The sequence below is a fragment of the Malania oleifera genome, chromosome 3 (genome assembly GCF_029873635.1).
Source record: "Malania oleifera isolate guangnan ecotype guangnan chromosome 3, ASM2987363v1, whole genome shotgun sequence".
Taxonomy (NCBI): domain Eukaryota; kingdom Viridiplantae; phylum Streptophyta; class Magnoliopsida; order Santalales; family Ximeniaceae; genus Malania; species Malania oleifera.
In genome coordinates, this window is record NC_080419.1 from 11,062,154 (window position 1) to 11,134,242 (window position 72,089).

General features: G+C 36.6%; 2 protein-coding genes across 2 annotated transcripts in view; one reads left to right on the plus strand and one right to left on the minus strand.

Annotated features, from left to right (window-relative positions):
- LOC131151011 (pentatricopeptide repeat-containing protein At4g14820) overlaps positions 1–973 on the minus strand; it is a 2,663-nt gene extending 1,690 nt beyond the window's left edge. The window contains exon 1 of the mRNA XM_058102165.1: positions 170–973. Coding sequence (XP_057958148.1) covers positions 170–771 — 602 coding nt within the window. The 5' untranslated portion in view covers positions 772–973. The remainder of the gene's footprint in view (positions 1–169) is intronic.
- Positions 974–11,434: 10,461 nt separating this feature from the next.
- On the plus strand, positions 11,435–39,913 carry LOC131151012 (uncharacterized). The gene is made up of 6 exons (XM_058102166.1): positions 11,435–11,744; positions 12,380–12,485; positions 31,890–31,934; positions 32,257–32,365; positions 37,543–37,768; positions 39,473–39,913. Exons 1-6 carry the CDS (start codon positions 11,697–11,699, stop codon positions 39,662–39,664), a joined length of 726 nt encoding a protein of 241 aa, XP_057958149.1. The 5' UTR covers positions 11,435–11,696; the 3' UTR covers positions 39,665–39,913.
- The last annotated feature ends 32,176 nt before the right edge of the window (positions 39,914–72,089 follow it).

The window sequence follows — 72,089 nt, forward strand, 5'->3', positions numbered from 1 at the left end:
TTCTTCAACTCTAGTGCACCGCTAACATCTGAACATCTTTTTTTCGAAAACAAAGTTGCAAACTTAAAGGAACAAGTAGATATAATGAAAACAAGAACCCTACATTCCAACTACTTGGGGCCAATTAATAATTGCATCTTGATCAGTAAAATGTGTTTTTCACTCGTACCCATCAATCATAATGCTCCACGTAACGACATCTCGAAGCGGCATTTTATCAAACATCAACCGCGCATCCAAAATTCGCCCACAAGCAGCATACATCCTAACCAAACCTGTCTGAACGAATGGGTCTGAATCGAAACCCAACTTCGATGCAAGCCCGTGAATCTCCATTCCTTCAACCAGAGACGAAACTCTAGACGACGCCTTCAAGAGCGGCGGGAAGCTGAATCTGTCAACGCCCACGTCTTCTTTCCTCATTTTCTCATACGCCAAAAGGGTCTTACGGGGTTCAACGCTCCGCGACAATTCTCGCAACAATCGATTGCAGAGATGAGTGTCGGGGTCGGGGATTTGGTTGAAGACGGCGAGAGCGTAGTCGAGGCTGGATGAGAGGGCGCAGGAGGAGAATACGAGCTTGAGCAGGAGAGAAGTGGAGCGGTCGAGGCCGGAACGGAGAATTTGGGCGTGGACTTGTTTGAGGTGGGTGAGGGAGGTGGCGGTGGTGAGAGCTGAGAAGAGGTTGTGATGGTGGAGGTTGGTGGGTTTTGGCCTTGAGGGAGTTGGGTGAGAGGGGAAGGCTAAGACGTTCTGGTTCAGGGTTGCCATGGCTCATGGGATGAGCGAATCAGGGCATCGGGCTCTGCCTGAGTAAGTGAGTACTGCTGTAAATGAAGACGGTAGAGCAAGAAACGGAGGGAAAAACTGTAGTGAAGACGGGGAAACCGAAACCACAAACACACACATTCTCCATCTCTCTCTCTCTTTGGTTCTCTCTCATATAGCCCAAAACAAAAAAGATAAAGAGTATAAAAAATTAAAGAATTAATAACGGAGACATATTAATTTTTCAAATTATAAGAGTAGGAAAAAATACTTATTTTATGTTTGGGAGAGAAACATCCCATTTTGTCGGGCTTATATAACAAAATTTAGGCAAAAATTTTATTCCAAAAAATGAGAAAAATATAAGAATTTTTTTAATACAGCATTTTCATGTTGAAAATTTAAAAAATAGAAAAAAAATAAAATAAAAGGAAGTGAACTAGCATCTTTAGCTTCAAATTCAAACTTGCAAAAAAAATCCAACAATTAAATATGTGGGAAATGTAAAAAAATTAAAATAAATTTGATTAATTAAACTTGGTGCTAATTGACCTAATCAATATTAAACTAAATCAATCTCCGAGCCTATAAATAGAGAATTTTTTAGGGTAAGAAAGAGTACACATACACTAAGATTGAGACACACAGAGAGAATCAGAAAAGAATTGCTAAGAGAGAATTACTGAGAGCTTTGGTAAATGAAATTAAGGAAGTGAAAGAAAATTAAGGACTCAAAAGCTCAAATTGCATAAGCAATGAGAAGTTGGTAGTAGGCTTAAAGATTGGATGAGTCAGAAAACAAAGGTTGGTTTCCTTTAATTCTGTTTAGTTCCATTTAATTTCTTGGATTATTAAAATTACAAAATTTAAGATTGTTGTGGTTTGAATATAAGTAAGAATTCTAATTCAGTTTGACTATCCGTGGGGATTTCAGATTTAGATATGAATACCCATATTTGACTACTTGAGATCTGACCCGAAAACTCGAGCAAATTGGACTTTGGTCAACTAAGCAGAATAGCTAGGTTCAATGAGTCGGGTCTCACCCAAATAGTTGGACCCAAGTTAATGTTGACCTGGGTTAGTTTAGTCCAACTAACCTGTTACTTCTTCCTCGACTTAAATGACCTGATCCAATTAGAGCCCAGACCTAGGTTAAAGCCCAAAATATAGGAGGCCTAATTGGGCCTGATTCAAATTAAGCTAGTCAACTCACAACCAGTTTTAGCCCAACATTATAAGACTCAGTTGGGCCTAAGATAAACCTAAACATGAACCTATTCAAATTCACGACCCAACTCACTTTAGCCCAAATAACCAAACCCAGATGATTCAACCTAACCTAACCTTAACCTTAACCCTAGGTCAATTAGTACCCTAAACCTTGTTTGGATCTTGAGAAAATGTAGGAAAATTTAAGGAAATTCATACATAATAACGGGAAAAGAACAAGGAAAGGGAACTTATCTTAGAGTTTTGGGTTGATCATATTATTCTTTGGTTTTCTTCTATGGATTAAACTTGTGAAAAAAAAAAAGTTCAAATTCAGAAGAAAGAAAAATAGAGAGAGAGAGAGAGAGAGAGAGAGAGAGAGAGATATATGTGACAAAGAAAATAAAGAGAGAGAGAGAGAGAGAGAGGATTTGTGTGAAGAAGAAATTGAGAGAAAAAGAAGGGAGAAAGAAAAGAAGAAGAAATTGAAGTGAGAAGAAAAAAAATCGGAGAAAGAGAGAGAAGAAATTGGAGAGAGGGAGAGAAATTTGCAAGAGAAGAAGCAGAGAGAGAGAGAGAGAGAAGCAAAGGGAGGATGAGAGACAGAGAGAAAGGGAGAAGAATTGGAGAAAATGAGAAAAGAATAGAGAGAGTAAAAGAAGCTTTTATATATATTAGTGAAACACATGTTACCGTACGAACGGTGACAAGTGGCATAATCAAAACTGCGTACTTGGAGAGCGACGTGGCACAATCCTGATCGCCCAATATGTGTTTTATCTAGACAGTTAGATTGCTACCACATCAATAAATTGCGTCACTCTACTGCAGAAAATTCAAAAAAAAATATGTAAATGAAAATTAAAAAAATAGTGCCACATGTCACCACCAATGGGTGACATGTGGACCACTATTCTTAACCGATTAGATCTGGTTTAGACTAGTTGAACCGGTCTCACTTTTCGAAATCACTGATTCAATTTATTTAAATTTAAATTTATATTTTATTTTTAAATCTTAAAAATTGAAAAAAAAATAGTAAATAAAATTTAAAAAATCAGAAAAATGTTTAAAAAATCTAAAGAATTAAATAAACATTACTTAAGTTATTTTGACTTAGATAACAAAAAATGAGAAAACAAAAATACAAAAAATAAAGAAAAAGTCTTTAAAAATCTTAGTAAATTTTAGAAAAATGTTTCAGAAAAATTCTAAAAAATTCTGAAAAATTTTGGGAATGTTTTAAAGACTATTTTTTGTTTATCACATTTGATGATTTTATTATCTATATATATATATATATATATATATATATATATATTATTTTTGTGTGTGTGCGTTCCAATGATTAAACAAAGGGTAAAAAAGTATTTCATACCTCACCTATATTACTTATGAGCGGGTTTATCTATTAAGATCCATTCCTTTGGAGGTCTTATTGGGCATTTCTAAAATTGCATCTTAATTCTTTCTTTTTTTTCTAATATTTTTATTCTTATTTTAAAGGAGCTAATTAGAGACCATTAGACTCAATTTAGGGATAATTGATAATTAATTAGGGACCGTTCATAGAACGGGTGTGTAAGGGGGGTGCTTGTATCTTTCCCTCGCATAACTGAACTCTCGATCACAATTCTGATAAATGTAAACCGGGACTACTGGTTTATTGGCTTAGGACTAGTCTAGTGACCTATCAATAAGTAGTAATTAGATGAATTAACCACACCTAAGTAAATAGCAGGTTAGTAGCGACTCCTTTGAACTTATAATATTATTATTTCTTACCATTCCAGACCCTTTCCCGGGGTATTGCGACATAAGATATAATATTAAACTGTATTAAATTTTGTCTACATCTACTCAAATTTAAATTCAAGATCCAAAATTTATGCTCCTAAACACACAATCAATATATCTAGAATAATGTTTCTAGAAGGCGAAGGCATAACTGAGGTGTAAGCCTCAAGGCGTTGAGGCATAAGCTTTTAGAGATTTTTTTTTTCAAATAATTAATAAATGAAATAAATTTATATATAGTATACAAAATGAGAAAAAAATTTAGAATAATGAAGAAAAAAAATAAAAGCATAATTCTTAAGTATCATATAAGTCAATTTTAGCTAACAAACTCAAATATTAATGCATCTTAAAAGATAAGCGTGAGCCATAACATCTTAAATAAACATAACAAAAAGAAGAGAAAAAGGCCAAATTAAAGTCAAGTGCAACTCACCTTGACTTTTAGAGTTTAGTTGGGACTTAAAAATGAAATAGATTTGAGACACTCGCAAAGAGTCTCTTGAGGCGAACAAGATGAGAGAGAGAGAGAGAGAGAGAGAGAGAGAGAGAGAGAGAGAGAGAGAGAGAGAGAGAGAGAGAGAGAGAGAGAGAGAGAGAGAGTTGAATCAATTGGAGAAAAGACCTTAATCAGAGAAGACTTCAAAGTAAAGAGCAACACTTTTGTGAGGTATGCACACTAGAGAAGGTTGCCAAAGAGAAAGGAGGTAATGAGAGGCTATAGGGGGTCATAGAGAGAGACTAGAGATTGTAGGGGGTCACTGAAGAGAGACAAGAGGTCAGAAGGGGTCGTTCGAGAGAGATGAAAGGTCGAAAGGGATTGTCGCAGAGAGACGAGAGGCTGGAGGGAGTTGTTGAAGAGAGATGAAAACTTTGAAGAAAGAAAAGCTCTGCGCAAGCCCTTTAGTCATCGAGAGGGGGGTTGTTGCTTGTCAAACTCGAATTGATCCTCTTATTCGTTTTTCTTTTGAATATTTTTTATATTATTATGTTTGCTCCCAAAGGGCGTATGCATTTCCAATTGAGGTGTAAAAATTGCGCATTTTGGCCTGAGGCATATGCATCAACCCCTAAGGCCAACACATTTGAGGAGTATTGCCTTTTAAGTTATGCCTTAAGGGCTTTTTATGCCCAAAACGCATCAAGGCGAGTCTCAATAACTCTTTTTAAAACATTGATCTAGAACATAAAAATGTACCTCCAAATAATTGCAAAATTTATATTAATAAGTGGGGTAAAAAGTAGTTGGGATGCTCCTTCGACTCTCGTTGACCTGAAAAAGGAAGAGAAGAAAGGCTTAGAGGACCCGAGGTGTACTCCGGGGGATCTCTCCGATGCCTAAGTAAGAGGAAGGCTTTTAGGGAGGCTAAATGCAACAGTAGAGTAGTGTTGTCTCACTTACCTTTGCCTGTACTCCAAATCCCTTCTTATAGGGGCTTGAGTTGACCGCCGGTTGGATTGGATTTATTGCACGGGGGCGTGAATCGCTCTCTTGCCATAAGTACGTGCACCTATTACTAGTTATTATGGGTGTTGGCGTGGATCTCTCCTCCTCTTTATTAGATCGGAGCTAATCACTCGTCAGAAAGTCAGACCTGGAGAAAGTGATAGACAGGCGTTGACTTGCCCTTATTAGTGTGATTTATTATGGGCATATCAATTGTCCCCCCCTTAGTTTCAAATTTCTAGATAGAATTTTGAATTGTTTGTGTTTGCATCCTTCCCTTTAAAGGTTTCAACACTTCATCGTGTTCCCTCCTTTTTTTTTTTTTTTGGGAGAATAATTGAGCAGCTCGTGCCGAGTCGTTTATGTCGAGCTATTTTGTCCGAGCTGTTTGTGCCAAGCTGTTTGTGCCGGGCTCTCTGGGGAAAGACTCTTGTCGAGCTGTTTATGCCGAGCTGTTTGAAGAAAGACTCGAGCCGAGCTATTTGTGCTGAGCTCTACGAAGAAAGACTCGTGCTGAGCTGTTTGTGCCGAGCTCATTGTGCCGAGCTCTTTGTGCCGAGCTGTTTTTTCCAAGCTCTTCGAAGAAAGACTCGTGCCGAGCTGTTTGAAGAAAGACTCGGGCCGAGCTGTTTGTGCCGAGCTCTAAGAAGAAAGACTCGTGCCGAGCTGTTTGTGCCGAGCTCATCGTGCCGAGCTCTTTGTGCCGAGCTGTTTTGTCCGAGCTCTTCGAAGAAAGACTCGTGCCGAGTTGTTTGTGCTGAGCTGTTTCGTCCGAACTCTACGAAGAAAGACTCGTGCCGAGCTGTTCGTGCCGATCTCTTTGTGCCAAGTTGTTTGAAGAAAGACTCGTGCCGAACTGTTTGCGCTGAGCTGTTTCTTCCGAGTTTTTTGAAGACTCAGGCCGAACTGTTTGTGTCGAGCTGTTTTGTCCGAGCTCTACGAAGAAAGACTCGTGCCGAGCTGTTTCGTCCGAGCTCTACGAAGAAAGACTCGTGCCAAGCTGTTTGTGCCGATCTCTTTGTGCCGGGCTGTTCGAAGAAAGACTCGTGCTGAACTGTTTACGCCGAGCTGTTTCTTCCGAATTTTCTGAAGACTCAGGCTGAACTGTTTGACTCCTTAGGGGCATTAGTCCGACCTGTCCCATGGAGGGAAATTGGCTGAGCTATCCGACCTATTCGGTTGTGTGGCACTACAAATAATGCTCGTTATTTGGGCCTTCCGCCTGATGAGTCGTGCTCATCTGTTGGGTCGTTCTGGCCTTACGAGTCATGCTCGTCAGTTTGGGCCATCCGCCTGATGAGTCGTGCTCATCTGTTGGGTTGTTCTGGCCTCGCGAGTCGTGCTCGTCAGTTTGGGCCATCCGCCTGATGAGTCGTGCTCATCTGTTGGGTTGTTCTGGCCTCACGAGTCGTGCTCGTCAGTTTGTGCCATCCTCCTGATGAGTCGTGCTCATCTGTTGGGTTGATCTGGCCTCACGAGTAGTGCTCGTCAGTTTGGCCTTCGCGTCTGTTTCACCTTCCCGAGGCATCGTGGCACGCTTCTGTCCTGCGAGAGACACATAAAAGCAGGTTTTAAATGCGTTCTACCTTGGAAAGTGGGTTGGAGGAAAGCATTTGTCTAACGTTGTGTCCGAGGCGACTTGTTTTTTCCGAAGTGACGTTTGTCCTTGGGAAGCTGCGTCTGTGCATTTGTCAGAGACTTTCTGCGTACTTTTCCTCCCTCGAGATGCAATCCTTCTCGTAAATGAAAATTCTTGAGATTCCCGCCACAGGGATTCGCGCCCTCCTCTCTTTATAAAGGCCAGTGGGCTATTTCATTCCACACTCGTCTTCATTCCAAGAGAACTGCTTCCTTCTCTACTTTTCTTCATTCCACAAGTCCCCCATTTGGTGCTAGGTATGCTTTCCCTATCTATAGCATTTTTGTTCTGTTGTTCTTCATGTTCTTCATTGTTCTTGCGTTAGTTTTGTATGTTTGATCTTTTCTTTTAAGATTGCCTAGCTGTTTATATGTGAAATTTTACTGTCTTGATTTGTCTTGGCACCTTTTCTTCTTTGTCTTTGCTGTTGCTTGCTCGTTTGATCCTTAGGTGTAGGTACTGCTTCCTTCAGGCTTTATATATATATATATATATATATATATATATATATATATATGGAGACCTCCTCACAGCCTTTAAGGGTTCCTACTACAGTTCGGAGCGCTCGTTGTGAGCTCTCCTCCTCCGACCTGCAGAATGCTCGTTATTTTTTTGCCATACCATCGAATATCACTGTTAGGTTGCCCTCTGCTACCGAGTTAGCTCTTGACCAAAAATCCGAGGAGCTCTGCCTTTATACCAATTATCTAGATTTGGGTCTTAGGCTCCCTTTTCCCGCTTTTGTTTCTAACGTATTACGTTTTTACTGCATAGCACCATCTCAACTTGTTCCGAACTCTTATCTTTCGCTCACCTGTTTTGCTGTGCTTCTGCTCCGCTTGGGCCATCAGCCTACCGTCCCACTTTTCAGAAGTTGCTTCCAAATGCGATCTCATTCTGTAGAGAAGGAACTATATTATTTCAACTCTCTATCAGGTTATAAACTCTTCTCACCAAGCAGTTCTTCCATCCATAACTGGAAGACCCGTTACTTCTTTGCCTCAGGAGAGTTGAATTACACGGGCTCCTTTGTTTGGTCTTCTCCTCTTGATGGTAACGTTGTTATCTTTGTCCACCCTCTTTTTCAGGGCTTACAAGTAGGTTATCCGTCTAACCCATCTTTTCTCCTTTCAACCCCTTTTTCCTTTGTAGTACGGGTGCACCATCTCCTCCCCAGACTTTCCCCCGAAGAGCAGGCCATCCTGAAGGAACTTCGTGTCCTCGGTGAACAGGGTATTATCCCTTATGAGGAGCTTCTCCAGGAGCATGTCCTCGTGCAATGGGGGATCAGCCCCGTTTCCTCAAGTCATTCTCTCCCCTGACTATGAATATGAGTATGTTCGAGTGTTATCTTTACTGTGGGTGTTCGTACTCCCTTTTTCTTTTATCCTTGTAGATATGGACTTCACCAAGTATGAATCTCTCATGGGAGTAGCTAGAAAGCAAAGGGTGAGTAGGAGTAGGAAGAAGAGAAGGGAGATCGAAGGAGAATCCTCTCACAGGGATGCACCGGCAGTAGGTGATTCCGGCGCCCTCACCGATGAGGCCCATGCTGCTACTCCTACGAACCCGCAGGCTCAAGTTGAAGCCATCTTTCACGAGCCGACCCGTTCTGCTTCTGCTCTCCATCGAGCTGTACATGCTGAGGATTTTGTGCAGGCCCAGTGCACCCTTCCTGACGCTCTCTCGGCAAAAATCCGCTATACTTCGTACCAGGTGTCTACTTAATTGGTTTTATACTTCTGGACTTATGCCTGGTCTTGCTAATTGTTCCATACTTTGTATTCTTCTGCAGCTGGCGACGATGGCTCTAGCCCAGGAGGAGAAGGTTGCCAAGATGTATCGCCAGACACTCGATGCCGGGAAAAATATGTTCTTGCTCAGAACGAACTGCATGAAGCCGAGCTCCGCGAGCGGGCTCTGCAAGTAGAGGTCGATCGCCTTCGTAGGGAGGAACTTCCTGCGAGAGAAGCTGCTGCTGCTACTTCTGCCTCCCGAACTGCAGTGAAGAATTATAAAGATTCCAACCAATTTGTTATCGACACTTCCAAAGCTTATCGAGTTGGATTCAGAAGGTGCCGGGATCAAGTAAGGACTAAACATCCTGAGATTCCTCTTGATGGTGTAAGCTCTCATGGTTATGGCGATGAGAGCCCCGAGTCTACAAAGGACCTGGAGGAGGATGAAGAAGGGGAGGGGGAGGAAGTTGGAGAGGGGAGCAAAGCGAACTAGTTTGTAGGAACTGAACATGTATTTTGAATTTTTCAACCTTATTGATGTCGTGCACTTTTGTAAATAGAACACTTTTATACAGCGCTGCAAGAGCGGTTCTGAAGATAGCCTTTCTTAACTTTCAGAATTCCCCATGGTGTTCTTAGTTAACGGCTTTTCTCTTTCCTCCTACATCTTCCAACTTGTATGTCCCATCCCAGGTTTACTCTCTACTGTGACCTGTCTGGGCCCTCCCAGTTAGGAGTTAACTGTGCGCCCCGCTTCAGAGAGTTTGTTTCGTTTTTCCGCTCTTCCTCAAACTAGTCTCTTGGCTGGAAATTCGTACTTTGACGCGTTGTTGTAGTACTTTGGGCTACCCTCTAACGGTAGCCTGCAACTTTTAAACTCGCCTGATCCTGTCCTCTCTTCCAGTAAGGTCTATTTCTACCTGAGCTTCTCACTGTTGGTCTGTCTCGTTAAAGTACTACTGACTGGCCTTCGCCAAGGGTATCCCCACCTCTGCGGGATGACGGCTTCTGCTTTTCTTGCACTGAAGACAGCATGAATGGGGTTTTCCCCTGTTGCTGCTCTCTTGGTGGCTTGGAGGACCCGGGAGTAGTACTCCGGGGGGATTACTTCTCCAGACAATTGCCATAAGTAAGAGGATAAGGCTTTTATAGGGATGGCGCTTAATGCAACAGAGATAGTATGTTTGTCGTCACTTACCTTTGCCTGTACTCCTATCCTTCTATATAGGTGCTTTGCGTTGACCGCAGAGTTGGAATTGGATTTAATATGCAATGCACTGGGCTGGCGTGCAATATACGTGCACCCTATGATCTAGTTATGTATGGTGGATGTTTGGCGGGCACTCTCCCCTCGCTCTTTGATGAAATAGATCTGGAAGTAATCACGTCTGTTAGCGAAAAAGTATCAGAACCCTACAATTATGGAGAAAGTTATAGACATGCGTTTACACCCTGCCCTATATTAGTGTGATTTAAGTCTATGTTACTGCGTATCAAATACTAGTAAAATTTTAGGAATTGATGGTTTAATTAAATGTATACTGTTAGGTCATATTATTCAATGTGAAGAGTGAGTTATGTTTAATTTTTAATTTTAAAGATAATTGTTGAAATATCATATTATTTTTAATTATTATTATTTTTGCATATATAAGTCTTAAAAAGTTTAAAAATATTGTGATAATTTATAAACTATTTAAAATATAAAAATAAAAAATAAGAGTATTTTCCACAAAAAATGCCCTCTAGTGTTTGTTAAAATGTCATTTTTTATTTAGTCTATTGAATTATTAAAGTGTTATTAAGACACATGCGTAATGCGTATATCATTTCTTTAAATATCTTATTGACTTCCACTAAGCTATTTGTGAGGTGAGTTTTTATTTTGTGACACAAATAAAACATCAAACATTTTGGGATGAAAACAAAGCTTTAAATATGTTTGTGTTATAAATGGGATAACATTCAAGGTGACTACTGTTTCGCAGAGACATGCAAAAGACCGTCATCATGTTATAAAGAGAATAAACGTTGGTGGAGTCTGTAGAACTTATGTGTGCTTGAACATTCAAAAGCATAAGCTAAAACTCAAATGATTACCTAGTAATACATAGACTAAACATAAGACATCTAATTGTGATCTTCTCTTCAATTCCAAATTATTATAATATTTTTTATGATAAAATAATGAGTTTCTTGTTCTGCTTCCGAGTATTAGATAGATGAGAATTTTCTTATTTTACGGTGGACAAATTGAGAATAAGAAAGACCATAAGAGTCAATAACATAAAGTATTATAACTTAAGAAAAAAATTATATAAGGATTGTTAAAAGAAAGAATTTCATGTACCGTACAAATGATATATTTTACTCATTTTAATAAACAAACTTCTTGCGATATAGGTTGAGTTTGGGACGACGTCAAATTATCATTTAATTATATGATTGTTGATTGCTTTTACTTATCATTTTTTATAGTTACTTTTGACGATTCTTTTTTAATACTTACAATATTCACAATAAGTATAGATAGTCAATCTTATAAGGAATAACAACGATCTATCCAAATCTTATCTTCAGTACTCTTCTACATATTAGATAGATTCAAACTCTTATCGTTCCATACGGAACTTCTTCTTCCACATGTCTATGTACTTATTTTTTAAAAATCGAACATGTGACAAAGTGATTTATATTTATTAATATCAGACATATAAAGAGGGTAATCCATTTTTAATATTTTTAATGTTTAGAAAAGAGGTACATGGACTGGGAAGATTCCCTATATATTTTTCCCTATATATAGATTCACAAGAATATAATAGCAAAATTAATTTTAATTTAATTTGTAATTTCAATAAAACCAATTTTAATTGAATATGTTTTTAAGATTACATATATCATTGAGTCATCTAGGACTTTGAAAAAAAAGTAGTTTTGGATTTAAAAGTATGATCAAATATTAAATTAATAAAATTGCAGGAATTTAAATAAAAATAAAAAAGCTTGGGATAATTGTTCACCTTTGGCGCAATGTTTATATGCGCTGCCGATGTTAGATCAGTAGGATCAACCGCCGGCCACCCAAAAAGCTATGACGGAAGCTCTCTTCGAACACGATCAATCCCTTCGCTCCGTTCAGGTACCTCTCTCTCTCTCTCTTGGGTCAATTGAACCTTCGGTAATCCAATCGAATGAAGTCAATAATCCGAATCACTCGGGGGCTGGAGCTCCTTCACTTCTGAACCCTAAAATTTTAGAAGCCCGATCATCATTTTTCCTATTATTTCATTATTTAGTTTAAAAAAACCTGATAATTTTTCACGAGATAATCAACTAATAACTTTGAATGCTCCTTGAACTAAGAGCTATATCCCCACCAAAAATTGGTTCTGTGTTTATTTGTGTGCCTTCTTTTTGTTTACCGTTAATCGATGTTAATTGTCACTGTTGGGAATTCGATATGCAGATTTGAAGGTTTTCACAATTTATTTTCGTGGTGGATTCCCTTGGTTAAATTCTGAAAAATGTATTCATTGCTACAGATTTGAAGGTTTTCACAATTTATTTTCGTGGTGGATTCCCTTGGTTAAATTCTGAAAAATGTATTCATTGCTATACCATTTTAAATCTTTTCTTTATTTATTTCTGTTAAAAAAAAAAACCCATTTACCCCCTTTCCTTTCGTTTGTTCCCTTTTTAGAGCTAAATGGAGCCAAGTCTCCCAAAATAGTGAATTGTTGACGGTCCCTAAAATGTGTGTTTTTTATATCACAGGCGAATTCAAGGCGTCTGGAACTAGACCTTGTACAGAAATGCAGGGCGAAGGCTTTTAAAGATTTCAAAGTTGGTGCTGTCCTTGGTGCTTGTGGCACGTGGCTGGGTATATTTTTACTATTGCCCACATTGAGTGAGGCTTCCCTACTTATGTTTATGTTTTGATATAACCATTCTCATCTCTTCCTTCCTCTCCCAAGCCAAAAGATACAAAGAATAATAAAGCATGCATATTGCATGATGTAATTGGAAAAGGAATGAGAATGTCAAGCAGGATACGCATAAGCCTGTTCTCACCCCCATTTCATCATCCAATTAAGTGCTACCTATTTGTGAAAGGATTAGTCAAATTCGGAGATTTGGTAGGGCTGATCAAGTTATGAAATCTGAGAGGAAAGTTGTTGTATGCTAACACAACACCTTGGTTTATTTTCTTCTTTTTTGTCCTTGTGTTGAATTAAATCATGAAAATTTCCGTCAATGCTAGGACAAACCGGTCTCTTTGGTTGGGGAGAAGTGGCAAGAAGAGAAAAGAAACTTATAGAAGAGAAGAGAGTAAATGAACTAGTTTCTTTCCTTTATCTATGGTTCCACAAAAGGTCAATCCGAGGATGGAAAACGAAGGTCAAAACACCATTTACAATAATATTTTCTACATGCTACTAGCCAATTTTATAATATTGTTAAAGTGTGCGTCTTTTTGAATAGCTTCTCTCCATACCCCACATTTCTCCCCAATTTTAGGCAGAAACAAAGTGGTAATTTTTCTCTCCTTTTTCTCTCTCCCCTTCCCTTATTTTCTTTCCTCCCCATCCTATGTGAGCCAAACGATACTTTTTTTGTCTCTTTTTGCACTTCTCTTCAAATAATTGGGACAAAGACTTCTTTGAGTTCATTTGAGTGTGGATGTGCTTTTCCTAGGAAAATGCTGTCTTCATTTCTTGGGCTACACTTGTCTCTCAAAATAGTTGTTTTTAATTCTAGCTTGTGAAGAGCTATATGTTTTGAAAGATGGGTGTTTTGACTTGTTTTCTCTATATTTAGTTATTTATACATGTCCTTGAATCTATGAGATTTAAATGAGGTATATATGGGTTCAACTTTGTTATGCCATCCACTTCTCCATATAATGCAAATTATCATTTTTATTTTTTTGTTGCACGTTGACTTGATTGGAGGTTGGAGTGCATAGTGCACTTATAAAAGTCATGCGTCTTTTGAATATTATGTGTGCATACAAAATTTTATCATGAAATATTTCTATTTGGTCAATTTTTTTGTCCCAGTTGTTTTAAAGGAAAGACACTTTGACTCAATCACTCAAAGTTCTTAAAGTATATAGGTTTATATCTTCACAATTGAGTGGGTTGGTTATATTATGGAACTATATAATACTCGTTTTTTAAAAATTTATTGGTCCTAAAATAGTGCTGCATTTTCATAATCATGAAGTAACATGAATTTTTAGATGTGCATTTATATTGAATTGGTTCTAGGAATTTTTTGAGGAATCTCTCTCTTATCTCTTTCCTCAGTAAAATTAGAGGACTTTGTTGCCAATCTCCATGTAGACACCCCATTTTGTCTGTGGCCAATATAACAAAGTTATACGAAATTTATTCCATAAAATGAAAAAATACAGAGGAAATTTCTAAATATAGGGAAAAATTGTACATTATAAATAAAAAAAAAAACAAAAAAAGGAAAATAATAAAAGAGGTGGACCAGCATCTTTAGCTTTCAATTTAAACCTGCAAAGGAAAAATCAGCCATTAGACATGTGAAAAATATGCAACAATTGGAGTTAATAGTGATTGATAAAGTTTAGTGTTAATTGACTTAATCAACATTAAACTTATTGAATCCACAAAGCCTATAAATAGAGACTCCTGAGGGTGAGGAGGGGACACAATCACAGAGAGAAGAGTATATATGCAATCGTGAGAAAAAAATTAGAAAGTTCTGATTGAGAGATGGTCAGATAGACAATCAAGAGTGAGCATGAATTGAGTGTTTGTGAGATTATTGGATTGTTGAAGATTTAAGATTCATGGGGCAAGATTGCAGCAAAAGGAATTTAAAAGGAGAAATCATAGAGTGAAGATTCAGAATTGAAGAATTCAGAGACTCAAGTTGTAGAAAGTGAGAGATTGGGAGAAGGGAATTTAGAAAGCTCGGGCAAGAAGAAGAAAGGATTGCTGAGTGGAGAACTCAAAAGTAAAGGTTAGTATGGTTTGATTTTGCGAATCTTTTTTGATTTTTGAATTTCTGTTTTTAATATTTTAATTTTTTTAGAGTTTAGATTAAATTTGAAATTTGACCCATTAACCCGAACCCAATTGTTGACCCATATCCGACCCATTACTTGGACTCATTGATTCGAATCCGACCCATTGGATTGGATCCGACCTGTTGACCCAAAGACCCAAAAGGCCATAATCCATTTCCCTGAGTTAGTCTGATCCAAACTCCAAAAGATTGATCCGTGGATGTAAAACCAGGTCCAATCTGGACCTGGGACTGTTGACTTATGATATTAGCCCACGATTTTGCTAGACCCAAAGACCAACTGGGCTTGAGACCACTTTAACCCCAAGCCCAATACAGAAGCCTAGCCTAATCAAGGTTCGGCCTAAAGCCTAGTCTCAAACTCAACCTAGCCTTCAACCCAAACTAAATTAGGCCCATAACTACTTAAGTCCAATTTAGATGAGCCCAAACTCAACCTTAGGTCCAATCAGAATCAACCCAAATTGCAACCCAAGCTAAATAAAGCCCATTAGAATTACCCTAGTTTTTCAACCTAAACTTACAAAAAACAGCCCATAGCCAATTGGGCCCAATCCTGATCCAAGCCCATAGCCAACTAGACTAGTTCTAATCTGAGCCTAATTTCAAACCTAACCTAAATTTCCCCTAGAACTTAACTTAGGTTAGACAACTCACCTTGTTTGGTTTGAATGAAAATTTAGTAAAATTTTCTCGAGAAAATTCAATCCAATTGAACAATAAAAAAAAAAAAGGGCTAAAGAAAAGAGAACTTATCTAGTAGCCAAAATTTCAAAGCTCTCTTTCCATTAGGACCGAATTTGCAAAATCGAAAGAAATTGAAGTCATTTTAATAAAAAAAAAAAAAAAAAACAAAGAGAAAATAGAAAAAGAAAGAAGAAAGAAGAAAGAAGAAAGAAGAAAGAGAGGATAAAAAAGGGAAAAAAGTAGGAAGAAATGTTGATTTATAGAGAAAGAAAAAGAAATAGAGAAAAAAAGGCGAGAGGCGTGAGAAAAGGGAAAAAAAATAGGAAGAAAGATTGATTTATAAAGAAAGAAAAAGAAAGAAGAAGAAGGAGATTAGAAAGAGAGAGAAATGGAATCTGAGAAGAGAGTGAGGAAGAGAAATTGGAAAAAAAAAAAAAGGGAAACAGAGAGATCTGAGAGAGAGTAGGAAAAAGAAATCGAAAAGGAAATAGAGAGTTTGCGAGAGAAGAGAAGGAGAGAGAAGGAGGGAGAAAGAAGGAGAGAATAGAAGAGCGAGAGTGAGTGTCTGCAAGGAAAGAGGAAGAGAGAGGAAGAGAGAAATAAGAAAGGAGAGAGAAGAAACGGAAGAAAGGAAGGGAGAAAAAAGAGGGTTTTTTATATGGGTGTTAGTGGGACACGTGTCACTGTTCATATGGTGACACGTGGCACAACCAGGACCGAGCCTTCAGAAGGTGATGTGGGTTAATCGCGGTCGTCTGAAATGTGTTTTCTCTAGATCGTCGGATTACTGTCATGTCAACAATTCGTGTTAAACACCCAGAGTCAACCAAAATTTGTCACATGGAAGGTGACATCACCTTGTTGCAGAATTTTAAAAAAATAAAAAATAAAAATCATGCAGTAGGTGACGCCATGCTACGTCACCATGCTACAGTGAATTAAAAAAAAATAAAAATAAAGAAGAGCTACGTGTCACCTGTGTGGGCGGACATGTGACTCACTATTCTCTATTGGGTCAGACACAGTTTAGACTAGTTGAACTGGTTTGATTTTTTAAATCGCTGGTTTATTTATTTTATTTTTAATTTGATTTTTTAATTTCTAAAAATTGGAAAAAATAATAAAAAATCAGAAAAAATATCTTAAAAATTATACAGAAAAAAATAAAGAAAATTTTTTTGAGTTATTTTGACTCAAATTAAAAATGGAAAAAATAAAATTACCAAAAAAAAAGAAAGAAGAAAAGTCTTTAAAAATCTTGAAAATTTTTAGAAAAATGTTGGAAGATTTTTAGAAAAATTCTAGAAAGCTTTGGAAAAATCTAGAAATATTTTAAAGACTCTTTTTGTTCAAATTAGATTATTTTTTATTATGATCTGTATATATCATATTTTTTATGTGTGCGCATCCAAATGATTTAACAAAGGGTAAAGACTAAAGAGGTATTTCAAACCTCACCTATAGTAGTTCTGAGGAGGGTTTATCTAATAAGATCCCCTCCTTTGGAGGTTTTATTAGGCATTTCTAAATCGCACTGTAGTTTTCATTTTCTTTTTAAATATTTATTTAATTGTTTTAAAGGAGTTACTTAAAGACCATTAGATTCAATTTAGGGATAATTCATGATTAATTAGCACCGTTTGTAGAACGGGTGTGTAGGAGGTGCTAATAGCTTCCCCTTGTATAATTGAACTCCCGATCCCAATTTTGGTAGAAGCAAATTGAGACTATTAGTTCCTTGGCGTAAGTTTAGTTTAGAAGACCAATCAACTAGTAATAATTAGGTGATTTAACTGCATCTAGGCAAATAATAGGTTAGTGGCTACTCCGTCAAATTTTCAACATTATTATTTTTCGCCATTCCGGACCCTTCTCCGGGACGTTGCGACACTCCATGTGCGCAAACCATCTTTTCTATTTGATTCAAAAATTTGGTGAAAATGACCATTTTATTTCACATTTCGATCCCTCTCAATTTGGGATTGTCAACATAATGGACTGACCAATTTATGATAGAGTGGAATGCTAAAAGTGGTGGCTGGTCTTGGTAGGCACTCGAGGGTTTTTTTGGTTGATTTGATGGCAATGACGAACATGTAATAATATTAGATTCTGAAGATTTTCAAAACTATAATTATGATTTCTGAAGTGTTTTTGTGGGGGCAATTGTCATCTACCAAGTTAATTTGTACTTTACAGCAGAATTCATTCACTAGAACTGTCATTGGTAGTCAAACAATCATACTCATTAATACGTAATTCTTAGATGCATGATTTTGATGATGGGTTGTTGCTAGCATTAGCAATTATTGTTTTCGACTATCATTAATATGCTCATGCGATTAGGGTTGCTCTTGTCCTTGTTAATGTTATTCTCCGTTACCGGTTACTCTAGTCATTTAGCACTATGCTATGGCTGCGTTTTGAAACTGTTAGTTATTGCTTTAGTTAGGGCATTATGTTCATTGCTATGTGATGTAGGACAAGAAGCCAAACCACGGTTGACCTTTGTTGGAGATTAATGAAGAAGAATTGGATGAGGGTTGTTGTGTTCAATTACTTAGTTTATTATGCATGTTTTGTTTAACTAGTATAGGGTTATGTGTATTTGCGGGCTTGTTTATAATATTTGTGTAATTTAGGGTTTTGTTTGTAAATTAATGTAGTTTTAGAAGCTTTCTTATAAATAGTGTGAAAGCCCTGTAGGAGTAGGTTATTGATGAATTTGAATTGAAAAGTTAACGTGTGATTATCCCTCCCTGTAAATCCTCTTCCTTATTCCTTCGTCTTCCCCTTTCGTTCCTTCTATGGATCCTAAAGTCTCTCATCACTGCGGATCCTTGATGCTTTTCGTCATTATGTACTTGGCATATATTATAATTAGAGGGAGAGACCTATCATTGTGATTAGGTTTTCCAATTCACCCAATACTTCATCATGGCAGCAAAGCATGATCCTACCTGAACCCTAACTGAAATTAGGATGTATTCCCAAGAGGTGGGGTGAATTGGGTTATTTAAAATTAATTTGCGAAATTTTTAGTTATGTTAACCCTTAATTACTTTTAACTTCTAACAATATCACAAAAACTATTTCTATTAAGCTACCGAACTATACCAATGAGAGGTCCTAGATATGAGTGTAAAAGTAAATGCAAAATCTGAATTTACAATATGAAATAAAGAATTAATTTATTTAGTTAAGCACTTATTCAGAACATGTTTTTCAGCTGGAATCAATAAGATTTACAATAGTGTATTCAAGAAAAATAAATTTAGTGATTTGACTTAAGCCTCAATGATACAATCAATATTAAAAACAGATGTTCAGCAAACAATGATATTTTCTTTCAAAACCAATTCAGTAAAATCACTTGTTTTTGTTTAGCACTTAAGCTTTAATCTGAAAGTTAATTAATACAAGCATTAATTCAGCGTATTCACTCAATAATTGAGAATTATTTATACATCTAAATTTTTAATTTAATAACTCAATCATACAACTGATATATGTTCAATCACAACCAATCAGCATTTTAGATTTTTAGCACACTACAATAGTCAACAAGATTAGATATTCAGCAAGTTTATAATGAAAATATAGTCAAGCACGCAGGTTATATCTTGCAGAAATTAAAAGGAGTAGGGAGGAAGAAGCTGAAGACCGTATTTTTACAAGGTTCGGCCGCAGCCTACATCCTTGCCCCAAGCAATCCGTTGTGATGATTTCATTTCCCAATTTAGTTACAAGGTGAAGTAAAACCTCTCTCCATTCAAGGTGGAGTTCGCCTCTCTAATGAGAACAATCCTCTCGCTAGGCAACGATTCACAATACCTGAATCGTCAAAACAATACAACCAAAGCAACAATGGCTTGTACAAGATAAAGCTCCTCAAATGAGTATTTTAATACACGTTAGAATCAACAATACTTCAAATAAGCAATATGAAAGTTGAAGCTCGAAAGTATATCACCATAACTGATTCAAGAGTGTGAGTTTCGAAAGATCAAATCAGTTTTCTTTGCGTATTCACCAAGAACACAGCAGTAGTATAACCAGAGAGTTTCTCAAACAATATGTGCATGCCGTTCAACTTCTTGTTGTGCGTTCATTACCCTAATGTGCGAGAATATGATGCTTAAATAGTGCACTGGGGTTTCAAAAAGTTTCCCTTAAGTGTTCCCTTAATTTGGAAACCAATTACGCAAGTTTTGGAAACAAGATCAGCGCTGTCAAACGTTTAAACATACGCATTAGATGACTGTACTCAAAGGGTCAGTCGCCTATGCTCTTTTAAAAATTAGCGTATTCTGAAAGTCAGAATGGGGTCAGTTGACTGTGCTTGATAGGTCAGTCACCTGTGCCTATCTAGTTTGCATATTTTCAAACTCAGTAGCACCACAGTCGCTTGATGAAACATCATCAGTTGCCTGTCCTTTTAGCAACATTTGTTTTTCAATATTTTTGATTCCAAACTTAAATTCATGTTTTGGAAAACTTAATTTGGACTTTGAGAAAATAATTTCCATTTATAAAATCAGGTATCTAAGTCCAATGACATATCCTAAGAGCTTCAATCATTCAATATTGGAATTTGAAGTATTTACATGAGACTTTCATAAGATTTTCCTATCTACGTTCTTTTAAGTCTTCATGTTGTGAAGCTTCCAAGATTTCTTCTGAGCTTTATGCATTGCTTCAATGAATCTTCATGTCTTACATGGCTTGAACCTTCATGTTTATCATGTCTCATAGCCTTAAGTGTGATTTTTTCATTCAAACTCTTCAAGCACATCCACTTGAAACCATAAGATCACTTAAGCCCTAAAACTCAAATTTAGATGTACATGTTAAGTAACCTTGATTTGTTATCATCAAAACGAGATTAAGCCTTGTTAGGCCGACAATCTCCCCCTCTTTGATGATGACAAATAAGGAGCTCCCTTTGAATATATGTTCATATGTCAATCATTAAGTCAAACATAAATTCTCATTTTGCCCTATTATTTCTCCCATTTTTGACATCATCAAAAAAAGGTGCTTGAAGAAAATGAACATGCATGATAACATAGGAGTTAAAATTAGAAGTCAGTTCACAAGCATAGTCCATAATTCAGCATGCAATTGCTCAGGTCAAACATTCATCAAATATTCAAGCATCATGCAAAAGATATTCAATAGAATCAAATTCTAGCATGAAAAGAGTCATGTTCAAGTTAAGCAAAGAAAAAAAATGTAAAGAGCTGTAAACAACTCACATATTACAACTCAAACTGTTTTAAAAGATCAGAAATAAGACAAAGCTAATCTTCATCGCCATTATCTGATTCAATGCCTTCCTCATCATCATCTTCATTTCCAGAGTTTGTTTCCATGGGAGCCTTTCCACGTGTTGAAGAAGAACTTTCCATATAACGTTCATTACGTCCAAGTTGCTGGTCAAGGGAAGTGTAACTTGACTGAAGAGAACTGAAACTAGTACGCACTTCTTCACGGAAATTTGTCAGCTGCTAATGATAGGAAATAAACTAGGATGGAGCATCATCTGATGGTGGTGCATCTTGCCAAGGTGCAGGAGCTTGTCTGCGTCCCCTACCACCCTTGGGCAGCCATCCATGTCCTTCATATTTAACGTAACCCATTTGCTTCACCGTAGTAGAAGAAAACATATCGTAATGGGTTCTTTTGATGAATAAGGTAGATCGTGTGGTAAGGCCTAGATGGTAAAAAAATTGGTTTATTATGCCCCCATATGGAATAACAACCCTTCTAGCTTCTTCTCGTGATATCATCCACTTTAACATTAAACTGGGCAAATCAAGCTTCTTGCCCTTTAACAGACACCACATCACAAAACAGTCAAGATAGGAAATATGGTCATGTGACCCTACCTTAGGCAATATGTTATACGTGATGAGTTTCTGTAAGAGTTGAGCTTGCAAGTTCAGTTGATGATACAACGGAGGTTGACCAAAATAAACAGGAGTTTCAGTTATAATCAATGGTAAAAACTCCTCAGAGGTAAAATCTTGTGTCATAATCCAAGATGTACCAATAGGTGGACACTCAAATTCACCTACTTGGATTAGAAGCATAGTGGCTAAAGTTTGTGGGGTTACTGCAAACGATTTATCCATAAACTAAGTGGAGCATACATTTTCTCCCTTCACCATATTTGCATAAAAGAGTTTCACAAGATTTTGATACATGCCCCTAACTTGATAAGATATGAATCTTTCCCAACCCAAAGTAGTAAACATCGGCAAAATATCTGGAAATTCATCTCTAAAGAACTTAAGATCTAAAACCTTGCCGAAAATGGGTTTAGTAGAGTGAAGATGTTTCCGATAGACTTCCTTGGCGTGGGGTGTCATCAACCATCGCTCAATATCATTGGAATCATCTCTGCTTGATGAGGGACCTCGATTAGCCGTATGCTTGGTTCTAGGCATGATTTTGGGAAAAATAAATGGGCAAATCCTTAAAAAATGAGATGAAAATGAAAGATTGAAGGATCTTTTGAGGATTAATCGGTGAGATTTTCTTCAAAATGGACTTGGGAACGAAAGAGAGACACTTTGGGAGAGTGGAGATATACAGTTAGTTGACTGAGATGTGAAAAGTTAGGGTTTTTACAAACAGTAAATATATATACCGCCGCGGGTCAGTCGACTGTACTCGAAGAGTTAGTTGCCTGACCTGTGTATTTCTTCGAAATTTCACAAGTCAGTAGCAAGTCAGTCGACTGTACTCAAGGAGTTAGTCGCCTGATGAGCCTGAACTTGAAATACTAGTAAGTCAGTGTAGTTTTAGTCAACTGATACTGAGGTGTCAGTCACCTGTCCTTCAAGGTTTATGACTTACATATTCTTTTTAACTCAACCACTCATTCACATTAAAGTCTTCTTCTCAAATCACCTCTCTACTATGCAATAAACCTAATTCTCGTTGTATTGAGATGAATCTATCCTTTGAAAGAGGTTTAGTAAAGATGTCGGCCCATTGTTCATCTGTATTTACGAATTCAAGAATTATATCTTCCTTTTGCACATGATCTCTAAGGAAATGATGTCGAATGTCAATATGCTTGGTCCTAGAGTGAGAAATGGGATTTCTGGAAATATTTATGCCACTAGTGTTATCACATTTGATTGGTACAACCAAATATTCCAAATTGAAATCCTTGAGTTGTTGTTTCATGTATAGAGTTTGTGCACAACAACTACCTGTTGCAACGTATTCAACCTCAGTAATAGACAATGCCACAAAATTCTGTTTCTTTGAGAACCAAGATACCAGGGATCGTCCTAAAAAGTGGCAAGTACCTCTAGTAATTTTTCTGTCTATCTTACATCCGGCATAATCAGCATCCGAATAGCTGATCATCTCAAAGACTGTATCTTTAGGATACCAAAGACCTAAGTCAATAGTACCTATCAAATACCTTAAGATCCTCTTGACAGCTATTTGGTGCGATTCTTTAGGATCCGCTTGAAAGCGAGCGCACATGCAGATGCTGAACATGATGTCAGGTCTACTAGTAGTCAAATAGAGCATGCTACCAATCATGCCTCGGTAGTATTTCACATCTACCGACTTTCTTTTCTCATCTCTATCAAGACTAATAGAAGTGCTCGTTGTAGTTTCCAATGGCTTTCCACCTTCTATATTGAATTTCTTAAGCAAGTCTCTTATATACTTTGATTGATTTATGAGCATGCCATTCTTAGCTTGCTTGATCTGAAGACCAAGGAAGTATGTCAACTCACCCATCATGCTCATCTCAAACTCGTCTTGCATGCATTTGGCGAAGTCTGTGCATAAATCCTCTTTTGTAGCACCAAAGATAATGTCATCAATATATATTTGTATGATAAGCATATCATTATTTTTAGACTTTATGAATAGGGTGCTATCCATTTTCCCTCTAGAAAATCCATTTTCTAACAAAAAGCCACTTAATCGTTCGTACCAAGCTCTAGGAGCTTGTTTCAATCCATATAAGGTTTTTGTTAGTCTAAATACATGATCTAGAAAATGAAAGTCTTCAAACCATGGGTGTTGTGTGACATAAACTTCTTCATTAATGAATCCATTTAAAAATGCACTCTTTACATTCATTTGGTAAAGTTTGAAGTTTTTGTGGGATGCATAGGCTAGTAGCATTCTTATAGCTTCCATTCTAGCTACTGAGCAAAGGTCTCATCATAATCTATTCCTTCTTCCTGATTGTAACCTTGAGCTACCAATCTAGCCTTGTGACGGACTACAATTTGGTTCTCATCCTTCTTATTCCTAAACACCCCTTTAGTGCCAATTACGGAGTGATTGGCGGGTCTAGGAACTAACTTCCAAACCTTATTCCTTTCAAATTGATTCAATTCTTCTTGCATGACTACTATCCATGATTCATCATTAATTGCCTCATTTATGTTCTTGGGTTCCTCTTGAGATAGGAACGCACAACGATTGCATAGATTCTTTAATGATGATCAAGTGGACACTCCTCGTGAAGGTTCACCTATAATTTGATCTATGGGTTGATTCCTTACAAACTTCCACTCCTTAGGCAGTTCAGATTGACCGTGAGAGTTATCATTTAGAGGTGTGTTGATTTCATTACTCTCATCTTTTATTTCTTGAATTGCTAATTCTTCTAAACCTTTTCTTACTTCAACTTCATCAATATCAATAGGTTTAGGAGAAAATGGATTATGCTCATCAAATGCTACATGAATAGATTCTACAACCGAAAGGGTTCTTTTGTTGTAAACTCTAGAGGCTTTGCTGTTCACGGCATATCCTAGGAAGATTCCTTCATTTGATTTGGCATCAAACTTTCCTAAGTCCTCTTTGTCATTCAAGACAAAGCATTTGCATCCAAAAACATGGAAATAGGATATATTTGGTTTTCTCCCTTTCTAGAGTTCATGTGGGGTCTTTTCTAGGTTGGTCCTTAGTGAGACTTTGTTCATTACATAACATGCGGTGTTCACCGCTTTAGCCCAAAAATATTTAGGCAAGTTATGCTTATTCAACATGGTTCTAGCCATCTCCTGAAGTGACCTATTTTTCCTTTCAACAACTCCATTTTGTTGAGGTGTATGAGGTGCTGAGAAGTTGTGGGATATTCCATGTTCAGTACAATAATTCTCAACATCTTTACTTTTTAATTCTCTCCCTCGGTCACTCCTAATGTTTTGAACGCCATACCCTTTTTCATTTTGAAGCTTCTTGTAGAAGTTGATCAACATCTTACATGCTTCATCCTTGGAGGATAAGAAGAGTACCTTGGTAAACCTGGAGTAGTCATCAACTTTGACGAAGGTGTATTGCTTTCCTCCTAGGCTTTGAGTTTTGGTCGGGCCAAATAGGTCTAGATGAATAAGTTCTAGTGGCCTACCAGTGGAGATATGCTTCTTCTTCTTGAAACTTGTCTTGGTTTGCTTTCCAAGGTGACAAGCATAGCATACCTTGTCTTTTACGAGCTTAGTGCTAGGTAAACCCTTAACTAAGTTTCTTTTTGCTAATATTGACAATAGGTCCATACTAGCATGTCCTAATCTCCTATGCCACAACCAACTAGCTTCATTCACAGCTATGAAACATTTAACTTCTTAAGATATCAGATTTTCAAAGTTAATACAATACACATTATCAATCCGGTTGGCAATAAACAAGGTATTATGGTTTTGACTGTGTTCAACTATGCATTTATCTTGTTTGAAGGTTATTTCAAAACCTTTGTCACTTAGTTGACTAATGCTTAGCAAATTGTGTTTTAACCCTTCTACCAATAAAACATCATCAATCTTCAAAGAGGGTTCCTTATTGACTTTACCAATACCTATAATTTTGCCTTTTGCATTGTCTCCAAAGGTGACATATCTACCACCATCCTTTAATGTCAATGAGGTGAACTTGGACTTGTCTCCGGTCATATGCCTCGAGCAACCACTGTCCAAGTATCATTTGTCTTTTGTTGGTGTGGACTTAAAGCATACCTACAAGAAGGGATTTATGGTGTTACTTTTGGTACCCAATTCTTCTTAGGTCTTTCTGAATTTGATTTCTTTTCGGTTTTTACTTTCCATACTTTCTTGATTTTAACATTCTTTCTTTTGTATGGACATTCAAATTTTATGTGTCCCTTCTCCTTACATAAGAAACACGTAGTGTGTTCATATGTATTAACTGAAGATGTAGTAGCATAATTGTGAGAGGCTTTTACAAAGTACCCCATGTAGAGGTTCTTTTTCTTCGTGTTCTTAACTCCATCGAAACCTATTCTTTCTTTGCCCAAGGACATTTGTTGAGCTCCAACAAGTTTATCAAAGTTTGGATATGGAAGACAAGGCAAAGGAAGAAACTCATTAAGGTCAACAACCTCAAGGAATCAAAGTAGTATAGTGTTGACTCAAAGAAGGTGACATCAGCAGAGACAAAAAATCGACGAAAGTAGGACTATAACATCGATATCTCTTTTTTAGTATAGGAATAACACAAAGAGATATATTTGATAGCACGAGGATCCAACTTATCCATTCCTGGAGTTACCTGATAGACAATGGACAACCAAATATATGAGAAGGAAGGGAGAACAAAGGAGCCCTAGGGAAGATTACTAAATATGGGATTTTGCCGCCAAGGATAGAGGATGACATTTTATTGATGAGTGAGCAAGTTGTGAGCACAACATCACTTTGAAAAACTTTGGGGACATTCATTTGATATAATAGGGTACGAGTTACTTCAAGAATATGTTTGTTTTTCTGCACTGCAACCCATTTTTTTTGGAGTGTGGGCACAAGAGGAATGGTGGATCATACCAGAGCTAGTCATATAAGTACTGAATTGGGTACTGAAATACTCCTTAGCATTATCACTGTGAAGTATCCTAATTAGCATATCAAATTGAGTCCTTTCTTGGAAACAAAAAGCACAGAAGATATCAAACAACTTGGAACGATCTTTCATTAAATATAACCAAGTCATCTTAGAGTGGTCATAAAAAATGTAACAAAGTACCAAAACCACAACATTGGTGTGATATGACTAGGACCCCAAATATCGAAATGGACTAGCATGAAAGGACTAACTGCTCGTTTGTCGATTCGAGAAGCAAAGGAAACATGATGATGCTTGCCCAATCGACAAGACTCACACTTAAGATTTGACACAACATAATGTAGGAACTAGCTGTTTTGACTTGTCCAAGGATGGATGACCAATGCGACAATGGATTTGAAGTGGTGTAGCTGCGACTTTGCAACCTATGGGTGGAGAAGGCGACTCAAAGTAGTAAAGTCCACGAGCCTCACGTCCTGTGCCAATTGTCTTTCTTGTCTTTAGATCCTAAATAACCAAAAAATCAGGAAAGGATGTGATAGAACAATTTAGTGATTTTGTAAGCTTACTAATTGACATAACTCATAAGATTGAGAGTAGATTTAGGAATGTATAAAGCAGAAGAAAGAGAGATGGAAGGAGTAGGATTTAATGTTCCTATCCCTTTAACAACAATAGAGGGCCCATCAGCAAGGGCAACTTGAGGTAGTTTTTTAGGATACTAGAGATCAGAAAGAAGTTGGTTGCACTTGTTATATGATAAGTGGCAGCAGAATCGATAACCCAAGGACTAGTCGGAAGGACACCAGATTACATACAGATTGTAGGATTACCTTTTTTGGGAAAAAGGCACAATGTGAGAAGATGCTTGCTGAGATGACTGATACTGTAGAAACCTCGAATACTCCTCCTCTGATATAGTCACAATGCGCGGTTCCAACAAGTGATTAACGAAGGATCCATATTTTTGGGATTTGCAAACTACATCCCAACATTCACAAACTCAGACCAATGACCATAAGATTAATTGTTGGAACAATCAGAACAACCGTGAACAAGGTGATCAACCATGAACAAGTCACAAATAAATCAGTACAAGACTGCCACAGCACCAAGAAACTCAAACACAGCCCCAAGAAAGCAACTCACAGGACTGAAACAATTGGAGAAGTGAACCACTGAAACTACCACGGAGAAATCACCAACTAACTTATATAACACTGCCATAGCCTCACAAAAAAACAGCTTATGAGCACTGTCACTGCTCCAAGAAAGTCATCAATGACTGTTACTAACACCGAAAGCAACAACTAACGAATTACCATGAGTGCATGGCTAAACAAAGATTGGATCTTTGAGCAAAACACATGTCCAACAACTTGATATTTTGATATATGGAAGGAATTAGATCATTGAATAAAAAAACACAGCAAATTCTACTGTTTCCGACCCAATAAACTCAATAACCATTGATAAACTGCTTCACGAAGCATCAAACAACCATTCCTTGGGTGCCACACTTGAGCAATTAAAAAAGGTGAGATCTTTGGGCCAAAAACATCACAAAAAACTCCAAAAACATGTTAATAGAGAGATTGGATAACTGCTGGATCATTTCAGGTCAAAACCATGCCTGAAAGTGGCTTCATGTGCTGGCGCGTCGGTTGGCCCTGGCAGCCTTCGTCCGGCACATGAGGGCGCATGGGACACTGGCTGGAGGTGGGATTTCAGTGGGAGGCAGATCGGCAGTGTCTATGGGTGACTATGGTGTTCGTTTTGACAAATCTATAGTGGATTTGATGTTCTTGAACTGGCAGTGTCACCCAGAAAATTCCAACGACTGGTCTGACTTTCTGCTGCTGCTGGCTGTTTTCTAGGGTTATAGTATCGCTGAAAAATCTTTTATGATGATAGACATGCAGCGGCTTTTGGGTTTCAGGCTATGGTTTGATGGTGGTGCTAACACTTAGGGTTTAAGTTTCATAAGCATGCCCTGGTACCATGTTGAATAATATTGGGAAAAATGGAAGACCTCTCAAATTCTCATTGATAGGTCTCTCCCTCTATTTATAATATTCGTCAACTACAATTGGAATGATCATAATACCCTTACTAACTTACACTTATTACGAACCAAACTCTAACAATTAATGATAATGCTAAATGACTAAATAACCATTAATAGCATCAAAGGTGGTGGGTTTTTTATTTTCCGGATATTTGATTTGTCTATTCGAATACTTTGTAGCAATAATGCGAAGGAGTACTTTAAGTATATTTGATTTGTATAATTCACTAGTCATCTTGTGCGCACACTCCATGGCAAAATGGAGTTGCAAAGAGGAAAAATAAACATATCCTTGAAGTCACTCGTACCCTACCTTCCCTAAAGTATTTTGGAATGATAGCGTGCTCACTATCTTCTCTCTTAAATGCCATTTGCAGTTCTTGGTGGTAAAATTCCTTATTCTTTTCTTGAATGCTACTTTATTCTCTTTACCTCCTTGTATATTTGGGTGTGTGTTCTTTGGTCATCAATTAATCTTGGGGGTGGATAAGTTGGATCCTTGTGACATAAAATGTATTTTTCTGGTCTACTCATGTACTCAAAGGGGATATTGTTATTATAGTTCTGTCTTGCATCATTTCTTTGTTTTTTGAATCTATTTAGCATACTATTATGATTCCTTGAGCCCTTGTGACCTTGATTAGTCCCTTCCTTTGCCCAGCCTTCCAGATTCTAGCTTATTATCTGTGCAATTACCCACCTGCATCTTCATCTAATTTGAACCCTTCTTGTTGCCTCGATCATCCTCATTTCTAGGTGTATACATGACAACAACTCAAGGAAAGACAGCCTCCGTGAGCTTTGGATCCTCATCTTATGATCCCATTTTCCAATATGTTTTTTTTTTTCATAGAAAAAGAAGATTTATTAAAAAGAAGAAGAAGGAGTATAAGTAATCCTACTTAAAAAATACAAAGCAAAATAAAAATAAATCAAAACATCACAACCAACCAATCACACTATATATTAGAAAAAGAAAATCCTTTGAAACATCCAATTGCAAAAGCCCACAAGTAGGCCAAATATTGAATCCTCTATCCCAAAGCATGACCAAAGACATGCACCCATTTATATCCAAGAGGTAAACACACTTGTACGCAACATCCAATCTATAATTTTGTTTTCTATGGTTTATTGTCACCTTCAGATTATAGTTTCTTTAGTACTCTTATCTTTCATTGCTCTTCCTAAATACCGTTCTTTTTCATTTTGGGTGGAGGACTACAATGATTGAAGAGATGCATGTGTTATGGCTTATGGGATAATGATATTTGGGAACTGGTACCTCTTCCTCCCAATAAGTCCATGGTTGGTTGTTGCTAGGTGTGTTCTGTGAAAGACAATCGTGATGGTTTTGTGGCTCGTTTAAAAAGCCCAAATTGTTGCTAAGGGATATCAGGTGTATGGTTTGGACTTCGGATTATTTAGAAACATCTTCCTAGTCACTGAAGTGCTAAACTTACCTCGGTTCATTTGTTCAATCTCCTTAGCAACACCTGATCACCAACCTCCCTATTAGTTGGATGCGAAGAATTTCATTGTACATGGTGATCTTTAGAAGGAGGTTTATATGGAGAAACCGTTTGAATTTGTTGCTTAAGAGAGTTGGGATTAGTGTGCCAGCTCTAGAAATCATTGTATGGTCTTAATAAGTCTCCTAGAGCATTTGGTCGAGTCAACCCAATAGTACTTGAGTTTGGTCTTCAGCAGCGTGTGATATATCACTTTGTGCTCCAATAGGATTTTTCTTGTTATCTAGGTGGACGATGTTTTGATTATATTTGTGATGATTAAGGTATCCAACTTTTGAAACATTTTTTACAAACTAAACTAAACCAAAGATTTAGGACCATTGAAATACTTCTTGGGTATAGAAGTATCTAGATCTTGTATGGTGGTCATTTTGTCCAAAAGGAAGTATATTCTTGACCTTTTAGATGTGAATGGGCTATCGAGCTTCAAATGTGTTGATACACCCATGGATCCTAACATGTTAGTGCCAGACATGAGTAATTTGTTTGCTAACCTTGGACGATACCGAAAACTTGTTAAATAGTTGAACTAGTATCAAATGTATTTTTTCCGATTGGTGTTCGGAGCCAGTTTCTTGATTCTTTGAGAATCATTTTGTCACAAATGAAGTATGTTTTTGATCTTTTAGATGAGATGAGGCTGTTGGGGTCTAAACCTGTTGATACACCTATAGATCCTAGTAGCAAGTTAGTGCTAGATGTGGGTGATTTGTTGGCTGACCGTCATGCCATAGACGTATCCTCATATTGAAGACTTGCATGAAAGTTGAATTATCTCACAGTTACTTGATGAGATATGTAGCAAGTCACTGGGATGTACATTGAGAAACTTCAAAGGTGCGGTCTCTTATATTAGTATTGAGGTTACACTTAGATTCAGGATATACATATGCAGATTTGGCTGGTCACATGCAAGTCACAATAGGGTATTGTATTTTTGTTGGTGGTAGCATAATATCTTGGAAGAGTAGGAAACAAACCGTGTTGGCCTAGTTGAATGCTAAGTTAGAGCATTAAGCCATGGCTTACATTGCATGCGAACTTGTCTGGCGAAAGAAATGTTGGAAGAAATTGGTTTTCCACATTCACAGCCTATGGAGTTGATGTATGATAATCAATTAGCTATTCATATTGCCCCTCCATGAGTGGACTGAGCACATTGAAGTTGATTGTCACTTTGTTGAGGAGAAACTTGTGCATAAACTCATTACAACCACTCGTCTGAATTATTTTAACTATTTGGTATCTAATATCTAAATATGTGTTGTTTTTCAATTTTAACCTTCTTAACGTTTAAAAGTATAAATGTTTGATAAAATTAATCAGCAATTACATAAGTTAAAGTTGTTAATTTAACATAAATAATATTTTCTTGTAATATATAAATTAAAAAAGGCAGCCCGCTGCACAAAGCTCCTGCGTATGTGGGGTCCACAGAAGGGTTGGACCACAATGGGTCTATAGTACGCAGCCTTACCTTGCATTTTTGCAAGAGACTGTTTCCACGCCTTGAACCCGTGACCTCCACGTCACACGGTGGCAACCTTACTGTTGCTCCTAAGCTCCCCTTCTTGTAATATATTAATTAATAATTATAAGTAAAAATAATAGAAATTATTATTATACAAAAAAAATTATTACTTTAATTTTAATCACTTTGGTATTGAGTTTTTTGTTATTTTATTTTTATTTTTTTTATAAGGGATACAATTGGAAAACAGACCTCTGAATCTAAATCAGACATGTGTCCATATCTGATTCTATCATAGGACTTTTAAGAAAATTCAAAGTTGCCACCAAACGCTTTGATGTCTAACCAGTTCACTTATTTTGTGAACCAGTTCAGACGTGAGGTCATTCAAATCAAACAAATGCCCCCAAGGGTATCATGTTCATTTTAATGTACTTGGGCATATAATTATAAATAGAAGGAGAGATCTATCATTGTGTTTAGGTCTTCCAATTTACCCAATACACCAACATCCTCTTACATTTTTCTGGCAGCTATGAGGCAGCCTTTTCATGACCTTGCATCACTTATTTTCTTATTTCTGTACATTCTGATAATTTAAGTTATTTTTGGCAGTAACACGGAGGCTAAATAATTTACTCCGGATCAGTCTTTCAGGAGGTCAGACACCACGCTCTCTCTCTCTCTCTCTCTGTATGTGTCTGTTGCAATTTTTTAGAAGCATGGAAGAAAATCTTGCCCCATCTCCATGTTTGATGAATTTGATGGGACAGTCATACTGATATTTTTAGTATGAAACTTTCAACATGCATTGATTGACTTAAAAAGTTGATTTCCCAGAAGGGCAAGTCTAACCAAAAGTAAATTTGTCTCTACTAACTCCAATGTTTTATTTTATTCCTTTTTTTTTAAAATTTTTTTGATCATTCTGCTAGCAGTACTTATTTTTATTTTTGTAATCATTATTTTTATTAATGTTCAGGAGCTGCTATTTCTTGTGGATATTGGAGATTTTATGAGTCCATATATACAAGTGTTGATCATCTTCTTGCTCTGAATGGAAGTCAAGTGCAAAACGTATTGGCTAATCGGTAGGTTTTCTACCTCACATGTGACTTGTGGTAAACATGCACAGTTGGTGTAATTCTTTATATGATGGGCTTGATTAATGTTTCCTATTTGCCATTTAGGCTAGTCAATGTAACCAGGCAATCATTACAAATAGATTTGACCTTATTAGGGCTTTAACATTTGTTGCCGAGCCTGAGTCAACTGTGGCTGTGTAATAAAACGAGCACAGGTTGTTCATTGAATTGCATTTATCAGAAGTTGCAAAAATTACAACCGATTAAAATTATTAATTCTATGCATGAAACAGGAGCTTGGATATAACCAGCAAGCCCAATTTTGTGAAACAGCTCAGATGAACCCAGGCAACAGGCCTTGTCTGTAGCTGAAGCAATTGCTGGGACTAAAGTGACCAAGCCATTTGTTTTTATCATTATCAGTTTCTATATATTTTTTGAATATCTAACTGTTTGAAATGTGCGTTGAGGTTATTGGTGAGATATCATTGTCAGAAATTTTAAGCCCAACTCTTGTTGAAAGCAAAAGAATACTTGAGTCGTATCTTGCAAAATAATTTAGAAGTGATGTGAGATATTACTTCTACACAGTTGGCACAGTAAACACCCAACATCCAGCGCACAAAGCTCTCATGCCATATAGGAGTGTATTCGAGTCGAGCCGAGTCTACACAATGCAAAACTCAAACTCAATTGAGCTTATTTTATTTAAACTCAAACTTTAAGAATATCTCTAGGACTCAAGTTTAACTCAGCTTGGCTCGTTTAACTCAAGCTGAAATCGACCTCAAGCCAATATTTATGATATTTAAGATTCTTTAAAATATTATTTGTTAGGCTTAGGCTACTACTTTTTTTTTTTCCTTAAACTCAAATAATAATTAGCAAAATACTATGTAGGCATTAAAAAAATGTCCGAGCGTAATGAAAATCTACAACAATAAGATAAGCATGTCAATTTGCCAAATGCCAGCAAGGCAACAAGGTAGTTAAAGTTTAGGTCCAAATCCAATACCCAAGTACTCAACATACAAATAGTCTAATACAAGTACTTAAAACAGAAAATTGCTATGAAATATGCCTCTCCAGTTTCTCTTTATCTTCACTGTTTTCTCCTGCAGCCTAGCCTACTATTCTCTTTCTCCATAACAATTACCTGAAATGATGCAAAAAAAATATATATATAAAACATTAATTATGTCATATGCTCCAATTTAGACTTATAACTTGGGAGTGAGGATATTATTGTTGATTTGGAAAATGAAAAATGAGAGAACACAAGCAATAATTATGTTACAATCAATGAAATCAAAATCACTGTTTGTTCTAAAGTTCTAAATCATTCTAAGATCATTAAATATTTTGTAATTTTCATAAAAGAAAAGGAAAGAAAAGGAGTTGATATGAAATTGGATACTTCAACTAACAGTAACATTAAGGCAACAACCTACATGTCTATATTAAGGTAGAACTATTTAAACTTTTTTTCTTTGGATAATAATTTAATATGATGTGGTGAGCCATCCTCTATAATAAAATAACGAAATTATAGCTGGTTGATGAAATGACACTAGTCAAAGTTCATGTGAAAGGATTAAGGAGATAACAAAAAAGCACCAACTTCATCCCATGCTTTGCTGCTAATTAGAATACTGCTACATGCCCTTATATGTATGTATGTCTGTATGTATGTATTCAGTTGAAATGGTTATAAAAAATGAAAGGGGTAATAATTCTTCAATTGAAATGTTATATATGTATATTGCATACAGAAAGATTTCGTCAAATTTGCATTTAAATATTTAAATTTCAATGCAACTTTAATATATATTTACTAAGCTAAGCCAAAAATTTTAAATAACATTTGAATAAAAAAATAAAAAAATTTAAATGAGTGCACCAATGAGATAACACAAATGGGGGAGCAAATACCACAAGAATTAAAGTAGAACAAAATTATTTAATAGCAAATACCACAAAAATATCATCAACTCAAATGGGCTAGAACCCAAAAGGTGTGAACTGTGAATCTGTTACACACACTTGCGATGAAAAAGGCAGCATAACATTTGGAAGGGGACTTCATGCCTAAATAACTCACTTGAGAACAATAGTGCTCCCTATATACTGTAAGAGAAATTTCTGAAGTGATGCGGCCATGGCCTCCTCAACCCCTTAGTACCATCAGTGCACCCCAGCATACTTCTACCTTAATGTGAATAATGCAAACTCGGAATAACTGTACTTGAATGTGAATAATGCAAAAGATAATACTAGTTGATGCTTGAAAATAGATCCCTTCTTTAGAGGTCGATTGAATAGATGGTTGGTGAAGAATACTCTTCACTCCTGATCTGCAAGGATGAGAATAGGCTCTCAGGGGGTCCACATTTGATGACTTCAGCAGATGAGGTCAGGTGAGGAGCTTGGAAGGGCAGGTTGGTTTAGGGCTCAATTGAGCAGCTTGGTTTGGGGCAGGTCAGTCAAGAAGCTTGCATGAACAGGTCGGTCAAGAAGCTCACATGAGCAGTTTGGTTGGGAGCAGGTCTGTCAAGAAGCTTACATGAGCAGGTCGGTTAGGAGCAGATTGATGAAGCTTACATTAGCAGGTTGATTAAGAGCAGATTATCAGGGGTAGGTCGATCAAGAAGCTTAAATGAGCAGGTCGGTTGGGAGCAGGTTGGTCGCGCATGTGCTGTCCACATGTGTCAACTCAGCTTGATCAGGTAGGTTGCTGTTTGGTACTTCTACACTAGCAATTGGCGGCCAGCTGCATTCAGGTTATGACAAATTTGACCTAATGGTTCATCGCGAGCTTGTAAATTTTATATATTGCACTACATTTACAACTATATTTTTATCAAATGACACAAAAGATGCACTGAATATCATGAATGAGAACTACAACTATACATTTATCAAATGACACAAAAGATGCATTAAATATCATGAATCAGAACTTAAAACAATCAATTACAAGCTCTGTTAATTTATTGCGGGGATTAACTACTCCATCTGAACCCCTCCAAATAAATATAATAAATTCATTTCAGATTATCCTGGATGATTAGACATGACATTGCTTCGATTAACTACTAGATGTATATGCCAGTATCTTTAACAATACAATAGCAACCCATAAAAAAAAAACATGTGTAATAATTCTTCAAACACAAGTAATTGAGATCCTTAGGAATTGTGAGTGGTACTTCCAGGAGGTTCAAAATTTCTAAAGTCATACTGAAGGCAACTCACTGAGCAGGCAAGCTTAAATTATAAGCAACACAACAAAAAGAAAACTACACTTTAAGACCTGAAATAAACCAACAGTATTGCAACAGATCTGAACTTCTCCAAAACAAACTAACTGCATTACAACAGATCTGAACTTCTCTTCTCTCTCTAAATCCCTGCAACTCAAACCAAAAGGACAGCAGGCTTTCTACATGCAGAGTGGTAATGAACAAAGAAAAGCAAGCAACATACTTAAAACATCAGCCTGTGAATCGAAGCAGGAGGTATCTGACCACTGTGAAAGACAATGCCTGGTCCACTTCCTCCACCTACACCCAAAACCCTTCCAATCTAAAACCCTGTTGAGAAACCTGCACCCCACGACCACAAGCTTTCTCAAAGTCTAATTTTAGCGCAATCCCTTGTCTGCCTCCTCCTTTGCCTCTGTTCCTCACATCATCCACTACCTCATTAACCACTCAAATATATTGTCTTCCAACAAAGATTCTGTGTGAATCGAAGCAGGAGGCATCTGATCACTGTGAAAGACAAGGTCTGGTCCACTTCCTCCACCTACACCAAAAACCCTGCAAATCCAAAACCCTGTTTAGAAACCTGCACCCCACAATCACATGCTTTCTCAGAGTCTAATTTTAGCACAATCCCTTTTCCGCCTCTTTTCCTTATAACATACACTACCTCATTAACCACTCAAATATATTGTCCTCCGATAAAGTTTCTGTATAAGAGACAGTTTTAGCCAGCACCCATGAGGCCTATTGGCAAGAACTTCAGTCAAAATTCTGTAAACACTAGTAACTAGGTTAATGCAACTAAATCTGTAGCTTTAATAGACCAATGCTTCTTTTGTACCAGGGTCATAAAGGTAGAATTAATACTCCTCCCAATCACCCCATTAGCAGAAAAACTCGTTAAAGTCCTTCATAAGGTCACATCCTAATGGATTTGGTAAAAAGCCATGGCAAAACCAATGAGCTGGAGCCTTCTCCCTCTCCGTCTCAAAGACCGCTCTCTCACTTGCTCCTTAAAAGGTCTAACCATAAAGCTTCATCCTAAAAAGATCGGACCTCAGTCTGAGCCTTCAATCATAGGCCTATCCTCATCCTCGCTTGAATAAATGATCTATAAGAATAGGTAATTTTCTTCGCAATAATCAAATAATCTTTGACTCTGCATCCCTCCTCAAACTTTAGTTTCTTCAATGAAACTTCCCCTTCTCCCATTATCCCGGTGGATTAGTCAAGTCTCCAAAGGGCTTCAGATACCATTATTTTAGGAAAAAAAAAAGAAAAGAAAAGAAAAATTCTCCTACCTCTCTGCAGTACACTCTTCCCACCAATCCTTATTGTTTTAACACAAGGCAGATGTAACAACCACATATTTTCAAATCCAAAAGGGGTGAGACCCTTCTTCACTTGATTAGAGTCTACAACAACAAAATAGTTCAGACACCACCATCAAGAGAACCTCCTGGCACAAATTAGGAAAAGCTTCCTTCCAATCTAAAGTGTAGAGGCATCCATCAATCTGGGTGGCAAAAGACCTACTAGAAGCGAAGCAAGTAAATGAGCTTTCAACAAGGGAATATCGCTCAGTTCACACTCCCTAATGAAATTGTCAATGTCTTTCATGCTAGAAGTAACTCTGGAGCTCCTGAATTTTTTCACCGAAGAAACAGATTACATTAATGAGCCTGTGTGCTCATAATATCATAATGAATTTTTTCACCACACCCCCTAATAAGTTTCTCTTCTATTTCACAGTTCTTCTCTTGGTGCCCATATTGTTATGCAAATCTAGAAATATTTGAAGATCTCCTCTCTAATTCTATTATGAATCTCTCTGATCATACAACCTGTGTATCTAGAAATCTGTGAACTTGGGTTCATTTGATTTTTCTATTCATAAGTTAATATTTCATTCTGCAGAATATTGAAACAGCATAGCAATAATCCTTGGATAATGGGGCTTATATCGAAGCATTTCTATTCAGAGAGAGTTTTTGATGATTCAACCTCAGATCAGCCAAAATTAAGGTGGCGTTATCGAAATTTCTTTGGTGATAGTTTTTCTTATGGTGAAAGAACACATGACAGTGGCTCTCCCAGTCAGCCTGACCACATCAGAGCTGATTTGAAGTCCAAGCAAGTTCCAGTGAGTATACCAGCCTCACCTTTTTGTGTTGGTAATTTTGATATGGATACTCTTACGGAATTTTTTTTTTTCAAATAATGACCAAACTCTACCCAAGAGGATTTAATGATAGGAGTAGCTTCTGTTGTACCCTATATCATGACACATCAATTGATGTGATAAGTTGCTCGAGTGTGTACGTGTACATATTTCCCACCATGCTTCCATCCTACCATTAGGGTTAGTTTCATGAATCATTTTTGTCATCCCCTTCTATGGGATGGTGGGTAAGTTACAATAGAATGTTTTCATATGTCTGCTACAATCACCAAACACATCCTAGATGACCATCAGTTTATTCATTCATTCCTGTTTGCTTCTGTCAAATGAAGCACCTTCATTTTATTTTATTTTTCATGCTGTACAGTTCTCTTCATCACCAATACTAGCAATTTTATTGGCACAGTAAGTCAAATGGTCTGTTACTTGCTAACTGGAATATGACTAATGTAACCACAAAGAAAGTTTATGGTTGCACTAGTCCTGATCATGGCACTTGCATGCATCTAATACCAGAAAAGCTAGGTTCGTTATAACGTTTGTACAGATGAATGAGATCCTTCTTCCAATAACATTTGGATGGGTTGCATGATCATATATTCGACTTATCCATTTTTTTATTATATTTTTATAATATCTTAATTCAACATATGATCAGCCTTCCCCCAGAGCGATACTGTCCAAGGAGACATCTTAATGTGATGGGAGAGTTTAGCCACTGCAGAAAGTGACAAGCAATGGTCAAGGATTCTGAAAATGGAGCCACAACAGAATGAATCTTTGGGAGTATTTTATTAGGTTTTGGCATGTGGGAGCTTTGAAGCTAGCAGATTAGGCCCCTACAAATAGTCCTAGCAGAGCATATAATAGTGCCTTTTTGTTGTAGATGTGAAATGCATAGTAAGCAACATTCTGTGGGATAATTGAGAAGTTTCTTCCATCTTAGGTAAACTGATAAGCTGCTAGTGCTACAAACAATAGGTTGAGAGGGCAAGTTCAACTTAGAAAGTCTTATGTAGCCACTGAGTTTAGATTTTGAGACCATCCCTTTAGCTATCACTACATTCTGAGGGTCTTGCTCATCACACTAGTCATGGAGCTGGATATCTTAGTTATGTGCCCAGAGGAGTCACAACAGTGGGGCCTGTGCCCTTTGGGAGAATTTGCTGTAGAAATTCATCTAATCATATACAGATTATGGTAACTTTCAAATTGAAAACATCCATTTCTTCCCTCTCCCCTGCAGTCCCAGCACACCCACTTTGCTGGGGAAGATAACAAAAACACATCGATTTGGAATCACAAAACATGGCTGAAACTAGTAGTAAGTTTGATGAGTTAACTGCTCTCATAAAGATGTTGATCATATTTACCAAGGCTAGGGATGCTGAAAGCAGCTAGTGGTAAATGGCTTTTGCAACACTCTGCTAGAGAAACTGATCTATGGTTTCTTAACATTTTCACAACAGGTCTTCTTAGAGGAACTTTCTTCAGCTTTTGTTACATGATGAGTTGGTGTTGAAATTGCAGATGGAAACTTATTTTATTTTATTTAAATTTGAGATATTAAATGATTAATGGTTAGCATGTGACATAAAATTAGGAAAATTTTTTTTTTTTTTTTGAACTAAGAATTTTTTTATCTGGCAAATCTTAAAATTATAGGTGAACCTTGGCATTGAAGCAGTGGCAGACCCTCTTGATTGTGTTTTTGGTTATTCTGGCCTGGGTGAGGTAATTCATCACTCTGGTACCTCCAGCTCTTCGCCCAGAATAGTTACTCGAAGTCATAAAAGATTTCGCCATGGGCGTCGAATCCGCCATCGTGAAGTTTCCTCAAACCCTATACATGCGTAAGCAGAAATTGAATGTTGATGAACATTTGTTCGAAAATGTGTAAATATGAATCATGTTAAAGCATATTTTAGTTTGGAAGCTGAACCTTCTTCTCTTTTCCTTTTCTGGTTGAGAGCTGACCTGGCAGTCCGAGATCTGTTTCAGTAATTCGTAAATTTGCAGCTATATTAGCCGGTCTGCTGAACTGGAAAAGTGGAATTCTGTTGAATCCCTCTCCATACTTCAAAAAATGTTCCGGCTCTTTAGCTACTGCTTGGTTATTTTGGAAGCCGTTTGAGCAGGACACAGACATGTGCCAGTAAATTGTGGGACATCAATGATTTTTGTAGGGTAAACGGAAACCATCTGTCTCAATTGATGATGGCATGAAAGGCACTGATGTTGACTCCCAAGCCGAGTTGAAGAAGATCCATGCATGATGCTTAAAGTAGTTACCATAGCATTTCAGGACCTTCAAGGAAATTATGAAATGCTAGAATGTTCTGCGAGGCTGCACCATTCATTCATGTGGATATTCTGTTCCTCATGTTCTGGATGCATTTAGCCGTCCCCATTTTGTTGCCCAGTTTTGTCGTCCATGCGGTCTTTGGTTCGTCCTAGATTGGTTGCATAAATGAATGCTTTTAGAGAGAGAGAGAGAGAGAGAGAGAGAGAGAGAGAGGGTAGTCGGATTAATGTTTTCTTTTTTTTCCTAGTCTTTTCCTTGGAGGGATCATAGAAATTACTAGTCTGAAAATATGACTCATTAACGCGGCAAACAAACCAAAAGATAAAGGTGAGATTGGCTGCAAGTAATACTGTGGTTGGGTTAGTAGGTAGCCAGTCGTGTTTCACTTACCATTTTTGCTTTTGGCATTTGGATTGAGAAGGGGAAAGAGAGAGCTTTGACGTGTGGGATGGTGGAGCCACTCTGCGCACTTCTCAATGATTCGTATGGCGTGGCTTTGATTAGCCCACGCTCCACATAATTGAAAATCAGAAGAGGGGAATTAATTTGGTCGGTAATTAATTTTGTTGGAAGAAATTTGGTGGGCTGGGACTCGGAGATATGTAAATGTACTGCATTTATGTCATTGCTGCATATACTAATGAGAGAATTGGATTCTGCAAGGAATTTGATTTCCAATCAAACGGCTGTTGAGGAGATTAAAAAATGTTTGAAGCTCGCCAGTCTGAAAGCAAAGGTGGGCTCATGGTCGGCCGTCTGACATTATTTTCATTTTTATTCTTATTCTCCTTACCATTATTCAGTCAAATGCAACTCAATATTAGCAAGTTGGGGAAAAGCTTTTAAGTAAATTAATTAATCAACGGAATAAAGTTAACTGCGATAAAGTAGAATGAAAAAAAAAAAATGCATTGCTCACTTTGATAATAACTATTATTATTATTATTATGATAAAAGACATTCACTTTTTCTGAAATTTGATAGAAAGATAGATATCTTCCTGAAATTTTAAAAGTACTATAGACCTCCCTAGAGGTTTTAAAAAAGATCATAAAATCTTTCAAAAGTTTTTTCAAAAAGACACAAATCTTTCCTTAAAAAATTTTCCATGTCCGTGTTTTTTTGACAAATTTCCTCGGGGGAGTCTTTGGGAATTTTAAAATCTCAGGAGAAGTCTCTAAAACTTTTAAAATTTTAGGGGTGGTCGTTGTCTCTTTGTCAAATTTGAAAGGAGGTTAGTGTCTTTTTTCCTTCTTCTTCTTATCATTATTATTATTATTATTATTATTAGTGACAATATTGCTCGTGATGTTTGAAGCAGGAGCGACAACACAAAGAAATCCTACAAAAATGGTGAGTGAGTTGATTGTACTAAAATATGAGCCATTTGTGTTGGGGGTATTAGATTCAAACATGAATAATGAACCGAGAGAGGAGACTATTAGAGGGTAATTTAACATTTAATTTTTCTAATCATGTTGAGGGTATTAGATTCAAATATTGAAAAAGATTGGAGGGTCATGAGTACATCTGAAAGTAACGGTGCAATCCTAAGAGGAAGATGAATTGGGTATTTTAAAATTATAATGTGTGGAAGTTTTGATTAATTTTAAAACGTATTTACCACGAACTCTTAAATATTTAAATCAACACGCAAGTCTAATCGGCGAACGACTATAAAATGAACAATCCTAGATATAATATCAAACCTCAAGGTATATTATATTCCAAGCAAATCTCAATATCGGTAACAAGAAATTTAACCAATTAAATATTATTCTTGTATTTGAACAACCAATCAATTAATATCAATCAATATTGAATTATCGTAGCTGATTCACTCAATTCTAAATTTACAATTGCAGCAACGTTTGATTTACAATGGAAATTTAAATCATTCACAATATCCACAAATCAACCTCAGCATTCATACAATTCCCAAATCAATTTTAATTCAATCATAGCAGATAATAATCAATTTATAAGTGCAAGAAAGTAAATAGATTAAGGGAAAGAAGAACACCAAGATTTTTTACAAGGTTCGGCGGCCTACCTACATCCTTGCCTCAAGCAACTTGCTGTGAGGATTTCCTTTACTCTCTCTGTTTAATAGGTGGAGTTCCCTCTCTCTTTTCAGTAGGTAGAGACACCTCTCAAGTAAGAACACCCTCTTGCTTGTTCGATTCTATCCTCGAATTGAAAGTTCCAAAAATAATACAGCAGCAGATTTTCGTACAAGTAGAATACTCTCTAAGAAGAGTGGATTTGTACAATATAAATCACAAATATACTCTCAATAAAAATATGTAATGAAGCTAAAGAGAAATCTAGGTTTTTTGGAATGAGAAATATGAAAACGAAGATAAAAAATCAGAGTTTTATTTTCAGCAGTGAAGAACAGAATACAACAACTATGAAGGCTGAAATCGATGAGTAATTTGTGCGATTGATTGCCCTAATGTGATTAGGGTTACCCTTAAATAGGTGGGTTTTGAAATCTGATGGTTTTCCTAAAGTTTGGAAACAATATATTCTCAAAATGGTAAGAAATCGCGCTGTTTATAACTTAACTGCGATACTTCAGTCACCCGAACTAATAGCTCAGTCGCCCGGAAGGTTACTGCTTGTTTTAAATTCCTATTTCTTAACTGCGAGACTTCAGTCACCCGAACTAATAGCTCGGTCGTCCGAACTAGGGGTGAGCATAATTCGGGGAAACCCGAATTAACCGAATTAACCGACCGAAATTGGTCGGTTCGGTTCAGTTAAAAAAATCAATTCGGTCGGTTCGGTTATGTTTCATTAAAGTTCGGTGAATCGGGTTTCGGTTCGGTGAATAGGAAATGTTAATTCGGTTAACCGATTAACCGATTTAATAATTAATTAAATTTTAAATATAAATTAGTATCTATTAATTTGTTAAAGGCAGCAGGCGGCAGCTCCTTCCTCCTTAGATCTGTGCCTTCTGTGGTTGTAGGTGAAGTGCGACAGAGAAACAAACTTGGAGTCTGAAACTGAACTGGGTAACGAAGAGTAAGGGATGTGGGTGGCCATGAGAGTATCGGATTGAAATTCAAAACTGGAGATGGCATTAATGGCGTACCGAAGGGGAGCGGTTGAAAATAACGGAAAGAAGATAATGCCCACTTTGAATCTTTACACCAACATCCTAGTAGACGCTGTGGTTGCCTCCGACATTCTCAAAGATGCCTCCAAAGTTGCTGCCAAGATTATTGATAAACCAGAATCTGTAAAGTACCCATTTACCCACCACCTCCTAATTCGTAATCTTCATGCACTTGTTTTTGTGCTGTTGGTTTCCTTCTATTTCTTGTTGTTAGCTCTTTTCTTTTTCACATAACAGCGATACATTGACTGGCAACTGTTCGACGAAATTACTCTTCCAACTTGAAACTCTTCTGCTGATACTTCATTTGCCCACTTCAAGTTCTGCTGCTGTCTTACTTTTCTTGTTGACGTTTCACCTGGGGCAAAATTTGTTTTTAAACTCTGACAGAGGATAGGGCCATGAATGCCATCTTTGCATTCTTACCTTGAACTATTTCCTTACAATGATTCATATGACAATGAATTTTAAGAATTCTTTTCTATTCCAATTACATGACAAAATATAATTTATTTGCTATTCCAAACTTCAATTAATTAATTAATTCGGTTAAATTCGGTTAACCGAATTACCCGAAAAGATAATTCGGTCGGGTTCGGTTCGGTGAGGCCCAGCGGTTCGGTCGGTTCGGTTAACAACATTCATTAACCGAAAATTTCGGTTAATTCGGTTAATTAACCGAATTTGGCCGAACCGACCGTTTGCTCACCCCTAGTCCGAACCATTTAAGAAATAGGAATTTAAAACAAGCAGTAACCTTCTAGTCGCCCGAACCAACACTATCTTGACTTTTATCAACTGCAGTACAACTTCGGTCGACTGGACCAATTGTTCGGTTGCCCGAACTCACTGTTGCCAGAACAATTTGTTCAGATTCTTATGAAATTCAATGTTCTTTACTTCAAAACTCTTTTGTATTCCTTTTAAAGAATATTTTAACTTTGAAAATATATTTTTTGGGTTTTTTGAAATAGGTCTCTAATTCCAATTTTATCCTATGAGTTTCATACACAATTTTAACATTGAGAAGTACTTACGTGAGATCACCTGAACGCACAATTAGATTCCTTTATTTGTTATCATCAAAATCAGGATTAAGCTATGTTAGGGTAACAATCTCCCCCTTTTTGATGATGATAAACAAAGAGAAAAATAAGGTAGCCTTGAAAAGACTCCCCCTCACAATAAGCATAATCATCATGCATGCAAAAAAGAAAAGAAAAAAAAACTTTCAGTATTCTCCCCCTTAGGTAAAATACACGTACATGTATGTTTTCATTACAAACATATTTTCAGGAAGAGTATATTTTCAATACAAGCAGCAAGGTTTTCAATTTGCTTTAAGTTCATTTAGCTTGTTTTCTCAGTTCATTGTACCTTCATATACATAACTCAGTTCATGGTACCTTCATATACATATAGTTCTCCCAGTATAGTATACACAACAAGTATACATTCATATAGTAGTCTCAGTATGTTGTTCATAATAATAATAATAATAATAAAATAATAGTGATAATAAAATAATAATAATAATAATAAAAAGGTAATAATAGTAATAATAATATAAAGAGAAGGGACCCCTTGTTCTATTTGACTAGGGCAAAAATAGGGTGTCTACACATATGTTATATTTTGCCTCATTCTCCCCCTTTTGACATTAGCAAAAGGTTATTCAAGAACATATACATATCAATCACCACAAGTTTGTCAAGCATCCAACATGCAGTTCACAAGTATCTCATCATTCAATATTCAGCATATAGTTCACAAGTATCTCATCATTCAATATTCAGCATGCAATTCACAAATATCTCATCATTCAATATTCAGCATGCGATTCACAAGTTCAGTATTGCTAAACAACAATAGACAATGACTTCAAATAACATAGATAGCAATATATACATACATCATGAAGTTGTTTTTAAAAACAAATAAGAAAAATTATTACAATCAGAATTTCAATTGTTCCAAAGAAGATGTTTAAACAACCACAATAACAACAACTCTCGTCTAATCACATAGATATACTTTCGATTCAAGAGAGTCGTTGATCAAAGGAGCTAAAAATGGATTAGAAGGTCTGCTAAAGTGCATTATACTTAGTTTCTATATTTGCATGCATTGCACTATATTGCGCATCCATATCTCGACGATAAGCAGTAAACCATGCAAACAGAAGGATCATTAGTACCAAGATGAGCTGGTGGTATTTCTTGGGGTGGATCATTTCTTTGTTCTTGTGCATGTCCCGCCTCCATTTGTACATTTACATTTTCTCTCGGAGGAGGTTGGTATTTAGGGATCCAACCAAGTACACTAGCAAACTCATATCCCATTAACTTAATGGTGGTTGATGAAAATTGATCTGAGGTTTTCCTTTTAATAAAAAGAGTTGAAGAGCTAGCTAGATCCAGGTGCTAAAAAATGAGGTTTAAAATCCCTCCATAAGGGAGTATGACCCGTCTAGTCTCTTCTTTGGTGATCATCCATTTCAGTATAAGTGTGGGAAGAACCAAATGCTTGCCTTTATAAATGCATCATATAACGAAACAGTCTATATAGGAAATGTGGTCTCTGGACCCACTCCTAAGTAGAATGTTATACGCTATTAGCAAGTATATGATCTTTGCCTCTAAAGTTAATTGCCTATACGAAGGCGGATGACCAAATTGAGTTGGTTGATTTGTTGAGATCAAGGGCAAAAATTCTTGAGGAGTAAACCCTTGATCCATAATCCAAGATTATTCAATATTTGGACATTCAAACGCCCCAAACTGAATACAAAATCTTTCAGCTATTGTTTGTGGTGTTAGGGCAATCACTTTGTTCATTATTTGGGTTATATATATGTAACGACCACCTTAACTTATCTCTTAATAAACATAAATAATCTTAAAATCAACCCGAACCCGTGGGTAGCGGGGATAGCCTTATATAAACAGCGGAAACCTAAGCAGCAGTAAAAATAAATTACATCCATCAAACCATTAATTACATAATACTAGAGTCTACTACATAACCTTACTACAGTATTTATATACAACCTCCAAAACATCAAAATAGACCTTAGGATCTTACAACAAAAATTTTTTGATCCTAGATCAAAACTTACCCTTCTAGTAGGGAAGCTCAACTCACTCAATGGCGGCCACGACCCGCCGGTCTTTAAAGGTCTCCTGAAAAATTAATTAAGTTCGGGGGTGAGACACATCTCAGTAAGGGAAAATAAACTAAATGCACCTGTGTGGCAACATGGTTATATAATGCAATTATACATATAGAATACATTTCATATATCTGTAAACATTCGTCATAACATACTGAATTATCATTTACTTTCATATTTTCTGGTAACTCATATCATTCATAAGTCGTTTGTTATATCTGATAATACTGAAAACATACCCAGAATGAATAGCTAGTTGATGTCATGTATTACCCCCCATGACGGGTTGTGCAGCTCGGAGGCGGGACCCGACAATGGCTGGCAGACCACTGCAGAGTCAAAAATGTCTGTAAGTACAATGGGCCCGCCGCACCTTGGTCCGGACTGGCAGGTGGACATCTACAACTCTATATTGAAAGCCACATCGACTATCCATCTCCCACCCCCTCGTGGGGTGGTTAGCATAAGTATGAACATAGATATCTGATCTATATAGCTATGGTAACGAGCTCCTAAAACTGAACTATACTAACATCCGGGTTCTGATAACATATAATACATGATATTATAGCGGCCTCGTGCCGAACATTTCATAAATACGGCATCGTGCCAAACATTTCATAAATACGACCTCGTGCCGAACATTTAATAAATACGGCCTCGTGCCAAACATTTCATAAACACGACCTCGTGCCGAACATTTTATAATTATGGCCTCGTGCCAAACATTTCATAAATACGGCCTTGTGTCGAACATTTTATAATTATGGCCTCGTGCCGAATATTTCATAATTACGGCCTCATGCCGAACATTTCATTCTGAAAATAAATCAATTATCATGTATTTCAAAATCATCATAAACTGCATTATTACATAATTCCTGAAAACATGCTTATTCGTAAAATTGCAGTAACATAATACGTTTCATGAAAAATAATACTCATGCCACACAATGCTGATTTAAATCATACGTTCCATTTAAAATCATAATTCCTGTATACAGCAGTATTTTTCTCAAATATACATTTACTCAATAATATTCATATATAATACATGTTTTTCTGAAAATCAATTTATTGAGAAATAATGGTAATTTGAGTGGAAAATAACTTTTTTAGTTTATTCCCTTACCTGGCTACTGAGAAAAGCTCCTATAAACTCTAGTCTCACACCCGTAGGATATCCTAATCAATACCCTGAAAATGAAAACTCCTAGTACTAAATTTCAGTATTTTCACGTGTATATCATTTTCTATAACTACCATGAAACCAAATTTGGCTTAAAAAACCTTACCTCAACTCAGGGATGAATTCCAACTTGCTTTCACCAACGATCCGCTCCGAAAGATTTGGAGAGAACTTCCCCAGGAGCGTCGTGGTGGCTTCAGATCATCAAACCGACGGAAATCAGGCCCAAAATCGAAGAGAGAAGAGAGAGAAACCATAGGGAGAGAGAGAGAGAGGGTGAAATTTTTCTTTACTTTTGAAGTTTAATTCAGGTTCTTGATATTTATAGGACTGGATTTGTGTCCTTCAATAATTTCATCAACGAATCCCATTCCTCGTCGACGAAATTCAGATTGCTCAAAACCTCTCTCGGTATTTCCTCGTCGACGAATCTTGCCTTCATCGACGAGGTCCCCTTATACCCTCGTTGACGAATCCTTTGTGTTCGTTGACGAGGCCCTGATAACTTCTCTCGGTTATTCCTTCCAAAGTGCAAGCATTCGTCACGAAGTCGACTTCCTCCTTCTGTTACTGTCTCCATTTCCACCCTCTTAATCATTATTTAAATACTATTATTCTTCGGGTCATCACAATATATATATATATATATATACATACATACATATATTCCCTTGTCTTCCTAAATTGGCGTTAAATAAACGAACTAGGTTCGGGAAAACCCCTTTGGGTTGATAAGTAATGAAACAATCCCAACCTAAAACAGCGAACATCTTAAGAACAATGGGAAAATTGGCTTCCATAAAACTCATATCTAAAACCTTACCAAGAATAGGTTCTATGGTGCGAAGATGTTTGTTGTAAATCTTCCTTGCCCCTGGAGTCAAAAGCCACCGATGAATGTGCTCTATATTGTCTTGGCCTAAAGATTTGTTCTTATTAGCAGTTTGCTTAGTCTTAGGCCTGATTTTAAAAGAAAAGATTAGAGAAATTGAGAAATCCGAGTGAAAACAACAAGATCTAGGCTTAGATCTGAAGTTTTGGAGCAAAAATGAGTGGGAAAAGGCTTGAAGAGGGATGGACGAAGCATTGGGTGAGGGAGAAAGAGGGTTCGGTCGCCTGACCTAAACCTTTTGGTCGCCCGAAGTCCTGAACCTTTAAGCTAACTTAAAATTTAGTCCAAAAATCTCAAATTAATGAGCTCTTTCTTCTCAAATTATATCCTAAGCATGCAATAAGCCTAATTCTCATCTTATTGATATGAAATGGTCCTCTTAAAGAGGTTACATGAAAATATCAGCCCATTGCTCATCCATGGTCACAAATTCAAGAGTAATATCTTCCTTTTGCATATGATCTCTAAGGAAATGATGTCTTATGTCGATGTGCTTAGTTCTTGAGTGATATATCAAATTTTTGGATATGTTAATAGCACTAGTGTTATCACACTTTATAGGTACAACTTCATATTCCAAATTATAATCTTTGAGTTGTTGTTTCATATACAATGCTTGTGCACAACAACTATCAAGTGCAACATACTTAGCCTCAGCGGTAGATAATGCAATGAAATTCTGTTTCTAGGAAAACCAAAATACCAAAGATTGTCCTAAGAAGTGACATGTACCACTTGTACTCTTACGGTCTATTTTGCACCCGGCATAATCCGCATCAGAGTAGCTGATCATTTCAAAGGATGTATCCTTAGGATATCATAAACCTAAGTCTGTAGTACCTATTAAATACCTCAAAATCCTTTTAATAGCAATTTGATGTGATTCCTTAGGTGATACTTGAAATGTAGCACTCATACAAATGCTAAATATGATGTCTGGTTTACTAGCTGTTAAATAAGGAAAACTACCAACATTGGGTTTCCCAATGCCTTGCCACCTTCTATGTCAAACTTCTTGAGCAGGTCTTTTATGTAATTAGATTGGTTTATAAATGTTCCATTTTTGGCTTATTTAATCTGAAGACTAAGAAAGTATGCCAGTTGGCCCATCATGCTCATTTCAAACTCATCTTGCATGCATATAGCGAATTCTTTGCAGAAATTCTCATTTGTAGCACCAAATATGATATCATCAACATAGATTTGAATGATAAGCATATCATCGGTCTTAGTTTTGATAAATCGGATACTGTCCATTTTTCCACTTGAGAAATCATTGTCTAATAGAAAGCCGCTCAATCTTTCATACCAAGCTCTAAGAGTTTGTTTTAATCCATATAAGGCTTTTGTCAATCTAAACACATGGTTTGGAAAATGAAATTCTTCAAAACTAGGGGGTTGTGCTACATATACTTATTCATTTATGTAGCCATTTAGGAATGCACTTTTCACATCCATTTGATATAGTTTGAAGTTTTTATGGGATGCGTAGGTTAGTAGCATACGAATTGCTTCCATTCTAGCTACATGAGCATAGGTTTCCTCAAAATCAATACCTTCTTCTTGATTATAACCTTGTGCTACCAATCTAGTCTTGTTACGGACAACAATGTCGTTTTCATCCTTTTAATTCCTATAAACCCATTTAGTGCCAATCACTGAATGATTATCGGGTTTAGAAACTAACTTCCAAACTTTATTTCTCTCAAATTGGTTTAATTCTTATTGCATGGATAATACTCATGAATGATCATTGATTGCATCATTATTGTTTTTAGGTTCCTTTTGAGATAGGAATGCGCAATGATCACACAGGTTCTCGAAGTGAAGATCTAGTGGACACCCCTCGTGAGGGTTCACCAATTATTTGGTCCTTAGGGTGGTTCTTCATGAATTTCCATTCCTTAGGCAATTGAACTTGTTCTAGAGAGTCATCATTAGATGGTTCTTTGGTTTCAATGCTCTTATTTTGATTTCATAAATTTCTAGTTCTTCTAAACTCTTTCTTATATCTAGATCATCATTATCATTAGTTTTAGAAGAAAATGGATTAGTTTCATCAAATACGATGTGAATGGGTTCTACAACATGTAATGTTCTTTTGTTGTAGACTCTAAATGCTTTGCTATTTAAAGCATATCCTAGAAAAATTCCTTCATCTGATTTTACATCGAATTTTCCTAGGTCCTCTTTATTGTTCAGAATAAAACATTTACATCTAAATACATGGAAGTATGAAATGTTTGATCTTTTTCCTTTCCAAAGCTTGTAGGGGATTTTATTTAGGTTAGCCCTTATAGAGACTCTATTCTTTATATAACAGACAATGTTTACCGCTTTAACCCAAAAGTATTTAGGTAGGTTATGCTCATTTAGCATAGTCCTAACCATTTCTTGTAAGGATCTATTCTTTCTTTCAACAACTCCAATTTGTTGAGGTGTTCGTGGTTTTGAAAAGTTGTGTGATATTCCATTTTCATCACAGAAGTTTTCAACTTCTTTATTTTTGAACTCTCCACCTCTATCACTTCTTATGTGTAAAACACCATACCCTTTTTCATTTTGAAGTTTCTTACATAGGTTGGTGAGCATTTTACACACTTCATCATTGGAGGATAAGAATAACACCCAGATGAACCTAGAGTAGTCATCTACTATGACAAACGCATATTGTTTTCCTCCTAGGCTTTGTGTTTTAGTGGGGTCAAACAAATCTAGATGAATTAATTCCAATGACCTTCCAGTGGATATCAATTGCTTCCTTTTAAAGCTTTTCTTCATTTGCTTCCCAAGTTGGCAAGCATCACAAACTTTGTCTTTTGTGAACTTTGTGCTCACTAAGCCCTTAACTAAATTCTTTGTAGCTAATTTGGATAATAGGTCCATGCTATTGTGTCCTAATCTCCTATGCCATAGCCAATTAGACTCATTTAAGGTTGTAAAGCATTTTACATCTTGAGATACTAGGTTTTCAAAGTTTATGCAATATACGTTCTCAACTCAATTTGCTATTAACAGTGTTTCATGTTTTTCGGTATTTTCAACTATGCATTTATCCTTTTTAAAGATTATGTCAAACCCTTTATATAACGCCCCGAAACATACACACCTCTGATACCATATCTGTAACGTATCTGTGATACCACAATTGTCACAATCCAAAATCTAGTGGGGTGTAGGGTACACCTTTCCATAACTAAATATAAAACAAGCAGCGGAGACAAAATAACCCTCAAATACCATATCATAGTACTAAAACCATCACCACTATTACATAGGTATCTCCCTAAAAACAATATTACATCCCAAGGTACACAAAAGCATAACTAGTTTAGTTTCATACAAACACTTACCCTAACTCTACTATCTACACCCCGCTCTATAGCTCCTAAACCTGATTCCCTTTTCGCCCTGAAATGTGAAAATATTTATTGGGGTGAGACACTTCTCAGTAAGACGGAATAGATTATTATCAGTGTGTGGCTAATATGAGTTTTAGTGTAAGCAAAGCACATTCATTAATTTAACTTTAACTAAAAAGGCATTTATAAATTTTACTCACACCAGTATAGTTGAAAAATACATATTTATCCTTAGTTTATAACATCCAGCTCAATAATAGCCATTATGTCTAAAAGAACCTCCTTGATTAGACTATCATCATGTATAACCCCCATGATCAGGTGTGCGGTCCAAAGACTGGACTTAGCCTTGGCTGACCTACCACCAAATTAAATCAAAGTATCTCATATGTAAGTCTGATTTGCCTACCGCAACCTGGTCTGGACTCCAGGAGGGTACAACATCTCTTCGCGGCCAAATCAACTTTCCCATGGCCTACACTTCCATAATAGTGAGGTTGCACTGACTTTCCCACTAGCTACGGTACCGAGCATCCGGTGGTCCATCAAGGTTCTTAGAAAATACATTGCAATTTACATCAATAAAATAGATAACATGCTCATAATTCTCAACACATAATTCACAATAATCCCTCCCCATTGTCCGCAACACATAAATTTCTCAACACTCACGTGATTAGTATATCACCGTGAAATTCACATACTCTGCATTATTCTCAGCATTTCAAGACCTTAGTATAAAATCACAACTCAGCATAAAACCGCATTTTCGCCATATAAAACCATAACGGTTCTCACAGGTTTAATTATGCAATAAAACAAACCATTCTCATGCCACACTTATTTAAGTGTTAAGTCAAAACGTAATTGGTGTAGTTGGCTAAAAATAAAGGTATGAACACCTCTACCGTTTAATACAACTCAAAAGATATGTTTTACAAGAAAAAGGAGATGATCACCCAACTCACTTTAACTTTTCCCAAATACTTGTATAATAGCAAAAATCATCACATACTCAAGTTTATTCGGTTCAATTTCCAGAATATACTGATATAATCTATTTTCCCTTACCTGATCCTAAAGATAGGCCTACCACGTTCTTGAAACTGAGCTTGCAACTTTTAGGAGATGGAACTCGAGCTTTCCTTAAACCTGGCTGAGGAAAGAGAAACACTTGGAGAGGAGAGAGGATCGGAGAGTGGGAGTGGAGGCTTGGGAGAGCTTAGGAGAGAGAGAGAGAGAGTTTAAAAAAAAAATGTAAGATCCTCCCCACTTAAAGACCCTCAGCCGCCTGAAACTGTTGACGGTTTTCCTAAAACCATCAATGGTTTGGTCTCATACCAAACCAATTTTTCCATGTTCTTGCATAACGACTCTCAGTTGTCTAAAACCATCGACGGTTTCCCTAAGCTCCCTGAAACCGTCGACGGTTTGGTCTTGTACCAAACCAATTTTTTTTAATTATTATTATTATTATTATTATTATTTCTCAATCCTTACATCCTCCCCTCATAAAAAATTTGTCCTAGAAATTCGCTAATCAATATTCAACCCAAATTCTAGAATTTCCTAGAATGGTAACCTAGCTCTACAGAAGAGTCGGTAGCCACCCACATAGTTGCCCCGTCCCATGCTTATTAATAACCCTCACTTATAGTGGAGGAATACCGTGGTTACACATATGACTTCTGGGAGATTACAATAACCAACCAAAACCAACTATAACAAACCAAAACCGACAAATTAAAATTAAACAAACCTATACCCAAAGATTCAAGCAACTACATAACCCGTCAAAGTTATCTGAATTAACATGGAGCCTCGTTGAATAAGTGTGGGTACCTCTGACGTATCTCCTCTTCTAATTCCCATGAAACTTTCTCAACTATGTGATTACGTCAAAGTACTTTTACCAACAAAATCTTTTTGGTCCGTAGTTCTTGATCCTTCCTGTCAAGAATATGAACTAAATCTTCCTCATATGATAAGGTGTCCCCGATTTCCAATGCCTCATAACTTATCACATGCGACCTATTTGGAATGTACTTTTTCAGCATGGATACATGAAACACGTCATGAATTCTAGACAGTGCCAGGGATAACGCCATTCTGTAAGCAACTGGATCAATCCTCTCTAATATTTCAAATAGCCCAATATACTTAGGGCTTAACTTACCCTTCTTTCTAAATCTCATAACTCCCTTCATTGGAGCAATTCTTAGAAATATTTTGTCCCCTATATCAAACTCTAGCTCTCTTCGGCGAGTATAAGCATAACTCTTCTGTCAACTCTGAGATATTTTAATTCTTTCTCGGATGAGTTTAATTTTCTCAGAAGTATGGTGTATAATTTCTGACCAAAAAATTCTCCGTTCACCTTCCTCATCCCAATACAATGGAGATCAACACCTCCGACCATATAACGTTTCATACGGTGCCATCTCGATACTGGCCTGACAGCTATTGTTGTAGGTGGACTCAAGCAATGGCAGATACTGAATGCAACTTCCTCCTAAAAGTAAGCTGAGATCCCAAGGTTTTCTGCAAATTTTTCCAAAACTGGGAGGTGAACCGTGGGCCTCGATCCGATATGATGGACACCAGTACGCCGTGCAATCTAACTATCTCCTGAACATACAACTCTGCTAGTCTATTCATGGAGTAGTTAACTTTGATTGGAACAAAAAGAGCAGTTTTCATCAGACGGTCATTGACTACCCAAATGGCATTTTGCCCATGTAGTGCTGATGGCAACCCTGTTACAAAATCCATGGAAATGTGCTCCCACTTCCACTCAAGAATGTGGAGTGGTTGCAATGGTCTTGCTGGTATCTGATGTACAACCTTCACTTGCTGACATGTAAGGTACTGCTTCACGAGTCAGACAATCTCCCTCTTCATATTGTTCCACTAGAAAGATTCTCGAAAATCCCGATACATCTTGGTGTTTACTGGATGCACTGTACCAAGAGAGCGACGAGCCTCATCCAGAATTCTTTGTTTAATCACTGCATCATTTGGTACACATAATCTCGTGTGAAACCTCAACACCCCATTATCTGAGATGTTAAAATATGTCCTCAGTCCACTCTGCACTTTATCCATAATCTTTACCAACTTTGAATCTTTCATCTGTATGACCTTAATCTTCTTTAGTAAGGTCGTTTGGATAACTAGACTAGCGATGAAAGCCTAAAAATTTTCATCCACTATATCCACGCCAAATATTTCAAGATGCATCCTGATTTGATGTTGAGTCACCACTGACTGACACATTCCCTGACTTTCGATTTAACGCATAAACGACCACATTGGCTTTCCCTGGGTGATAGTTGATGGTACAATCATAGTCTTTTATCAGTTCTAACCATCTCCTCTATCTCATATTCAATTCCTCTTGCATGAAGAAGTACTTGAGACTTTTATGGTCCTTAAAAATCTCGTATCTTTCACCATACAGGTAGTGTCTCAGGATTTTTCAATGCAAAAATCATTGCTGCCAATTCCAAATCATGCGTAGGATAATTCTTCTTGTACTCCTTGAGTTGTCAAGAAGCATATGCAACAACCTTCCCATGTTGCATTAGCACGCACCCAAGCCCTTTCCGAGACGCATCACTGTAAATCACAAAACCACCCTCTCCAGATGGAATGGTCAGAACCGGAGCAGTGACGAGTCATTGTTTTAATTCCTAGAAGCTTTGCTTATATTCATCTATCCACTTATACTTCACATTCATCCTTGTCAACCTCATCAGGGGACTTGACAATTTAGAAAACCCCTTAATGAATCGGCGATAGTACCCTTCCAGACCTAAGAAACTCCTGACCTCGTGAACATTCTTTGGTCTTGCCAATCCATTACTGCCTCTATCTTACTTGGGTCCACTAAAATACCATCCCTGAATATCACATGTCCTAGGAATGCAACTTTTTCCAGCCAGAACTCACATTTTTTGAATTTAAAATAAAACTTCTTTTCTCTTAGCACCTGAAGTACCAATCTCAAATGATTCTCATGCTCTTTAGGACTCTACGAATAAGCTAAAATGTCATCAATGAATACCACCACAAACTGATCTAAATATTTATGGAAGACCCGGTTCATCAGGTCCATAAATGCAGCAGGAGCATTAGTCAGTCTAAATGGTATCACTAAAAACTTATAGTGACCATACCTGGTTCGGAATGTGGTCTTCGGAACATCCTCTGATTTAAATTTCACCTGATGATACCCGAATTGGAGATTGATCTTAGGGAAGACTCGTGTTCCCTAGAGTTGGTCAAACAGAACATCTATCCTAGATAGTGGGTACTAGTTCTTAGTTGGCACCTTATTTATCTCCTAGTAATCGATACACATCCTCATCAACCTGTCCTTCTTTTTAACAAAAAGAACTGGTGCTCCCAGGGTGACACACTAGGTCTAAATGAATCTCTTATCCAATAACTCCTGTAACTGCTCCTTCAATTCCTTCAATTCTGCCAGAGTCATTCTATATGGAGCCTTAAAGATTAGTGTCTTTCCTGGAAGTAGGTCAATAGCGAACTCCACTTCACGATCGGGAGGAAACCTAGGTAAGTCCTCTGGAAACACATATAAGAATTCCCTCATGACTAGGATATCCTCCAGCTTTAGTTCCTTCATTGGTGCCTCCTTCACACATGATAGGTACCCCTAGCATCCATCCAAGAGTAGCATTTTTTCTTGAATAGCTGATATTATTTGTGGCGTGGAGCGGGCGCACGACCCAAAAAATTTGTACTCCTGCTCCCTAGGAGGTCTGAACACTACCTCTTTTCTGTGACAATCTATACTATTATAACTGGAGGCTAGCCAGTCTATCCCTAGAATCACATCAAATCCATACATGTCAACCACAACTAGACTAGTAGGTAGTATTCTTCCCTGAATACCAATTGGATAGTCCTTAAGTACTTTTCTACATACCACCATGGTTCCCGTCGGTGTGACCACAGATAGGTCTGTATCTAACTACTGAGTTCCCACCTCATACATCTTAATATATGCCAAAGATATGAATGAATGTGTCGCTCCTGAATCAAATAATACAACGAATTTATTTGCAAAAATATAGATATTACCTGTCACCATGCCACCGACATTTTCTGCATCTCCCAGTGTAAGAGAATAAACCTGTGCCTAGGCAGTGTTCCTCTGATAGCCGCCTCGGGGTGCCTGATTGTTTCTCTGGTATCAATTAGGATTGGGTGCATTAATCGGTGGCCCACGACATTCTCGTGCAATGTGACTGGGTCTACCGTATTGATAAAAGATAGCCGCTCTAATTCAGCATTCCCTCAAATGCCTCACATTACACCTAGGATAAGGAGGGCAAGATGGATTATGCTGATGAGCTCAGTTCCTCATTTCCTATCCTTGACCTATATTGTTACTATGTCTCCTCCATGGACCCTGCCTCGTACCAGCGTGAAAATCCAGAGGCATGGGCCTCTTCCCCTAATTCAGTATCCTTGCACTCCACTGTAAACTCGTCTCTAATATCGTGGCCTTATCCACCAACGCCGAGAAGGTCTGAACTTGGAATGCCACCACTTGCTCGTAGATCCTCTGAATCAGGCCTTTCTCAAACTTTCGCACTTTATTTGACTCATTTGGAACCATATATGGGGCAAATTGGGATAGCTCCATGAACTTGGCTGCATACTGCTACACGATCAAGTTCCCCTGAGTCAAGTTAGTAAATTCCTCCGCCTTTGCATCCCTAGTGGAAGCTTGGAAGTACCGATCAAAGAAGAGCTCCTTGAAATGGGTCTAGATCAGAAATGCAGATACTGGGCTCTGTTCTTCTAGTAACTTCACCGATATCCACCAATGTTTGGCCTCCCCCGTCATTTTGAAGGTGGCACACACGACCTTCTGTTCGTATGTGCAGCGAAGGACTACTAATATCTCCTCTATCTATTGAACCCAATTCTATATAATTATTGAGTTAGCTCCTTATGAAAATGCCAGGGGATTCATGCAAGTAAATTGCTCAATAGAGCAACCATGGTCAGCAGGTGGGTAGCTCTGCCCCCTAGAGGTCCGCATGATCTACGCCATGACCCGCTAGGCTAAATCCTATAGCACTGACGTGGAATCAATGTCATCCTTGCTAGAAGCCCCCAAATTGCTTCCTTCTCCAGCGTTCACGTTGTTATCCCTGGGGTCTATCCTGAAGATGAGACAACACATCATTTTAGAATCCTAAAATCATAACATAATTGGTACAAATAAACCAATTTAAAATCCAAGTTCTCAATTTAAGGTTCAATCTCACTGCTTAGACACAAAATAGTCAATGGGTTCCCTGAAATTGCTGAAACTGTTGACAACTAGAGATATAGAGAGCATTTTCTTTGAGGAAACCGTTAATAGTTTTTGAAGGCCCCAGAAAACTGTCGACGGTTTGGTCTCTGTATGCCTCAATAATCCCTCTTTTTATAAAAATGTTAACTAATCACACACATAATTATTACATCCTGAATACTAAACGATATGTATCCTAGTGTTATGAATGGTGGCTCAATTCTTATAATGACAACTTTTCACTAAGACAAGAACATAATGCATCCTTTAGGGAGAAAAATTGTCGATAGTTCGCCGTGGCTTTTCTGAAACTATCGACTATTTCAGGAAATCCAAGGAAACTCTCGATGGATTTTTGCTTCCGGCTATGAGACCCAATACAAAATTCCTATCTACTTAATGTATTTTACCCCGACATACATTCTGTACCCTGTCAACCTTACAACACCTAGCCTACCCCATTACTATCCTCCTAAAAAATCATACCTATACTCTGGTATTATTGTCTATTAAAGTCTACAAAACCTAACAACCTAAGCTTTGATACCATAGTTTTAACTCCTCGAAACATACACACCTCTAATACCATATCTGTAACATATCTCTGATACTACAATTGTCACAACCCGAAACCCAGTGGGGTCTAGGGTACACCTTTCCATAACTAAATATAAAACAAGCAACGAAGACAAAATAAACCTCAAATACCATACCAGAGTACTAAACCCATCACCATTATTACAAAGGTATCTCCCCAAAAAAAATATTACATCCCAAGGTACACAAAAGCACAACTAGTTTAGTTTCATACAAACACTTACCCTCTAACTCTACCATCTACCCCCTGCTTTGTAGCTCCTAAGCTTGGTCCCCTATTCACCCTGAAATGTGAAAATATTTATTGGGGTGAGACACTTCTCAGTAAGACGGAATCGATTATTATCAGTGTGTGGCTAACATGAGTTTTAGTGTAAGCAAAGCACATTTATTAATTTAACTTCAAACAAAACTGCATTTATAAACTGTACTCACAATAGTATAGTTGAAAAATACATATTTATCCTTAGTTTATAACATCCGACTTAGTAATAGCCCAAATATATATACAATTATTTCTAAAAGAACCTCCCTGATTAGACTATCATCATGTATAACCCCTATGATCGAGTTGTGCGGTCCAAAGCCTGGACTTAGCCTGACTGGCCTACAACCAAGCTAAGTCAAAGTATCTCATCTGTAAGTCTGATTTGCCTACTGCAACCTAGTCCGAACCCCAGGAGGGTACAACATCTCTTTGCAGCCAAATCGATAATCCCATGACCTACACTTCCACAATAGTGTGGCTGCACTGACTTTCCCACCAGCTACGGTACCGAGCATCCACTAGTCCATCAAGGTTCTTAGAATGTACATTGCAATTTACATCAATAACATATAACATGCTCATAATTCTCAACACATAATTTGCAATAATCCCTCCCCATTGTGCTCAACACATAAATTTCTCAACACTCACGTGATCAGTATATCACCATAAAATTCACATACTCTGCATTATTCTCAGCATTTCAAGAACTTAGTATAAAATCACAACTCAGCATAAAACTGTAATTTTCACCATATAAAACTATAATAGTTCTCACAAGTTTAATTATGCAATAAAACAAACCATTCTCATGCCACACTTATTTGAGTGTTACGTCAAAACATAGTCGGTATAGTTGGCTAAAAATAAAAGTATGTTCACCTCCACTGTTTAATACAACTCCAAAGATATGTTTTACAATAAAAAGGAGATGATCACCCTACTCACTTTAAATTTTCCCAAATACTTGTATAATAGAAAAAATCATCACATACTCAAGTTTAATCGATTTAATTTCCAGAATATACTGACATAATCTATTCCCCTTACCTGATCCTAAAGATAAGTCTACCACGTTCCCAAAACCGAGCCTGCAACTTTCAGGAGACAGAATCCAAGTTTTCCTTAAACCTGGTTGAGGAGAGAGAAACACTCGGAGAGGAGAGAGAGAGAGAGAGAGGTAAGAGAATGGGAGTGGAGACCCAGGAGAGCTTAGGAAAGAGAGAGAGACACAAGAGAGTGAGAGTGGAGAGAGAGAGCCCAAAACCCTAATTAGAGAGAGAGGGAGAGAGAGAGAGAGAGAGAGAGAGAGAGAGAGAGAGAGAGAGAGAGAGAGAGTTTAAAATAAATAAAAAAAGATCCGCCCCATTTAAATACCCTCGGTTGCCTGAAACTGTTGACGGTTTGGCCTCATACCAAACCAATTTTTCCGTGTTCTTGCATAGCAGCTTTTGGTTGTCTGAAACCGTCGCTGGTTTCCCTGAGCTCCTTGAAATCGTCGATGGTTTGGTCTTGTACCAAACCAATTTTTTTATTATTATTATTATTATTTCCCGGTCCTTACACTTTATCACTAAGTTGACTAATGCTAAGCAGGTTATGCTTTAATCCTTCAACTAGAAATACATTCTCAATTATTAAAGAGGGTTCTTTATTGACTTTGCCAATGCCGATAATTTTACCTTTAGCGTTGTCTCCAAAAGTGACGTGTCCACCTTGGTTTAGGGTTAAGGATGTGGACTTGAACTTATCTCCCGTTATGTGCCTTGAGCATCCACTATCCAAGTACCACTTGTCTTTTAGGGGTGGACCTAAAACATACCTACAAAAGGATTCAAGTTGTTACTTTAGGTATCCAAACCTTCTTAGGTCATTTTAGGTTAGTTTAGAGGTTTCTTTGACTCTCCACACCTTTTTAGTTTTAACATGTTTTCTTTTGAATGGACACTCAAATTTTATATGTCCCTTCTTCTTATACAAGAAACACGTGGTGTGTGTGTATGCATTGGTTGTGGAGGTGCTTGCTTAGTTTTTAGACTCTCTTACAAAATAGCCCATGTAGAGATTCTTTTTCCTCCTATTTTCTATTCCATTAAATCCAATGCCTTATTTGTCTAAAGAAATCTTTTGAGACCCAACTAGTTTGCCAAAATTTTATTTTCCTGTTGTGAAGTTGTAGATGATTTTAGATTGATCTTCTATCTTTCTTTCTAGACTAGTTATCTTTAAGTTTTTCTTATTTTCACAAGTGACCTATAATTTTACATTCTCTAGTTCTTTTGACATCTTGTTGATCTTACTCTCTAGTTCAGTAATATATAAGTCCTTTTGTTTTTCAACATAGTTAGTTGACTCTAATTTGTTGATTAACATGTCATTCTTGTTTTTTAGTGTATTGTTTCTTTTGGACACTCTAACAAAGCTTTTATGCAACTTAAATAGTTTGATTTGTATTTCAGTGTATAATGGAATGCTATCACAAGATTCATTGCAACATTTATCACTAGAGTCATTGAATGAGTTTGAGTAAGAACTTACCTCATCATTTAACACCATGAAGCATAGGTTTGCCACTTATTGATCACTCGAGTCACTTTCCGAGCCGCTTGAGTTGGAGTCATCCCAAGTTGTGACCTTCATTGCCTTCTTCTTAGACTCTTTCTTGAGCCATGGACAATCAGGTTTTATGTGACCTACATTTTTGCAATTATAACATGTTGGAGGTTCTGCTTTAGTTTCTTTCTTGCTTGTTTCTCCTTTGTCCATTTTAGATCCTTGAAATTTTCTAGTAAATCTCGATCTTATTCTTTTTAAAGAATCTACCTAGTCGTCTGGTGAATAAAGCTAGGTCACCATTATCCATCTTTTCATCTTCATCATCACTTGAGCTTTCTTTGGAAGCTTTAAGTGTGATGGATTCCTTAGTTTTTCCAACTTCAGTTGATCTTTCATCAATGGCCATCTCGTATATGAGAAGTGACCCAATGAGTTCGTTTAAGGTTATAGATTTTAGGTTCCTACCTTTAGTTATAGTTGTGGCATTGGGTTTCCTCTAAGGATTTTTCTAATCATTTCGTATATTGAGTAGTTTTTCCCAAGTGCATTTAGAGAGTTTATAATGTGGGTGAACCTAGTATGCATACTAGACATAGATTCTTCTGGGTTCATCATGAAGGCTTCATACTCACTAGTGAGTATGTCTATTCTGCTATCCCTAACATCTATAGTTCCCTCATAGGCTATTTTTAGCTTTTCCCGGATTTCCTTGATGATCTTACAACTCATTATCCTATTAAACTCATTTGCGTCTAACGAACAATACAAGACATTCATTGCACTAGAGTTTATCTATAATTGTTTCATGTCAGTCTCATTCATTTCGTTTTCTTCCTTAGGAATTTCCTTATTTTTAACAATCTTAGAAGGAACATAGTTTCCTTGGATTACGACTCTCCAGACTCTCCAATCCATTGTGATGGGGATCAACATGCCTTACCCTTTTTTTCTACTAATGTTGTGACATGTGGACGGCCTCCTCATGTCTACTCCTTTGTTGATATGGTGATACGAGGACGGCCTCCAGATGTCCACTTTAGTTCACAACCATTTTTCAGGAACCCATGAAATGATGTACAAATTTATCTATCAATACCTTCCCATCTTCAAAAAGTTTGAACACAAAAGTTGTGGGAAATTTTGTCATATTTATTTTGATACCAAAATCACCTTATTTGGAGTTCTCTAGTAAAAGTTATGTCTCAAATACTGAAGGGTATTTGCGGCTAAAATTGTCCATCCATCAGTAGCTCACAGGTTTTCTAGAGAGTCTCGAGCAGGGTGTGACCAAGACACCATGAGGTGCAACTAGGTCTCCTACACACTGAAGAATCTAGAGAACTTCGACCAGGAGTGCAACCAGGAGCTTTGGGGGTGCGACCTTGTCGAAAATACCATCATCTGAGCACTAAGATAAGCAAGTTTGAGACCCATGTGAACCTTATAAGATCTTGTGGGCCCCACACGGATTTGGACCCCTCCTTTTGACTTTTATTTAATATGTAATACTGCAAGACAACTTGCTTGCATGTGCTTCTTAGTAAATTTTTTTTAGTAAGTTGTGAGTGTGCATTTATTTCTTTGTCTCGCATGTTTGTATGGGAAGTGTGAGTTGTTTAATTGTTTTGTCTCCTTTGTGCTAAGTCTTTATATTCTCCATTGTAAGAACTAAAAGTAGCTAAGTTGATATTGATATTGAATTGAAAAGGGTTTTCTTTTGTTGAAGCTTGTCTAAGCTTTGTCCAATCGTTTCAATTGTGTAGTAAGAGGTTTCGTCGTTCTCCCCAGAGATTAGGTTGTGAGAGACCACTATCCTATCCAGCAACTCCATTTCCACCTATCCCTCCTCGTCACTTGACCACCACCCAAAAAACACCCACACGACCACAACACAACATACACCCCATGACTATCTATCCTCCACTCCACTGCTGCATTAGTCTTGGTAATTTGAAGCTTGATCAAAGGACCTACAGTGTGATCAAACTGCGTGTTGAGCTACGTCTAGCATCCATTGAATCTCTTGGTAAATTAGTATCTGTTTGAACCTTTACTAAATCTTGTTAAAGCCTTATCTTCAATTTCTTAAATTTCATATTTGATAAGCCTTTGCATCCATAGACTTCAATATTGCTGCTTGCTAGCTTGAAATCAATTGTGGAATATTTTTGTGCTAAACTTAGAATTTTATTCTTGAAATATTGAAACAATATTTTTGTTGCATATAACTTAATACATTTGTAAAAGAACCAATTGGGACTTATTTCAAAACAACACCATACACTCTTTTAAAATCCCAAAACATGTGAAATTTCCTCTAATTTATTGTGTTTATATTTGAGTAATTAAATTCTTAATTTACAGTGCTTTGAGTGTATGTGCTTGTGTGTAACGCCCCGAACCCACCAAGTCAGGCTCAGGATATTGTGTGTTCTATTCACCTATCTCTGATACCATCAATATTATCAAAGTAGCGGAATATAATTAAACATCCTCAAATAAAATACCGGAGTACTAATTTATACAACCCAAAAATATGTATCCTTCTATTCATATTACATAACCAGAAAATAAAATAAACAAATTACATTTGAGTTCTACAACCGCTCACTCTAAGCTATACTATCACCCCACTCTGGAGTTCGCTAGGCTCAATCACGAGACAGTCTTGAAAAATAAGTTGTATGATGGGGTGAGACACTTCTCAGTAAGAACGGAATAAATTATTATCAGGGTGTGGCCAATGAGTTTAGTGTATACAAAATATAACCATTTGTTAATCAATAACAACAATTGTTAACACATTTATAGACTCTACTCACATATACATCATTATTTATAAGAGAATGTTCCCGAGAATTGGGGAGATTATAAGCCCATAACATGTAACGCCCTTTTGCTCTGATACTTTATGTAATCTTACCCATTTAACTTGGGCACGATTACAACTGATACCTATCAGGGCACTCGCCTTACTCAACAAGCCTTCGGGGTGGAGAGTTTACTTTGCCCCAATCAAACGTAATGCCACAATATAAAATACATACAATTCTTTGCTAAAAATAACTTTCACATGCAAACTATAACTCACACCTATATAAATACTATAAACTGTAAGCTGTTAATACTATTGCAACTATAAGCTATATACTATAAATATTTCACAATTATACTCTGTGAATTGTAATCTCTGGAATACTCTATTCTATTATACTCTGTTAAATATGTTCTATTTTCATATACTCTACTCTGTTATACTTTGGTTAAATCTACAAATATGAATATAAGAACTCACTCTTGAATGGATAAACGACATACTTCCCCCCATGACGGGTTGTGCGGCCTGTAGGCTGGACTTAACCCTAGCCGGCCTGCCACCAGGCTAAGTCAACTATACTCCATCTCTACTAGTATGACTGGCCTTCCCATGCTGGTCTAGACTCTAGGGGAAACTCTACACTTCACTGGCCCAATAAACTATTCAATACCAACACTCTCCTCGAGATGTGTGGTTGTGCTCTACTCTTCATTACTGTAGCTACGGTACCGAGCGTGCTATGATCCATCAGAATTCTTAAACCATACAATGTAATTTAACAATAATAATACTCTATACTTTACTTCTTTTCCACAGTTCCAAAAATAGTATAATACCCACACATTTCAGTATATCAATATATCATACTAAAAACTCATAAATTTAATTAAATAATAATATTATTTCTCATGCCACATGATTTGAGTGTTTCTCATAATTATATAAACTACTAGAAAACCGATTGTTCTATTTTCAATATATGTTTTACTGAAAACACAAGTTTAAACATCTCCACAATTTATCTAACTCAAAATATATATTTAATAGGAAAACAGAGATAACCAACCATACTCACTTTAATTCTTTTACAAAATATATGTAGTAACCGGGAAAAAAAAATAAAATTTTAAAAAAAATAATAAAATAAAATTAATTAATTAAATTAACAAGTAAAATGAACAGTATGATAAGGAACAAATATATATATATATAAATATTAAAGCATGAATATATATATATATATATATATATGTGTGTGTGTGTGTGTGTGTGTGTGTGTGTATATATATAAAGTATGAAAGCTTCTTAAAGAAGCTTTACTTTACTTTACTTTACTTAAAGTTTATTATTATATATATTTTTAAACTAGCACAAGCTTCTTTAAGAAGCTTTGGAAATCAAATTTTGGATTTTGGTGGGCGTGCTTTCTCTCTTCTCTCACTCTCTCTCTCTCTCTCCTACGACTCTCTCTCTTCAATTCCGGGCTAGTTTTACGCCGGATCGACAAACCGAAGCTATCACGATGCTCCTGGCGAAGTTCTCTACAAGTCTGCCAGAGCGGATTGTTAGGGAAACGAAGTTGGATTTCATCCCAAATCTAAGGTAAGGCTTTATATTCAATATTTGGATTTTTGACAGTTGAAGAAAGTGATATACGCGTAAAAATACTGAACTTTAATACTGAAAATTTTCAGTTCCAGGGTGTTGATTGGGAACGTTGGGAATCATCCCTAAATTGAGGTAAGACTTTTTTAAGTCGAATTTGACTTAGTGGTAGTTATAGAAAATGTTGTACGTACGAAAATACTAAACTTTAATTCTGCGAGTTTTCATTTTCAGGGTGTTGAGTTGAGAACCTTGTGGGTACAGGGAAAATTTTCTTAGGGGCTTTTCAGGAATCAGGTAAGGGGATAAACTAAGCTAGTTTTGTTTTGAAAAAATATATGTATATATATATAGCATCTGGTTTCAGGAAAAATGAATATATTTATATATATGATTTATATTTGAAAAATACTGTTTAAATGATGATATGTTGAATACGTAGAAAATTTGTTTAGTGTGGCATGAGTATAAAAATGTTGTGAAATACTGTTTTTTTTGGAATGGGGACGATATGGATTTCTATGATGGAAAATCGGCGTACGGGTCGAGATATTTTTATATGTATATGTGATTTGTCTGCGTATGGGCCATGCTATGTGGATGAGATTTGCCGGCATACGGGCCGTGCTATGTGATTTGCCAGCGTACGGGCTGTGCTATGTGATTTGCCAGCGTACGGGCCGTGCTATGTTAAAATGTGTAATACCGGCGTACGGGCCGATGATTTTCATGATACACGTATATATGTGAAATGATATGATTGATGTGAAAATAAATGATATGAGATATTTATGTATCACGGTTTTACTATATGTATATGATATCAGAACCTGGTTGGCTTGGTCTAGGCTAACACTTGCGCGGTACCGTTGCTATGTGTCCATGGTCCTCGTGATCATGATATCTGTGTTAACGCCACTGTACGGAGTGGTGTGAGATTGGATGGTCGATGTGGTTATTTTCAAGAAGTGTGCTGTTATCGCCCCTGGTGTACGGACCAGTCTGGGTAGACCCATCGGACCTACAGACTACTATTTGACTTGGCAGTAGTCGGCTAACCATTGTTAGGTCCCGCCTTCGGGCCACACAACCCAGTCATGTGGGGGTAATACATGACAATAGCCAGCTAACCTACCAGGATTGTTTTTACGTTATTATTATTATGATGTGAGATGAGAAATGTTTATGAAAATGCAGTATGTTCTGCCATGTTTTGATATGCATATGTTTTCCCAGATTTGATAAACAGTATTGAATATGTTATGTATGGTATATGTAGAACACAGAATACTCATGTTGCCACACACTGGTATTAGTTTATTTCCCTTACTGAGAGATGTCTCACCCCTAAATCTTATTAACTTTTCAGGAGCCCCGGATAGGAGAGCGGGAAAAGCCCCGCTGATATAGTACGGTCTATCTACCCTTTTTGAAGGGTAAGTTTTGTAAGGACAGTTAGATTTTGTGGGAAATATCCCTAGGTTTTATTTTTGGGATGTATATATGAAAATATAGTGATTGTAGTAACTCTGGTATATTGTGGTATATGGTATTGAGATGTACATGTTTGTATATTTTCTGCTGCTAAGGCTTCTGCTTGATGCTTTGATATATCCCTGGTGCCCACGGGCCTAGGTGGATTGTGACCTGCTGAACTGGAATGTAAGATGGGATGATAATTTATTTATATAAAAAAAAATGTAAAAAAAGGAGCAGGTCGTTACAATATATATATAATAAATCAAACCAATAATTCTAACCAATCAAATTATTTAGAAAATCTACTACAATAATCCAGAAATTAAATACTTTAATTAAATCGGTTAAACTTTGAAATATAATTACTATAAAAATACCTAAACTCACAAATGTCAGTTTAATCAACTAATAATAATAATGACCCAAAATTCAATTTCCATATGCCAGAATATTAAAAAAAACATGTATATAATTTTTGTAATCTCATATTACAATTTAATCGGTTAATTATAAAAATTCCTGATATAACTTATTTCTCTTACCTTAACCTTGGAGTGGTGCCTAGGAAGTTCAAACCTAAAATCAGCTCCCATTAACTTGTTAAGGATTGAAGTCGGGACCTCGTGGTGGTGTTCATTTTTCGATTCAACTTACGGATGAAGAAATAATTTAGAGAGAGAGAGAGAGTGAGGGTTTGAGGAGAGAGAAAATGAAGAGAGACGCCTTGGGAGTCTCTGCAATTCAATTCTGATTGAATTGAATCTTCTTCAAATATATATATATATATATATATTTATTTATTTATATATCCTATCACCTAATCTATATATATTATACAATTTATTTGTTATGTCATTTAATTAATCACCTAATTAGTTAATTAATCAATTAATCATTACTATTTTTTTATTTAGTTTTATTTTTTTTTAAACCACACTTACTCATATATTATTTTTGGGATCATTACATTGTGAGGGTTGAATTGTAGGATATAGGTCTGTCTATCCCGTCTTACACCATCTTGGTATTAGAGCCTAGGTTAGAATAGGTTGAACTCTCAAAGTCCCATTTCCATAGTTTTAGTTTCAAATCGAAACAATTGACAGATTGGCCCTATATAGCTAGTGCAGACTTTGAGTTTTGCCCCAGAACAACCCACCCATATTCTGAATTTTGGATATTTGGAACTTAGTTAGGTTAGGTTCACATTTGACCCAACTTTGTGTGACCAAACACCATTCCAAAAAATAAGGAAAATAAGGAAAAATCAGAAAAAAATAGAGAAGAACAAATAAAAATTCCCTAAGCTATTTTTGACTTAGGGGCCAAAAGATAAAATTTGAAGATCCAAAAAAAATGAAGAAAAATAGGGAAAATTCTTTAAAATTGTAGAAAAATACAAAAAAAATAGATAAAAATTTTGAAATATTTTTGGGACTTTCTTACTCAAATTTGATCAATTTTTAGTGTTTTTTCTTATGTGTGCCCCAATTTGTTGCTTGAAGGCATATTTTGCCTTTCTTTTATGCATGTGTGTGCCTCCTTACTTGTGTGCATGTGTGCACTTCCTCTATGAGGATTTTTTTTTTTTAAAATAGGGATTTTCTCAAATGATATCCTGAGGGGCGAAAATTCTAATTGAATCACTTTGCCTTTAGTGGTTCTTTTAGAATATTTGGGTTGTAGTGCATACCTTGCTTGTTGTAAATATGTTTTGTCTTTCCATTATCTTTGTTTACCTAGTTGAACTATTGTTTAAAAAAACCTTAATGAATTTTACTTTAATTCTTAAAGACTATGTCTTTACATGCCTTTAAGGGTTGAAGGTAGGAAGTCTTTGTTTTATGCAAGTCTTCATGAAAATAAAGGTAAGGTGATGAGCACAGTTTTAAAGAAACAAAGGAAAAATATTGAATAAATAATCCTTAAAAGGATTGCCGAAAGTTGTGTTCTTAGCACACATTTGGGGTCCTGAGGTGAGGATAGTTTTTATCTTTTGTGGGGCTATCCACTATTTCAAGTCCAGATAAACAAATAAACAGAAGAAATAAAGTCTTGATCGGTCAGTTTTGAATGTAATCTTTAAGCTAATCAGGTACTATTCGCTGGATAGGTGTAAAGGGGTGCTAATACCTTTTCTTTTCATAACCACGCGTACTTCCGAATCCAAACCTGGCAACGCATACCATTGACTACTTGCTTCCTTATTCATAGGTGACAAATGAACTAGTTGTATAAATAAGTGTTCTAATCGCACCTAGAATAAATAGGCTAGTGGCAACTCCGTTATTCTTAAAAGTAAGCCATTTCATAGTCCATTATATTACACCAGACTTCATATCACATAGTATCAAGGTCGTCACTCAATCAAAGCATTTCGAAATCTCGATCTTACCCATCGCATAGGTCAAGGCTTAATCTTGTTTTGATAATGACAAACTTAGGAATCTAATTGTACTTTCAAGTGAAGTTTAGGCATTAAATTTCTTACAAGCACAATGGTTAAACTCAATGAAGATTAGCTGAAACTCAAATTAAATTCAAAGCCATGAAAAAAACAAGCTTAATGAATATTGACAAGGCTTAGACGAAGTTAAAGCTACATTACATGAAGAATTAGGATTTACTTATGTTCAAATGTATTAAGAGTCTCATGTAAGTGTTCTTTAACTTTAAATTTGTTTATGAATCTCTTAGGATTGAATGTTGGACTTATAGATCCATTTAAAAATATGGAAAATATTTTTATAAAGTCCAAAAGTCTTTTCCAAATAATACAAATAAGTTTTTGAATCAAAAATATGGAAAACACTGAATTATAGACTGTTCAGGCACCTAAGGAATATGCTTAGTCGACTGAATTGCTACTACTAGTGTTAAAATATCAGAACAGTGTTAGTTTAGGAGATTGAACTTTTAGTTCAGGCGAATGAAACGCTACTGCCTGTTTAGGAGCATATATTTTAAATGGTTCAGGTGACTGAAGATCGCGATTTAAACTTGCGAATAACTCGATTTCTTTCCCATTTTCGCAAGATGGGGTTTCCAAAACTTGGGCAAACAATAAGATTTCTACCCTAACTATATAAGGCTTATTATAAACTCATTAGGGTACGAATATAGCTTGAATACATCTTGATTACTTCTTGAAAAAGCTGTTGTGCGCAAACCCTTTGCTCAAAACTAATTTCTGATTTTTGTTCTTAATTTTCTCATTCTTCAAATCAGAAAACTCTAGAATATTTGTTGAGTTTCATTGCAAATTTGCTGTTGGGAGTTCATAGTGATTTTATATTGTACAAATTTGCTCTATTGTGATAGTACTCTGCTTGTACGCAAAATCTGTTATTGCTAATTGTTAATTGACGATTTGGGGATAGAATCGTTGCCTAGCAAGAGGGGTGTTCTTGTTAGAGAGGGGTCTCCACCTACCAACGGAGAGAGGGAACTCCACCTATTAAACGGAGAGAGTAAGGAAAATCTTTACAGCAAGTTGCTTGAGGCAAGAACGTACGCAGGTCACCGAACCTCATAAAAAATTTACGTGTTCTTCTTCTTTCCCTTAATCTCTTTAATTTTCTGCAATTATCACTTGTTTATAAACTATTGCGTATGATTTAAATTGATTGAGAAATTTGTTGAATGCTGAAGATTGAGTTGAGATTACTTTGAATGATTAAATCGATTTGTGAATTCTTTGGATGGTTTAATATTTCATTGTGAATCAAATGTTGCTGAAATTGCAAAGTCTAAATTAATTTAATTGGTTGAGATTACTTTATTTTAGTTGATTAATTGTTCAAGTATAAGAAGAATATTTGCTTGATTAAAATTGTTGAATATTGTTTTATATATATACTTGTTCATTGTTCAAACCAAGGGTTGATATTTAAATTTGCTAAAAATATATTAAAGCTTGTGTTTTAATTACATATTACTTAGGATTGTTTATTGGTATAGCCGTTCACTGATTAGTTATTTGTGGTAATTGAGATTATTTAAAGGGTACGTGATAAATAAATGTTAAATTAAACCAAGTTTTCGCACTTTAATTTTAAAATACCTAATTCACTCCCCTTCTTGAGATTATACCATAACTTTTAGTCGGCTCTTCGAGACGTTGTAAAGGGTTATATGACAATAAATTGTTACGCCATTTTACTTTTCTTACTTAAATTAAGAATTACTCTCTCAGCACATGTTAGTGAATATAGCAAACGTGCACCTTGCTAAACCTCTTGTAGAAATCTAAACCTACCCAAGTTAGGAAATTGCTTTCTAAATAAAAAAAAAAAAAAGGAAGCCTTTTCAAGTAAAATGAAGTGCTTCTTAAGAAATTATTAGATACACGATTTGTATATATATATTATATTGTGTATAATATATTTTTAATTAAATAATAATTATATTATTTATTTGAAAGGTAATTATAACTATAGTATGATTATTTTTAATATAATATATTGGTATTCATGGTCTTTCAGATACTCCAATAATTCATTCAAATAACTAGACCATTTAACTCCCAAAATTTTAGGAAGGAAAGAATAGACAATATATACGTCATAAGGCCGTTGG

Coding starts and splice junctions, on each gene's coding strand:
- LOC131151012 (XM_058102166.1), top strand. CDS start 11,697: ATGACGGAAGCTCTCTTCGAACACGATCAATCCCTTCGCTCCGTTCAG. Junction 12,486..31,889: donor TGCTTGTGGCACGTGGCTGG/GTATATTTTTAC, acceptor TATTTTTGGCAG/TAACACGGAGGCTAAATAAT. Junction 37,769..39,472: donor TGAAGTCCAAGCAAGTTCCA/GTGAGTATACCA, acceptor TTAAAATTATAG/GTGAACCTTGGCATTGAAGC.